This window comes from Coregonus clupeaformis, chromosome 37 (assembly GCF_020615455.1).
Source record: "Coregonus clupeaformis isolate EN_2021a chromosome 37, ASM2061545v1, whole genome shotgun sequence".
Taxonomy (NCBI): Eukaryota; Metazoa; Chordata; class Actinopteri; order Salmoniformes; family Salmonidae; genus Coregonus; species Coregonus clupeaformis.
Window position 1 is genome coordinate 10,693,420 of NC_059228.1, and position 72,089 is coordinate 10,765,508.

Genomic DNA, 72,089 nt, shown 5'->3' on the forward strand with positions numbered 1-72,089 from the left:
CTGAAGAACCCGATCCATCGCTTCCCCCAAGCTGGCCAGCATCGAGGAATGCTCCTGGACCCTTGCCACAACTCCAGGCATGCGGTCATCTCCTGCTGACTCCATTCAGCAGGTGAGTGATTCTGTGATGAGGTGTGAATGAAGGAGTCAGGCGCAGGAGGTAAAACACAGAAGTCCAGAGTTTATTCCGTTTACATAAATAAAACGCACCAAGTGTCAAAACGAAACTATCACAAGGGAAATATTACACCTTGGCAATAACAAATGGAAGAGTAACCGAGCTACTTGCTCTCACAAAGAAACAATCACTCACAAAGACAAGGGGAACATCGGGAACACTTATACACATACTAATTAGGGGAATGAGCACCAGGGGTGTGTGATTGACAAGACAAGCCATGACAAGTGGAGTGATGAGAATGGGATCGGCAGTAGCTAGTAAGCCGGTGACGATGAACGCCGAAACCTGCCCGAACAAGGAGGGGAGGCAGCCTCGGCGGAAGTCGTGACATAATGACAATAATACCTCAGATAAAGCAAAGTCCCCCAGTCATGTGGAAGTACAGTGCCTTCAGAAAGTATTCATACCCCTTGACTTATTACACATTTTGTGTTACAGCCTGAATTCAAAATTGATTAAATCGATGTTTTCCTCACCCATCTACACAAAACACACCATAATGACAAAGTGAAAACATGTTTTTTAAAATGTTTGTAACGATCCCGGCAGTCTGAGTCGGGTCCTGTCTGTGGACTAGTTTTTTCTGCTCGTGATCTCCAGTTTCCCGAGGGTTCTGGAACGCTCCGGGGAGCTCTCTTGATTTCCGCACCTGCATCCCATCAGCAATCTGCACACCTGGTCCTGATCATCACCCTTCTTAGGCTCTGGCCTAACATCCATTCCCTGCCGGATCGTTAGCCATGAACATCACCCGTCCGGAACCTTCATCCAACCTCTGCCTGGTGGTCGGCGGCTGCCGACCCATGATGGGATCAACCACTGCACCCCCAACAACTAATCAACGCCGCCCGCTCTGTTCCCTGGATTATTCAGCATCACTCTTGAATTGTAAATAAACACTCACCTTCGTTTCAACTTACCTTGTCCTGGTCTGCTTCTGGGTTCTGGCTTTGCAACTCGTGACAATGTTTGCAAATGTATTGAAAAGGAAATACAGAAATATCATTTACATAAGTATTCACACCCCTACATTTTTTGAAAAAAGGGTTCCAAAAGGTTATTCAGCTGCACCCATAGGATAACCCTTTTTGGTTTCATGTAGAACCCTTTTTGGTTCCAGGTAGAACTCTTTTGGGTTCCATGTAGAACACTCTGTGTAAAGGGTTGTACATGAAACTCAAAACGGTTCTACCTGGAACCAAAAGGGTTCTACTTGGAACCAAAAACGGTTCTTCAAAGGGTTCTCCTATGGGGACATCCGAATAACCATTTTAGGTTCTAGATAGCACCTTTTTCTCTAAGAGTGTAAGTCAATACTTTGTAGAAGCACCTTCGGTGGCGATTACAGCTTTGAGTCATCTTGGGTATGTCTGTATCAGCTTTGCACATCTGGATTTGGGGTTTTCTCCCATTTATTCAGGCAGATTTTCTCAAGCTCTGTTAAGTTAGATGGGGAGCCGTGGTGAACAGCAAACTTCAAGTCTTTCCACAGATTTTCAATTGGATTCAAGTCTGGGCTTTGGCTGGGCCACTCAAGGACTTTCACATTCTTGTTCTAAAGCCATTCCAGCGTTGCTTTGGCTGTGTGCTTGGGGTCATTGTCCTGTTGGAACGTAAATCTTCACCCCAGTCTAAGGTCATTTGCACTCTGAAGCAAGTTCTCATCAATGATTTGCCTTTATTTGGCTCCATTCATTGTTCCCACTATCCTTACCAGTATTCCAGTCCCTGCCGCTGAAAAGCATCCCCATTGCATGATGCTGCAACCACCATGCTTCATGGTAGGGATGGTATTAGACAGGTGATGAGCTGTGCCTAGTTTTCTTCAGACATAACGCTTTGCTTTCAGGCCAAAGAGTTCAATTTTTGTCTCATCAGACCACAAAATATTTTCCCTTGTGCTCTCAGTCTTTCACATGCCTTTTTGCAAACTCCAGGCATGCTGTCATGTGCCTTTTTCTCAGGAGTGGCTTCCGTCTGGCCACTCTCCCATGAAGCCCAGATTGGTGAAGTGCTGTAGAGACTGTTGTCCTTCTGGCAGGTTCTCCCATCTCAGCCAAGGAACTATGTAGTTCTGTCAGAGTGGTCATTGGGTTCTTGGTCACCTCCCTGACCAAGGTCCTTCTTGCCCGGTTGCTCAATTTGAAAGGATGGCCAGCTCTAAGCAGAGTCTGGGTAGTTCCATATTTTATCAATTTCCCAATGATGGAGACCTCTGTGCTCTTGGAAACTTTAAACAAACTAGAAATTGTTTTATACCCTTCCCCAGATATATGCCTCATCACAATTCTATCTCAGAGATCTACGGACAATTCCTTGGACTTCATGGTATAGTTTCTGCTCTGACATGTACTGTCAACTGTGGGACCTTATATAGCCAGGTATGTTTCTTTCTAAATCATGTCCAAACAATTGAATTGGCCACAGGTGGACTCATCTCAAGGATGATCAAAGGAAATTGGATGCACCTGAGCTCAATTTGGAGTGTCATAGCAAAAAGGTGTGAATACTTACACTACCGGTCAAAAGTTTTAGAACACCTACTCATTCCAGGGCTTTTCTTTATTTGTACTATTTTCTACACTGTAGAATAATAGTGAAGACATAAAAACTATGAAATAACACATATGGAATCATGTAGTAACCAAAATATGTTTTATAAATTTGCAAAGATGTCTATAAACCTGTTTTTGGTTTGTCATTATGAGGTATTGTGTGTAGATTGATGAGGGGAAAAAAACAATTTAATCAATTTTAGAATAAGGCTGTAACGTAACAAAATGTGGAAAAGGTCAAGGGGTCTGAATACTTTCCGAATGCACTGTAAGACTCTCAGGAATGCATATTTGTCTTCTATTCCCTCTACAATGCCCACAAGCCGCACAGGACTCATTAGAACAGTGGACAAGACCTTAAATCAGACTGGGAGAAAATGAACATCATCAATGACAAAATTATTGCCCGATGATCTTCTTAACTTCCCAATACCTTTCTGATGCATTTGAAGTGGACACAGCCATTTGCTGAGCTCTTACCCAAGCCCATTTTTTGTAACAAAGTGGTAGGCATATGAACAGACTATTGGTAGAAAACAGCTCTTTGTCTGTCTGTCTGTCTTGAATGTATTACCCTGGTAAATTTGACATTAATTTCTCACATTTGCATTGCTTGTGCAGATATCCCCGAGATGCTTTGAAAAGAGGAAGAAGCAGACTGTGTGAAACACAGCCATATCTGAAGTTTCCTGGAAGCAAAAACATAAATCTAATGATGGCTGAAGTAGCAACAGTAGCGTACATTAACTCTACTGGAAAACTGAACCAGTCCTTCCACTGCCTGTCCACTCAGGATCTGGTGGCCAACATACTGCCTCCTGTCCTGATTATAGAGCTCCTAGTGGGCCTGCCAGGCAACGGAGTGGCCCTGTGTATCTTCACCTGTCATCTGAAGAAATGGAGGGCCAACACCCTGTTCCTCTTTAACCTGGTCCTGGCTGACTTCCTGCTGCTCATCTGCCTGCCTTTCCGCATCGACAACCAGTTCCGTGGGGAACACTGGGTGTTTGGTCAAGCTTGGTGCCGGATCAACCTCTTCATGCTCGCTGTCAACCGCTCTGCCAGCATCGCCTTCATGACTACCGTGGCCTTCGACCGCTACTTCAAGGTGGTCCACCCGCACCACCGCATCAACCACATGACATCTACCCAGGCAGGATGGGTGGCGGGGGTCATCTGGGCGGTGGTGATCTCCCTGCGGCTTCCCCTGCTGGCCACCGACCTCCTCAAGCAGGAAGGCAGCATGTGCCTGTGTCGCAGCTTCAGCTCCAACACTGTGACTCCCCCGGCAATCCAGTTACACTACATGGTGTTCATCGGGGAATTCTTCCTGCCCCTGCTGCTCTTGCTCTTCTGCTCAGCCAAGATTGCCTACATCCTGCGCCAACGGCAGCTGGACAAGGAGCAGAAGGTGCGGCGGGCCATCCGGGTGGTGGGGCTGATCGTGGCTGTGTTTGTGCTGTGTTTCATCTCACAGGGATGGTTTGGCTCTATATCACGAAGTTCAGACCCAGGGACGGTGTGTCTTACAACATGGCTGGGCAGCTCTTCAGTCTGTCTATTGGCTTTACCTACCTTAACAGTGCCCTGGACCAGGTCATCTACTGTTTATCCAGCTCCATGTTCCGAAACTCCCTCAAGAGCTCCATCAATAAGCAGGGCCTGGTGGAGATGAGGCTGAGCCGACGGGGAGGCATGACCAGCGATGGGTGAAGAGAGTGGAACCCACCTTCTAGAAGGCTCTAATAAGGAGAACAGGAGCAGATTTCATGGCTGTGAATCGAATGGAGACTAGACATTGGAATTTTACAGCTGTAATTAACAAGCCATATGTTGTGTTAAGAAACATTCCGTAGCTACAGTATGTGGGATGCATACTTGAAATGACTGAATATCAATTAGTGTGAAACAAAGGTAGGAAAAATAATGCCTTCATTCTACTGAATGGTTATTTTTATAACCGAATGATGTTGTAGAGTGCCATTATGTTTTTGTCTTGATTTACTGATGTCTGTCAAATATACCATCATTTCTTACCAGAAACAGTGTTTAGGGATGGTTAGAAATGTACAGAACGGGGACCTGGAGGAAAATGTGGGAGAGACATGCTTTTTCAATTTCTGTCAGGGGGAGGATTTATTATTTTCTAAATCAAGTCCAGGGGAGGGTCATGTCATTTTTTATTGATGACATTTCAGTATTTATCAGTGTTTTTGAATTAGTTGCTTAAAATGCCTTCAGTAGAATTCACACCCCTTGACTTTTTACAAATGTTGTTGTGTTACAGTCTTATTTTTAAATGAATTAAATTGTGAATTTTTTTCTCACTGGCTTACAATTAATACCCCATAATGTCAAAGTGGAATTATGTTTTTCTAGATTTTTACAATCGAAATAAAAATGCAAAGCTGAAATGTCTTGAGTCAATAAGTATTAAACCCCTTTGTTATGGCAAGCCTAAATAAGTTCAGGAGTAAAATGTTGCTTAAAACCTCTTAAGGATCGGACCCTTTTTTTCTATTTTCGCCTAAAATGACATACCCAAATCTAACTGCCTGTAGTTCAGGACCTGAAGCAAGGATATGCATATTCTAGATATCATTTGAAAGGAAACACTTTGAAGTTTGTGGCAATGTGAAATTAATGTAGGAGAATATAACACATTAGATCTGGTAAAAGATAATACAAACAAAAAAACATGCGTTTTCTATTATCTTTGAAATGCAAGAGACCATGAAATAACACATATGGAATCATGTAGTAACCAAAATATGTTTTATATTTGAGATTCTTCAAATTCCACCCTTTTCTTTGATGACAGTGTTGCACAATACAGCATAATGGCAAAGCTGTCCATTTTGAGCATAGAAAATACATTGTTTTATTCCCAGCTGTGTGTCTCTGAATGCTGTGCAGTGCAGCTGTAAGCATGGAAAGTGAGGCTGGAAAATACACAGAAGTGAATGGGTGTGTAATCTGTGAATTAAAACTGTGAACATCATTTAATTTGAAAAATGGGAAGTCGCAATTTAGAGTGAAAACACTGTTTCTCTCATTTCAGCAACAAACATGCTTGAGAAGTTGAGAAACTGTAATCTTGCAAATGCATTACGCCACTTACTTCACAGAGCAGGTATTGGTTCTCAACTACTATTCAGCGTTTCCCAAACTATGTGGGGTCGCCAGATTTGAAAATGGGGTCATGAGAGAAACAAATAAATAAAACATAAACAATTGTCAGTAATCACAATGCAGTTGTAAGAAACAGAGTGGTTTCTGTTTTCTTCCTACAAATGTGACTATAATTTGAACCGTTTAAGCAACAAAATATTATTACCCCCATCACTGAAAGATACATTGTAGAATAATAGTGAAGACATCAAAACCATGAAATAACACATATGGAATCATATAGAAACCAAAAAATTGTTAAACAAATCAAAATATGTTTTATATTTGAGATTCTTCAAATTCCACCCTTTGCCTTGATGACAGTGTTGCACAATACAGCATAGTGGCAAAGCTGAGCCAGAGGACATTGAAATTAGGGTTTGGTTGTGATTGCAATCTCCCTGAATTGGCTCAGAGATCACACTGTTAGTGATGTCACGCTGGCTCTGGCCAGCCCTCAAAGGAAGTCAGTCTTAAAGTGACTGTCTAAAGACGCTCCTCTCAAAACCAACAGAAAAGCCTGAACATTGGAAACACACAAGAGAGGAGATAAAATCGGTTGAGGACATTCAAAGTCACCAATGGGAGCATAGACTGCTCTTCAACCCCAAATGCAGTCACACTGACCCCAAACGCTCAACTGGTGAGTAGTGGATATGTGAAAAATTATCATATATACAAATATGAGAAACAACATATTTCAAAACAACATATTTCAAAACAACATATTTCAAAACAACATATATGTTGTTTTGAAATATGTTGTTTCGAAATATGTTGTTTCTCATATTTGTTTCATGTTTCTCATCAATTGTGTTTCTCATCAGAAAGGCTATTTCAGCAGCTGTTTCATGAAAAATGCAGTGTTTACAAGCAAACATAGCAAGTATTTTCATTGAAAATGCACTGAGGGAGGAGTCCATTTTGAGCATAGAAAATACATTGTTTTGCTGTGCAGTGAAGCTGTAAGCATGGCAAGTGAGGCTGGAAAATACAAAGAAGTGAATGGGTGTATAATCTGTGAATTAAAACTGTGAACATTATTTAATTTGAAAAATGGGTAGTCGAAATTTAGTGTGTAAACACTGTTTCCCTCATTTCAGCAACAAACATGCTTGAGAAGTTGAGAAACTGTAATCTTGCAAATGCATTACGCCACTTACTTCACAGAGCAGATATTGGTTCTCAACTACTATTCAGCGTTTCCCAAACTATGTGGGGTCGCCAGATTTGAAAATGGGGTCATGTGAGAAACAAATAAATAAAACATAAACAATTGTCAGTAACCGCAATGCGGTTGTAATAAACAGAGTGGTTTCTGTTTTCTTCCTACAAATGTGACTCTATCATTTGAACCGTTTAAGCAACAAAATATTATTACCCCCATCACTGAAAGATACAGTGTATTCGGAAAGTATTCAGTCCCCTTCCCTTTTTCCACATTTTCTTACGTTACAGCGTTATTCTAAAATGGATAAAAAATAAATTTTCCTCATCAATCTACACAAAATACCCTATAATTACAAAGCGAAAACAGGTTTTTTGAAATTTTTGCAAATGTATTAAAAATGAAAAACAGAAATACCTTATTCACATAAATATTCAGACCCTTTTCTATGAGACTCGAAATTGAGGTCATTTGCATCCTGTTTCCATTGATCATCCTTGAAATGTTTCTGCAACTTGATTGGAGTCCACCTGTGGTTAATTCAATTGATTGGACATGATTTGGAAAGGCACACACCTGTCTATATAAGGTCGACCAGTTGACAGTGCATGTCAGAGCAAAAAAAAAGCCATGAGGTCGAAGGAATTGTCCGTAAAGCTCAGAGTCAGGATTGTGTCGAGGCACAGATCTGGAAAAGGGTACCAAAATAATTATGCAGCATTGAAGGTCCCTAAGAACACCGTGGCATCGATCATTCTTAAATTGAAGAAGTTTGGAACCACCAAGACTCTTCCTAGAGCTGGCCGCCAGGCCAAACTGAGCAATCGGGGGAGAAGGGCCTTGGTCAGGGAGGTGACCAAGAACCTGATGGTCACTCTGACAGAACTCCAGAGTTCCTCTGTGGAGATGGGAGAACCTTCCAGAAGGACAACCATCTCTACAGCACTCCAACAATCAGGCCTTTATGGTAGAGTGGCCAGACGGAAGCCACTCCTCAGTAAAAGGCACATGACAGCCCACTTGGAGTTTGCCAAAAGGCACCTAAAGGACTCTCAGACCATGAGAAACAAGATTCTCTGGTCTGATGAAACCAATATTGAACTCTTTGGCCTGAATGACAAGCATCACGTCTGGAGGAAACCTGGCACCATCCCTACGGTGAAGCATGGTAGTGGCAGCATCATGCTGTGGGGATGTTTTTCAGCGGCAGGGACTGGGAGACTAGTCAGGATCGAGGGAAAGATGAACGGAGCAAAGTACAGAGAGATCCTTGATGAAAACCTGCTCCAGAGCGCTCAGGACCTCAGACTGGGGCGAAGGTTCACCTTCCTACAGGACAATGACCATAAGCACACAGCCAAGACAACGCAGGAGTGGCTTCGGGACATGTCTCTGAATGTCCTTGAGTGGCCCAGCCAGAGCCCAGACTTGAACCCGATCGAACATCTCTGGAGAGACCTGAAAATAGCTGTGCAGCTACGCTCCCCATGCAACCTGACAGAGCTTGAGAGGATCTGCAGAGAAGAATGGGAGAAACTCCCCAAATACAGGTGTGCCTAGCTTATAGCATCATATCCAAGAAGACTTGAGGCGGTAATCGCTGCCAAAGGTGCTTCAACAAAGTACTGAGTAAAGTGTCTGAATACTTACGTAAATGTGATATTTCCGTTTTTTATGTTTCATAAATTTGCAAAGATGTCTACCAACCTGTTTTTGGTTTGTCATTTTGAGATATTGTGTGTAGATTGATGAGGGGAAAATAACAATTTAATCAATTTTAGAATAAGGCTGTAACGTAAAAAAATTGGAAAAGGTCAAGGGGTCTGAATACTTTCCGAATGCACTGTAAGACTCTCAGGAATGCATATTTGTCTTCTATTCCCTCTACAATGCCCACAAGCCACACAGGACTCATTAGAACAGTGGACAAGACCTTATATCAGACTGGGAGAAAATGAACATCATCAATGACACAAAATTATTCCCCGATGATCTTCTTAACTTCCCAATACCTTTCTGATGCATTTGAAGTGGACACAGCCATTTGCTGAGCTCTTACCCAAGCCCATTTTTTTGTAACAAAGTGGTAGGCATATGAACAGACTATTGGTAGAAAACAGCTCTTTGTCTGTCTGTCTGTCTTGAATGTATTACCCTGGTAAATTTGACATTAATTTCTCACATTTGCATTGCTTGTGCAGATATCCCCGAGATGCTTTGAAAAGAGGAAGAGGCAGACTGTGTGAAACACACCCATATCTGAGGTTTCCTGGAAGCAAAAAGAATACTCAATCTAATGATGGCTGAAGTAGCAACAGTACCGTACATTAACTCTACTGGAAAACTGAACCAGTCCTTCCACTGCCTGTCCACTCAGGATCTGGTGGCCAACATACTGCCTCCTGTCCTGATTATAGAGCTCCTAGTGGGCCTGCCAGGCAACGGAGTGGCCCTGTGGATCTTCACCTGTCGTCTGAAGACTTGGAGGGCCAACACCCTGTTCCTCTTTAACCTGGTCCTGGCTGACTTCCTGCTGCTCATCTGCCTGCCTTTCCGCATCGACAACCTGTTCCGTGGGGAACACTGGGTGTTTGGTCAAGCTTGGTGCCGGATCAACCTCTTCATGCTCGCTGTCAACCGCTCTGCCAGCATCGCCTTCATGACTACCGTGGCCTTCGACCGCTACTTCAAGGTGGTCCACCCGCACCACCGCATCAACCACATGACATCTACCCAGGCAGGATGGGTGGCGGGGGTCATCTGGGCGGTGGTGATCTCCCTGCGGCTTCCCCTGCTGGCCACCGACCTCCTCAAGCAGGAAGGCAGCATGTGCCTGTGTCGCAGCTTCAGCTCCTACACTGTGATTCCCCCGGCAATCCAGTTACACTACATGGTGTTCATCTGGGAATTCTTCCTGCCCCTGCTGCTCTTGCTCTTCTGCTCAGCCAGGATTTTCTGCATCCTGCGCCAACGGCAGCTGGACAAGGAGCAGAAGGTGCGGCGGGCCATCCGGGTGGTGGGGCTGATTGTTGCTGTGTTTGTGCTGTGTTTCTTTCCCGGCATCGCCACAGGGATGGTTTCGCTCTATATCAAGAAGTTCAGACCCAGGGACTGTGTGTCTTACAACATGGCTGGGCAGCTCTTCAGTCTGTCTATTGGCTTTACCTACCTTAACAGTACCCTGGACCCGGTCATCTACTGTTTATCCAGCTCCATGTTCCGAAACTCCCTCAAGAGCTCCATCAATAAGCTGGGCCTGGTGGAGATGAGGCTGAGCCGACGGGGAAGCATGACCAGCGATGGGTGAAGAGAGTGGAACCCACCTTCTAGAAGGCCCTAATAAGGAGAACAGGAGCAGATTTCATGGCTGTGAATCGAATGGAGAATAGACATTGGAATTTTACAGCTGTAATTAACAAGCCAAATGTTGTGTTCAGAAACATTCCGTAGCTACAGTATGTGGGATGCATACTTGAAATGACTGAATATCAATTAGTGTGAAACAAAGGTAGGAAAAATAATGCCTTCATTCTACTGAATGGTTATTTTTATAACCGAATGATGTTGTAGAGTGCCATTATGTTTTTGTCTTGATATTCTGATGTCTGTCAAATATACCATCATTTCTTACCAGAAACAGTGTTTAGGGATGGTTCGAAATGTACAGAACGGGGACCTGGAGGAAAATGTGGGAGAGACATGCTTTTTCAATTTCAGTCAGGGGGAGGATTTATTATTTTCTAAATCAATTCCAGGGGAGGGTCATGTAATTTTTTATTGATGACATTTCAGTATTTATCAGTGTTTTAGAATTAGTTGCTTAAAATGCCTTCAGTAGAATTCACACCCCTTGACTTTTTACAAATGTTGTTGTGTTACAGTCTTATTTTAAAATTGATTAAATTGCTAATTTTTTTCTCACTGGCTTACACATAATACCCCATAATGTCAAAGTGGAATTATGTTTTTTTACAATTGAATTAAAAATGCAAAGCTGAAATGTCTTGAGTCAATAAGTATTAAACCCCTTTGTTATGGCAAGCCTAAATAAGTTCAGGAGTAAAATGTTGCTTAAAACCTCTTAAGGATCGGACCCTTTTTTTCTATTTTCGCCTAAAATGACATTGTCAGTGTTGATGTGGATGCGGTTGAGGAGTCAGACGCAGGACGCATAGGCTGAGTCAAACAAGACTTTACTCACTGTATAAACAATACAAAATAAAGGACCTCAAAACAAGGAGGCGAGCGACAACGCAACACAGTGCGTCACTATAAACAAAGTCCAGAGTACTGCACAGGTGACACCAACGGACAGGCGGAAAATAACACACAAACTAACGACAACAACACATGAAACTTAATCAGACACAAACGGACACAGGTGTAACAGACAGACCCAACCAAACGAACATCGAAACATACAACGGTGGCAGCTAGTACTCCGGGGACGACGAACGCCGAAGCCTGCCCGAGCAAGGAGGAGGAGCAGTCTCGGCAGAATTCGTGACAGACATACCCAAATCTAACTGCCTGTAGCTCAGGACCTGAAGCAAGGATATGCATATTCTAGATATCATTTGAAAGGAAACACTTTGAAGTTTGTGGCAATGTGAAATTAATGTAGGAGAATATAACACATTAGATCTGGTAAAAGATAATACAAACAAAAAAACATGCGCTTTCTATTATCTTTGAAATGCAAGAGACTATGAAATAACACATATGGAATCATGTAGTAACCAAAATATGTTTTATATTTGAGATTCTTCAAATTCCACCCTTTGCTTTGATGACAGTGTTGCACAATACTAATGTAATGGCAAAGCTGTCCATTTTGAGCATAGAAAATACATTGTTTTATTCCCAGCTGTGTGTCTCTGAATGCTGTGCAGTGCAGCTGTAAGCATGGAAAGTGAGGCTGGAAAATACACAGAAGTGAATGGGTGTGTAATCTGTGAATTAAAACTGTGAACATTATTTAATTTGAAAAATGGGTAGTCGCAATTTAGTGTGTAAACACTGTTTCCCTCATTTCAGCAACAAACATGCTTGAGAAGTTGAGAAACTGTAATCTTGCAAATGCATTACGCCACTTACTTCACAGAGCAGGGATTGGTTCTCAACTACTATTCAGCGTTTCCCAAACTATGTGGGGTCGCCAGATTTGAAAATGGGGTCATGAGAGAAACAAATAAATAAAACATAAAAAATTGTGTCAAGTGAATTTCTATCTCTAATTCAACCTAAGCTTGAATCATTACCAGAGGTTGTAAGGCTCTGGTTTTAATCATCAATGATTCAAGGTCCACAACTCACAAGTCTTATCTGTATTTTTATTCATGGAGAGAGCTCTCCCGCTAAAAACACATACATTCTGTTTTTATACTTCTTGACAAACAAAGGCACTATGCTCCTCCCACCTTTAGGTGGCTTTTTTAAACAGTTCCCTGTCATGAGCCCTCTCACTCCACTGGGTTACCACCTTAAGTTGTTTCCACTCTGCTCACCACTCTCTCTCTACTCAGCCTAACTAGCTCCACCTGTCCCTGCTCTGCTCGGCTCTAATTACTCTGCCAGCTGCGCTGCATTACCCACTAACCTCTCCCAGTATTTATAGCCCTGTCTTTCAGCTCTCCTTTGTCAGATCGTCTGCAAAGCTCACACCCGGAACCTGTTTGCTCGCGCTTCTGGCTCACCCTGGTTTTGTGACCCCGGACCTGCCTGGTTTTTGGATACTCTCCTGCCTCAGGAGATCCAGACCTGCTTCTGCCATTACGACTCCTGACTACTCTTCAATCCCGGTAACTCTGACCAGCCTTCTGCCTTGCTACTACGTATTTTGGATTTCCCTTGAACTGTACTGCTGCCTGGTTTCATTCCGCCCCGTTGTGTCTGTGTTTCCTCCCCCCCCCAGGACTTCTGGACCACCAACCCCCGGCGTCATCGGACGCATCGCTGCCACTGGGGGGAGGCACAGACCCAGCACATCGGACGGGATAACCCCTGGAGCCTTCACTCACTCCCTACATCCCTTTCCCCTTAAGTTTAAATAAACTTTCTGGTGTGACGCAATTGTGGTCCTCTTGTCGTCTGTCTGAACCGTGACAGTACGATCTGACCATCATGGACTCAGCGCACACTTCCCCCGACATGGAAACCGAAGAACCTGAGCAACCCACCGCCATGCTACGCCTGGAACACACTGAGAGAGAGCTAGGCCGCATGAGCGGCGACATCACCTCTCTGCTTCAGGTCGGCCACCAACAGCATCAGCAGTTCCAGCAGCACCAGCAGCAGTCCCAGCAGCAGCAACAACAACTCGCCATGATCATTCAACTCCTCACCAACCTGACCCCAGCCAGTCTGCCCACCAGCCCTGCCCCCGAGTTACCTGCCCCGGTCATTGCAGCCGCTGCCCGAACCCAAGATTGGAAACCCCGAGCGGTTCAACGGCGATTCAACCCAGGTCCGGCCATTCCTGACTAGCTGCCGACTTCAGTTCTCCTTGCAGCCAAGGACCTTCGCCACGGAGGGGGCTAAAGTTGGGTATGCCATCACTCACCTGACGGGCCGAGCTCGACTCTGGGGAACAGCAGAGTTCGAACGTCAAACCCCCGCATGTGCAACCTTCGACCGGTTTGCCGAGGAGATGCTGAAGGTGTTTGACCTGGATTCACCAACCGCAGAGGCGTCTCGTGAACTGTTCAGTATTCGACAAGGCAGACGTACAGTCGCAGACCATTCCATCGACTTCCGAACCCTGGCTAGACGAAGTTCTTGGAACACACCATCGTTGGTGGACGCGTTCTTCCATAGTTTGGCTGACTATATCAAGGACGAGTTGGTCTCCCATGAACTGCCTTCCACTCTTGATGAAGCCATCGCACTGACTGTCAGGATCGACAGAAGGATACAGACCCGTCGTCGTGAGAGGGGGCGCCAAGGTCCACCTACTACCGGCATTCGGAGAGATCCGACTGGGCTCCTGTCATCTACTGCCACTCACCCAGTTCAGCTTGATCAGTCTGAGCCTATGGAGATTGGGCGAGCCTCTCTCACTCCTGCAGAGCGCCAGCGACGCTTCACCTCAAACCTCTGCCTCTATTGTGGAGGTGATGGACATCGTGTGGTAACCTGCCCTTTAAAGGGCCGAAGCTCACCGGGCATAGGGGGAGTCCGGTTGAGTTCAATGACCATCCAGTCCTCCGACCGCAAACCCCTGCTGCAAGTTCACCTCCGCCTCCCTGACTCAACTCACACCCTGGCTGCTCTGGTGGATTCTGGCGCCGAAGCCAACATAATGGACATCAAGCTGGCACGCCAACTGGGACTGGAGAACCTCCGTTTGACACCTCCTATTCCTGCCCGGGCACTGGACGGACACTTACTCGGATCGGTCACTCATGTCACGGCCCCGGTCTCGATGGGTCTGTCCGGAAACCATCAAGAAACTATCCAGTTTCACCTGCTCCCCTCTCCAGGCCAACCCCTCATCCTGGGTTACCCATGGCTCCGCCGGCACAACCCTCAGCTCGACTGGGTGACCGGGGTGATCAGGGGAGTGGGGAGAGGACTGCCACCGAACCTGCCTGCTTGCCGCCCGCACTACCCCTCGGCCAGTACCTACTAACTCCGCTCCTGACCCCTCCAAGGACCCTGTGTCGATTCTGCCAAGTCCCTGCATCGTTGCAGCTCTGACCTGGGCTGTTGAGGAACAGGTGCTGGAGGCTCTCCGTAACCAGCCAGGTCCCAGCACTTGCCCAGCTGACCGCCTTTTTGTCCCCGAAGACCTGAGGTCCCAGGTCGTTCAGTGGGGACATGACTCCCGCCTAGCTTGTCACCCTGGCTCCACCCGCACTTACAACCTGCTCGCCCAGAGGTTCTGGTGGCCCTCTCTGAGGAAGGATGTACGGGAATTCGTCCAAGCCTGCCCCATCTGCAACCAACACAAGTCGTCCTGCCAGCCCCCAGCCGGATTGCTGCAGCCCCTGCCTGTGCCCAGGAGTCCGCTGGTCCCTGCTGCGCCTTGTCCTCCTCCTCCACGGCTCGCCGATGGTGGTCTGGTTTACACCGTCCGCCGCCTGCTTCGGTCCAGACGGAGGGGTAGGGGTCTCCAGTACCTCATTGACTGGGAGGGCTATGGACCTGAGGAAAGGACCTGGGTGCCAGCTAGTCGGATTGTGGATAGGACTCTCATCACCGCTTTCCACCAACGGCATCCTGATCAACCTGCAATCCGTAGGGGCCGCCCCAGAGGGGTCTCTAACCGTCCTGCCCGCTCGGCTTCCTGTCCTGTGCCTGATCCGGTCTCGGGACCTGTCCCATCTCCCGACCACGGCCCTCCGGCTTCCTCCGAGGATGAGGACGTTCACTCGGACCGTTCGGAGGAGTTCTAGCCCTCCTCCGGCTCCCCTCCTCCCGCCCGGCGTGGTGTTGCTCTTGGGACTTCTGGGGCCGTCCCTTGGGGGGGGGGTTCTGTCATGAGCCCTCTCACTCCACTGGGTTACCACCTTAAGTTGTTTCCACTCTGCTCACCACTCTCTCTCTACTCAGCCTAACTAGCTCCACCTGTCCCTGCTCTGCTCGGCTCTAATTACTCTGCCAGCTGCGCTGCATTACCCACTAACCTCTCCCAGTATTTATAGCCCTGTCTTTCAGCTCTCCTTTGTCAGATCGTCTGCAAAGCTCACACCCGGAACCTGTTTGCTCGCGCTTCTGGCTCACCCTGGTTTTGTGACCCCCGGACCTGCCTGGTTTTTGGATACTCTCCTGCCTCAGGAGATCCAGACCTGCTTCTGCCATTACGACTCCTGACTACTCTTCAATCCCGGTAACTCTGACCAGCCTTCTGCCTTGCTACTACGTATTTTGGATTTCCCTTGAACTGTACTGCTGCCTGGTTTCATTCCGCCCCGTTGTGTCTGTGTTTCCTCCCCCAGGACTTCTGGACCACCAACCCCGGCGTCATCGGACGCATCGCTGCCACTGGGGGGAGGCACAGACCCAGCACATCGGACGGGATAACCCCTGGAGCCTTCACTCACTCCCTACATCCCTTTCCCCTTAAGTTTAAATAAACTTTCTGGTGTGACGCAATTGTGGTCCTCTTGTCGTCTGTCTGAACCGTGACATTCCCGCCTCCTCCTTTACCCTTGAATGTTTAGTACCCCCTCTGTTAGTGGGTTGACACTACATGATAATTCGAATATCGTATACACATATCTACTGTATTTGGGGTGAAATCCTTTAGTCATTATTTTTAATACACAAATTAATCTATCAATCCACCCTTTTGACTAAATGGTTTCATCTTCAGGATAAATGTATTTACAAACATGTTTAATCTCAGAGATCAGTTCTATTTATCTACTTCCAATCATAGGTCTTCTTTTTAGGATTTTCCCTATGACCTTCATACATCAGAACCAATAAACGTTTCATCCAATTGCGGTCTTTCAGGGTCAAAGTCGTCGTTATCCCCCAAGCCTGGAGGATCGTATTTCCCGCTCTCCTGGTCAGAGTCCGGAGTCGGTCCATCTCTTATCATTTGGTGAGATACTGCATTCACCAACGCCTTGCTCACCAATCCTCGGACACAGGGAACAAGACAACAACCACATAATACAAGAATTCCCATACAAACACTGACTGCCCCTAAGATGGTTGCTGCTATGGTTTTCCATTTACCAAACATGGTATCAAACCATCCTGTCCAAGATGTACTAATTCCTGAGTTTTCAGCCCATTCTTTACTTAGCGCAGTTAATCCTGCAAGAGCTCTGGTCACCGTCCCCTCCGGTGCGGTGTTGTTAGGGGATAAATGTGCAACAATGGCCCCCCACCATTTTACAGACTCCACCCCTTTCTGCCAGCAACATATCCAGAGCTAACCGATTTTCCCAGGTCATAAGTGAGGTGGCCGATAATTGCTCGGAGATCCCCTTTACTGCATCTCTAGTCTGGTTAATAAATCGTTGTTGGTTGTAATAGATATAATTAATCCAATCCACATTTTTGTTTATTGTCACCCACCAGAAAAATGTTGTGGTAAACCCCTCCCATATCTGATTAATAGCTTTGTATTCATCTGGAACACCCCTGGGGATGCCTATACCATCTATCCAAATGGGGCTATTTCCTTCCTGACCTATATTCCTTTTCCTTCTGATTATTCTTCCTGTCACTGGTCTTTGATGACTAATTCTTACAGGCTGGACCAACAATACTGGTGCACAAGTACCCACCCATCCCTCTGGTAATGTCTGCCGAATGCTCCCTTTTTTAGTGCATGCCCACCACACATCAGTCAGAGGGATGGTTAGGTTCCAAATTTTTTTCCTTCCTTCCTTATCAAAATCAGTCACATTAATTATCTCCTTACAGCCATCAAAATCACCCAAGTTACGGGTGCCATTTCTATGTCTGTAACACTGGTATTCGCCAGGAGTTAAAGTGAATCTAGGTGGGCTGGCCGAGTATGTCAATTTTGCCAGCCCAATCCCTGTGCAATTGGGCTCTTTTGATTGGACCCCAGGTCTAATACACAGGGAAACATTGCCTTTGGCATTGGGGGCGGTCAACATTGTTGGTCGTCCAATGGAGCATGCATAACAATTGGTCTCCCCAAGGCCCTAGCGGTGTATTTCATCCACTTTAACCAGAGATTCTCATCAGGGACCCCTCCACTTCCCCCATTGTTCCATTCTTGGAGGAGAAAATCTTTCATAGTGGACGGGTTAGTCAAATTGACTCCGTCATCCCTTGACTGATTTATCTCGGGTCTATTGCCATTAATGGATTAATGACAGTACCTGCTCCCTCTATATCTTTTGACTCCATTAAATATAATCTTAGACAAGTATCCCGTCCGTATACGTCCGCGCAAGCCCAGTAAGTTCTTTTCATGTCCTCTTTAGTGACCTTTACTATCGTTACTACCATCTCCGTGGGGATGTCGTTATACCTTCTTATCCTCCATCTGGACGTCCAGCCCCCCGCCGTCTCATATCTCCTTCCCCCAGTATGTCTAAATACCTGAGCCCAGGAACAATCCGCTCAGGGGGCTGAACATAAATACAACGGGATCTTATAATCCCATGTTGCTTGCTTATCCGCTCTGATAAGATCCCTAATCATAATTTTGAATCTTACTCCCCACCCTTCTCTGACTCCTATTTTGTAGATCACTCGCCCTTGATGGTCAGTATGTCGGGTCGCTTTCCCTTTATTTCTTAATAATGGTAAGGCCATAGCGTAATTGGTGCGAAGTGGTGGTGGATTTTGACCTACCACGACTATTGCCGAGACTATGATGCAGCTCAGGGTCACCCATATACCCAAAAACCGCCAACCCTCTCCTGTCTTGAGTCCTTCTGCTCGGTACCACCCCATACTCACACCCTAGGAACACACTACAGTGATGATAGGTCTGGGTAGGAGATCTTCGTTGACAGAGGTGACCCCCGGACCCTGTGGCCCAGTTCCGCTCGTCAACTCTGCGTGTGCTAAGCGGTGCTTGTATGTGGTCCTACCTTCTTGCAGTGGGTAACATTGACCCAGGTTCCTCTCTCTGCTATTCTAATGGCAAAGGCGGTGACCAATAGAACCTGGTAGGGGCCTTCCCAACGGGGCTGCTTCCAGTCTTTCTTCTTTAGGGATTGTATCCACACCCAGTCTCCGGGTTGGATAGAGTGGGTTACCCTCTCCTTTAGTTCTCCTGTGGGGCACAGAATCTTGGACATACGTGTTTGGTTAATGAACAGTCTTCTCATATGTCCCGCCAACGTCCCTTCTACTTCTGTATCTGCCTCCTCTAGTCTGCCTAACTCGGGCATTCTATATGGTCTCCCAAACACTTTTTCAAAGGGGGATAACCCATCTTTATCCGGTGTTACCCTAATCGTCATTAATACTATTGGTAGACATTGTACCCAATTTCTTCCTGTACTCATGTGCGTTTTTCTTAAACGTGATTTAATCGTCGAATTAGTGCGTTCAATCAAACCCGCTGATTCCGGATGATATGAACAATGTTTTTTCATATTAATATGTAACTTCTGTCCAATATTATCTATTACCTGGTTGGAGAAGTGAGACCCATTGTCGGAAATAAATAGTTTCTGGCAATCCGAACCGAGGGATTATTTCCTGACATAAAGCTTTAGCTACTGTGAATGCATCAGCGGAGGAGGTTGGAAAGACTTCTACCCATTTGGTATACTTGTCTATCACAGTCAAACACAAATTTTTCCCTTCACTTCTTGTAAGTTCTATAAAATCAATTTCCAACTGTTGGAATGGATATCTGGCCTGGGGAAATTCCCCTTTTGGTGCTCTCTGCTTTCCTTGATGATTACTTTGTGCACATATAACACACCTAGAACAAATTTTTTTAAAGTAATTTGTTATCCCGTACGCTACAAAGTGCTTTCTAATTATTTCCACCATCCCCCCGGTTGATACGTGACTTTGCACATGTATCAAAATTGCTGCATATCTAAACAGAGATTTTGGTAATATAGGTAAATTACCTTGATGCCACATTTCCCCCTTCTTGACTGCTCCCATTTTCTCCCATCTACTCACTTCCTTCATCGGTGCTCTTAACTGGCTGTCTATCAGTAATGCTTTATCAATGTCTACCTCCTCTTTTAGATGTAAGTACAGTGGGGCAAAAAAGTATTTAGTCAGCCACCAATTGTGCAAGTTCTCCCACTTAAAAAGATGAGAGAGGCCTGTAATTTTCATCATAGGTACACGTCAACTATGACAGACAAATTGAGGAGAAAAAATCCAGAAAATCCCATTGTAGGATTTTTAATGAATTTATTTGCAAATTATGGTGGAAAATAAGTATTTGGTCACCTACAAACAAGCAAGATTTCTGGCTCTCACAGACCTGTAACTTCTTCTTTAAGAGGCTCCTCTGTCCTCCACTCGTTACCTGTATTAATGGCACCTGTTTGAACTTGTTATCAGTATAAAAGACACCTGTCCACAACATCAAACAGTCACACTCCAAACTTCACAATGGCCAAGACCAAAGAGCTGTCAAAGGACACCAAAAACAAAATTGTAGACCTGCACCAGGCTGGGAAGACTGAATCTGCAACAGGTAAGCAGCTTGGTTTGAAGAAATCAACTGTGGGAGCAATTATTAGGAAATGGAAGACATACAAGACCACTGATAATCTCCCCTCGATCTGGGGCTCCATGCAAGATCTCACCCCGTGGGGTCAAAATGATCACAAGAACGGTGAGCAAAAATCCCAGAACCACACGGGGGGACCTAGTGAATGACCTGCTGAGAGCTGGGACCAAAGTAACAAAGCCAACCATCAGTAACACACTACGCCGCCAGGGACTCAAATCCTGCAGTGCGAGACGTGTCCCCCTGCTTAAGCCAGTACATGTCCAGGCCCGTCTGAAGTGCATTTGGATGATCCAGAAGAGGATTGGGAGAATGTCATATGGTCAGATGAAACCAAAATATAACTTTTTTGGTAAAAACTCAACTCGTCATGTTTGGAGGACAAAGAATGCTGAGTTGCATCCAAAGAACACCATACCTACTGTGAAGCATGGGGTTGGAAACATCATGCTTTGGGGCTGTTTTTCTGCAAAGGGACCAGGACGACTGATCCGTGTAAAGGAAAGAATGAATGGGGCCATGTATCGTGAGATTTTGAGTGAAACCCTCCTTCCATCAGCAAGGGCATTGAAGATGAAACGTGGCTGGGTCTTTCAGCATGACAATGATCCCAAACACACCGCCCGGCAACGAAGGAGTGGCTTCGTAAGAAGCATTTCAAGGTCCTGGAGTGGCCTAGCCAGTCTCCAGATCTCAACCCCATAGAAAATATTTGGAGGGGAGTTGAAAGTCTGTGTTGCCCAGCGACAGCCCCAAAACATCACTGCTCTAGAGGAGATCTGCATGGAGGAATGGGCCAAAATACCAGCAACAGTGTGTGAAAACCTTGTGAAGACTTACAGAAAACGTTTGACCTGTGTCATTGCCAACAAAGGGTATATAACAAAGTATTGAGAAACTTTTGTTATTGACCAAATACTTATTTTCCACCATCATATGCCAATAAATTCATTAAAAATCCTACAATGTGATTTTCTGGATTTTTTTTTCTATTTTTGTCTGTCATAGTTGACGTGTACCTATGATGAAAATTACAGGCCTCTCTCATCTTTTTAAGTGGGAGAACTTGCACAATTGGTGGCTGACTAAATACTTTTTTTCCCCACTGTATGTGGGTGATTGTGGTTTGACACCTGCCTTTTTCGCTTCCTCATCTGCCTTTCTGTTGCCGTTGCTTATGCTATCTACACCTTTAGTGTGAGCATCACATTTACAGATAGCTAACTTCTCTGGTAGGAGTACAGCATCTAAAAGATTCAAAATTAACTGGGCATGTGTAATGGTTTTGCCAGAAGTGGTTACCATTCCCCTGTTTCTCCATTGTGCAGCAAATACGTGTACTGTATTAAATGCATAGGCACTATCGGTGTAAATAGTAACCTTTTTCCCTTTACTCAAATGACATGCCCGAGTGAGAGCCACTATCTCTGCCTGTTGTGCAGAATAATTTCTAGGTAATGATTCAGCTTCCAAGACGTCAGTCTCTGTTACAACTGCATATCCTGTAGCATTCGTACCATCAGGGTTTTTTCTAGATGAACCATCAACCAACATAGTCACTTCCCCATCCACTAAGGCCAGGTCTTTTAAGTCAGGTCTTGGCAACACAAGTTTCTCAGTTTCAGTTATACAATCATGTGGGCTGCCATCTGTCGCAATAGGAACTAGAGTAGAGGGGTTTAGAGTTGTACACCGTTCAATGGTCAAATTAGGCATATGTAACAGGATTATCATACAAGATAAATGTCTAGCAGGTGACATATAGGCCATTTTATGCTCCAACAACAGTATGGATACTGAATGCGGAACCTTTAGTGTTAAATCGTGGTATAAAACCATTGATGCCGAATCTTGCACTGCCTGAGCTGCAGCTACCACAGATTGTAAACATAGTGGCATTGCTTGTGCTACCTGGTCTAATTTAGATGAATAATATGCAATGGGTTTGTTCTTATCCCCATGTTTTTGAGTCAAAACCGATGTCATATATCCCTCCCTACAATCTACCGTCTGGGTAAAAGGCCTGTCATATCTAGGAAAAGCTAAGGCTGTTTGGGAAGTGAGCAACTTTTTTATCTCTATAAATTGTTCCTCCGCCTCAGAGTTCCAAATGATTTTATCATGGGCTGCCATTGCCTTCCCATAGATAAGATCACTTAACTTCCCAGTATGCAGTGCATAATGTGGTGCCCAAGCTCTACAGTAGTTTATCATCCCCAAAAAGCTCATCATTTGTTTTTTGTTCAATGGTTTTGGCGCTTCAAGTATAGCAGTTTTCCTGGATGAGTTTAACATTCGCCCTTCCTGAGTTATAGCGTGTCCTAGGTAAATCACCTCGCTCTGCCAAAGTTGAAGTTTCTTTTTGCTCACTTTGTGTCCCTGTTCTGCCAGGAAGGTTAACAATTGGATTGTATCCCTCTTACATCCCTCCTGAGTGGGATTAGCCAATATAATATAATCTACATAAACTAACATTTGGCTTCCCTCCTGAGGTTCAAACTTTCCCAAATTTCTAGTTATAGCCTGGGCAAAGATTGTAGGACTTTCCGAGTAGCCTTGAGGCATCCTAGCGTATGTCCATTTCCTTCCCTGAAAAGTAAAGCCAAACCACCCCTGACTATCCGGATGAACTGGGATACTAAAGAAAGCATTAGCTAAATCTATCACTGTAAAATAGGAGTTTTCTGGTTTCAATTGGTTCAGCAATGTATGTGGATCTGGTACACATGGAGCTCTGGGAATGATATTTATATTAACCCCCTGCAAGTCCATTACCATCCTCCAGTCGGCGCTAGGTGCCGCCTTTTTAACAGGAAATACTGGAGAGTTGCATTGTGCCTCATCTCCAGGAATTATCACCCCTCCCTTAAGTAAATGCTCAAATGTAGGTGTTATCCCTTGTATTGCTTCTGGTTTCATAGGGTATTGCTTTTGGTATGGTCTATGATCGGATCGAGGAATCACTTGTACTGGAGCTACCCCCTTAATTAGTCCCACATCGGCTGGTCCTTGTGACCATAATTTGAACGGAATTGCTGCCAACTCATCCTCCTGTTCCTGAGTTAAGAAAATCTCTTCCTGTCATCCGTTAAAATGTGTCTCCAGGTGGACCCCGGGCTGGGTTTTTGCTCTCCAATTCAATTTTCTTCTATATCTCCCCGTGGAGTGGCTATACTGATCCCCATTTGGTGTATTTTGCCAGTCAGTGATGTTTTTCCCCTGTTTTACCCATTGACCTAGTGATAACCCTTCCTCTGAAGGTTCTTTCACTAGGGAAACATGGGGGCTCCACCTCTCTCTGTACAGTCTCTGGCTTTGTGGTCCTAACTCCACCTCTACAGCTGCCCGTTTTTATCATAGTGAACCCATTTTAACCCAATTGTTTTTTCTGTGGTTTTTAACAATTCTTCCTCATAATCTGGGTTAGGGCCTGGGTGCTCATTACACCATAATGTACAGTGTAAGTCGTCTACTGTCATCTTGGTTGATCCAATCACTAACTCATTACTTAGGTCTATTAGTGATTTCGGTATGTCTGTAAGTCCCCCTCTTAGCAGATCCTGGCAATACCAATAGCATGGTTTTCCCTCCCCGCTCAATACCATATTATCCCTTACGACATATGCCTTCATACCCCTCAGCGTCGGCTTTACAGCTACGTTCAACTGAGTCATGGCATCCCTTCCTAGCAAATTGACTGGACACAGGCTTGATACAAGTACAGGTATGCATACCTCTCCCCCTGAATCGTCATGTTTTAAAGTCACAGGGGCCGATAATCGCTCTATAAATTGATGGCCCGAGGCCGAGCGTACCATGATTTTTTCCCCATTAATTCTAATTCCTTTGGGTATGTCGGCTACACAGATCGCTGTTCGACATGCCCCTGTGTCACACAAGAATTTAATATTTTTCCCCAATATTGTTAAGGTGAGGTATGGTTTCTGTTCTTGCTGCAGCGCCAATTCAATTGTTTCCAACTCAAACACTTCACACCCCATATCACTGGGTTCCTCTGACCCCTCTCCTCCACTATCTGTACTACTATCTTCCCCTTGCTCTAGTCATGCCTCATCTTCCTCTTCCTTCCTACCGGAACTGGGTGATGGGTGTTTGTAGGCCCTCTCTCTTTTTCCACCCCGATTATCTTGCTTGCCCCTTCTTTTATTGCCGCAGTCGCGATGGTTATGACCTGTCTCATTACAGTATTTACACGGGGCACAACATTCTCTTGCAAAGTGTCCTTCTTTGTCACAGTTAAAACACCTACTTCCTTTCCCATAGGGCAGGAAAGAGCGAGGCCTCCCTCCCCCCTCTTCTGGAGTTCTACCTCTACCAGCTATCTCCCCTAGAGTATCCATTAAATACTCTGCTCCCTTTTGTTCCTTTCTTACTCTATCATGTCTACTATTCTGCTCATGATGGATTGCATATCTTTTGACCTCGGCTAACGATGTAGTTCCCCATCCCACTAAAGTCCTCTTAATATTCCTGCTTATTTCTGGTCTCATTCCACTAAGGAATGCTATTTTTAACTGCTGATGGTACGGAGTATCATTACCCTGCCCTTGGGGAGGCTCAGGTATCCCACTATTTGCGTTAAATACATTTCTCAGTCTCTCTAAGTATTGGCTGATGGTCTCACTGTCTTCCTGTTTACATTCATGTACTTTGGAGAAGTCAGCATGTTGATGGTAATGTTCCCTTAAATTATTACACAATTCAGTTATTTTCCCAACATATTGCCCATCATCAGCCCATGGTAGGACTGCTCCATTGGCATCCCCTGAAACCCAGCTGCCCAATCTTTCCCAACTAGGGTTCTGACTGCCCTCTCAATTTCCCCTGTGTTTAGCTTAAAGCTTGCCGCTAGACTCTCCAAATCCCTCCTGAACCCCTCTATTCCTGTCTTAGGGTGCACTACACCCTCTATAGCTCTCACTACATCTCGCTGTGTCCATGCCCTATATACATCCAGTGTGTCTGGTGCATGCTCCTCCCCAGCCCTTGGGTTCAGCAAGGCTATCAAAGGGTACTGGTCATCCCCTTCCTCATCATCTAACCACTCTTTCCTCCCTGGCGTATTGTAGTTTTCTAATCTTTTTAACTCCCTGTCTTTACTCTCTCTAGCTTTCTAGCTCTTTCTCTCTATCCAATTCTGCCCTTAACCTGACTATTTCATTTTGTAAAACTTCCCCCTCTTTGTTTTCTTTACTGGCCTCTTTACTCTGCCCCCCCTCTTCTTGCCCTTCCAACATTCCGGCTTGGCCGTCATATGGTGGGGGAGGGACGGGGATCACCCCTAATCTTCTCCTACACATGACAACGGTATCATCTGGGCTTTCTTTCCAAGCTTGCTCTACCAACTCTGGATATAACCTCTCTGCTCTTTGCTCTGGGGGAGGCCCTGAAACTTCTTTTTTTCTGTCCCTTTCTCTTTGCATCTCTAATAAAACATTTTTTGGTCCTTCCTCTCTTTTTCGCGCCTCAAACAGCCATAACCTGTTTCTAGCCCCTCCTTTCGCTGTTTTTTCAAATTGGTTCCACAGTGTACATGCATCTGTTTGATCATAAGTTCTAATTTTTCTACTTCGAGATGCCCAATAAATCCATACTTTTTCTCCCAAACGGATCCATAAAACACATTTCTTCGATCCCTCCCTAACATATATCTTTCATCCCCCGTTAATTCCCGGGAAGATTTATTTCCCATGGTGGAAAACTAAAAAAATTCCCCCCTTTCGTAATAATTCCCAGAATTATTCTTCTAGGAGCTTATTATTTTTGTGCGTCTCTTGAGCCAATGTATGATTTGCTCTTGTAATTAACCATTTAAAATTATTTAACCCCTAACCCAGAGCTTTTATTTAAAACTCCGGTTTCATGAGAAGAGTCAGATAACCATTTTTTCTCACGCGACTTAATAATTTAGCTCCTTCCTTGAAACGATTATCACGTATACTGATGGATACTCAAGTCTCACATGTACACAACATTATACAGTCATTTGCTAAACCTATTTGTAACCTAGAGGTCGTAACTGCTCTAGTTTCATGAAACACACAGAGTTCTAGCAAATCCCCAGCCGTATACGCGACTTTTGACCCGTTCATCCATAGCACACGACGAAAATCATCCCTTTCCCTGTTTATCGTAGTACTGTACCCAATACAGTCTCAATAAAAAACTAGTTTACATTGGTGATGGCCTTCACCCCTTGTCATTTCGGACTAGATTATTCTGGTAATAGCTATTTACCTAGGGTCAATTGCGGACCCTCCCTGTTTCGTAATAATTATTACTTTGGTAACTATTTTCTGCCCTCTCTCACTCTCTCATACAAGTTCAAATCATTTTACCAAAATCCATGAATAAAAATTACTGACCTTTTCCTCGCAGTCTGGATTAAAATGCTTTTTCAAACTTGTTAACGTCTTTATCGTTCATAAAGAGTAATCACCGGCCTGTTTATAACCTTAACGTCGAAGGCCAGGACTCTTTTACGGATGCTATCACCCGCCCGTGCACGGATTTCGGTGTCTTTAGAACGATAAAGATGTATTAAGCTCCGCTTCGAAGGACCAATCTGTCAAGTGAATTTCTATCTCTAATTCAACCTAAGCTTGAATCATTACCAGAGGTTGTAAGGCTCTGGTTTTAATCATCAATGATTCAAGGTCCACAACTCACAAGTCTTATCTGTATTTTTATTCATGGAGAGAGCTCTCCCGCTAAAAACACATACATTCTGTTTTTATACTTCTTGACAAACAAAGGCACTATGCTCCTCCCACCTTTAGGTGGCTTTCTTAAACAGTTCCCGCCTCCTCCTTTACCCTTGAATGTTTAGTACCCCCTCTGTTAGTGGGTTGACAATACATGATAATTTGAATATCGTATACACATATCTACTGTATTTGGGGTGAAATCCTTTAGTCATTATTTTTAATACACAAATTAATCTATCAAATTGTCAGTAATCGCAATGCAGTTGTAATAAACAGAGTGGTTTCTGTTTTCTTCCTACAAATGTGACTATCATTTGAACCGTTTAAGCAACAAAATATTATTACCCCCATCACTGAAAGATACATTGTAGAATAATAGTGAAGACATCAAAACCATGAAATAACACATATGGAATCATATAGAAACCAAAAAATTGTTAAACAAATCAAAATATGTTTTATATTTGAGATTCTTCAAATTCCACCCTTTGCCTTGATGACAGTGTTGCACAATACAGCATAATGGCAAAGCTGAGCCAGAGGACATTGAAATTAGGGTTTGGTTGTGATTGCAATCTCCCTGAATTGGCTCAGAGATCACACTGTTAGTGATGTCACGCTGGCTCTGGCCAGCCCTCAAAGGAAGTCAGTCTCAAAACCAAAAGAAAAGCCTGAACATTGGAAGACACAGGAGAGGGGATAAAATCGATTGAGGGCATTCAAAGTCACCAATGGGAGCATAGACTGCTCTTCAACCCCAAATGCAGTCACTCTGACCCCAAACGCTCAACTGGTGAGTAGTGGATATGTGAAAAATTATCATATATACAAATATGAGAAACAACATATTTAAAAACAACATATTTCAAATATGTTGTTTCTCATATTTGTTTCATGTTTCTCATTGTCACGAGCTGATGTGGATGTGGTGTTGGAGTCAGGCGCAGGACACAGAAGCTTAGTCAAACCGACTTTACTTGTCAAACACGACAATACAAAATAACGGGCCTCAAAACAACGGAGGCGAGCGATTACGCATACAGTGCGTCAATACACTAAATACAAGAGAGCAATAACAAATCACCAACGGACAGGCGGACAACAACACACAACTGCAAACAAAACCAAAGGAAACTTATTGGTGACATAATCAATACATAATACGAAACAGGTGCACCAACAAGACAAAACCAAACAAACATAGAGAACATCAAGCGGTAGCAGCTAGTACTCCGGGGACGACGAACGCCAAAGCCTGCCCGAACAAGGAGGAGGAGCAGTCTCGGCGGAATTCGTGACACTCATCAATTGTGTTTCTCATCAGAAAGGCTATTTCAGCAGCTGTTTCATGAAAAATGCAGTGTTTTCAAGCAAACATAGCAAGTATTTTCATTGAAAATGCACTGAGGGAGGAGTCCATTTTGAGCATAGAAAATACATTGTTTTGCTGTGCAGTGAAGCTGTAAGCATGGCAAGTGAGGCTGGAAAATACAAAGAAGTGAATGGGTGTGTAATCTGTGAATTAAAACTGTGAACATAATTTAATTTGAAAAATGGGTAGTCGCAATTTAGTGTGTAAACACTGTTTCTCTCATTTCAGCAACAAACATGCTTGAGAAGTTGAGAAACTGTAATCTTGCAAATGCATTACGCCACTTACTTCACAGAGCAGGTATTGGTTCTCAACTACTATTCAGCGTTTCCCAAACTATGTGGGGTCGCCAGATTTGAAAATGGGGTCATGAGAGAAACAAATAAATAAAACATAAACAATTGTCAGTAACCGCAATGCGGTTGTAATAAACAGAGTGGTTTCTGTTTTCTTCCTACAAATGTGACTCTTATCATTTGAACCGTTTAAGCAACAAAATATTATTACCCCCATCACTGAAAGATACAGTGTATTCGGAAAGTATTCAGTCCCCTTCCCTTTTTCCACATTTTCTTACGTTACAGCGTTATTCTAAAATTGATCAAAAATACATTTTCCTCATCAATCTACACAAAATACCCTATAATGACAAAGCGAAAACAGGTTTTTAGAAATTTTTGCAAATGTATTACAAATGAAAAACAGAAATACCTTATTCACATAAATATTCAGACCCTTTTCTATGAGACTCGAAATTGAGGTCATTTGCATCCTGTTTCCATTGATCATCCTTGAAATGTTTCTGCACCTTGATTGGAGTCCACCTGTGGTTAATTCAATTGATTGGACATGATTTGGAAAGGCACACACCTGTCTATATAAGGTCGGACAATTGACAGTGCATGTCAGAGCAAAAAAAAAGCCATGAGGTCGAAGGAATTGTCCGTAAAGCTCAGAGTCAGGATTGTGTCGAGGCACAGATCTGGAAAAGGGTACCAAAATAATTATGCAGCATTGAAGGTCCCTAAGAACACCGTGGCATCGATCATTCTTAAATTGAAGAAGTTTGGAACCACCAAGACTCTTCCTAGAGCTGGCCGCCAGGCCAAACTGAGCAATCGGGGGAGAAGGGCCTTGGTCAGGGAGGTGACCAAGAACCTGATGGTCACTCTGACAGAACTCCAGAGTTCCTCTGTGGAGATGGGAGAACCTTCCAGAAGGACAACCATCTCTACAGCACTCCAACAATCAGGCCTTTATGGTAGAGTGGCCAGACGGAAGCCACTCCTCAGTAAAAGGCACATGACAGCCCACTTGGAGTTTGCCAAAAGGCACCTAAAGGACTCTCAGACCATGAGAAACAAGATTCTCTGGTCTGATGAAACCAATATTGAACTCTTTGGCCTGAATGCCAAGCATCACGTCTGGAGGAAACCTGGCACCATCCCTACGGTGAAGCATGCTAGTGGCAGCATCATGCTGTGGGGATGTTTTTCAGCGGCAGGGACTGGGAGACTAGTCAGGATCGAGGGAAAGATGAACGGAGCAAAGTACAGAGAGATCCTTGATGAAAACCTGCTCCAGAGCGCTCAGGACCTCAGACTGGGGCGAAGGTTCACCTTCCTACAGGACAATGACCATAAGCACACAGCCAAGACAACGCAGGAGTGGCTTCGGGACAAGTCTCTGAATGTCCTTGAGTGGGCCAGCCAGAGCCCAGACTTGAACCCGATCGAACATCTCTGGAGAGACCTGAAAATAGCTGTGCAGCTACGCTCCCCATGCAACCTGACAGAGCTTGAGAGGATCTGCAGAGAAGAATGGGAGAAACTCCCCAAATACAGGTGTGCCTAGCTTATAGCATCATATCCAAGAAGACTTGAGGCGGTAATCGCTGCCAAAGGTGCTTCAACAAAGTACTGAGTAAAGTGTCTGAATACTTACGTAAATGTGATATTTCAGTTTTTTATGTTTAATAAATTTGCAAAGATGTCTACAAACCTGTTTTTGGTTTGTCATTATGAGATATTGTGTGTAGATTGATGAGGGGAAAATAACAATTTAATCAATTTTAGAATAAGGCTGTAACGTATCAAAATGTGGAAAAGGTCAAGGGGTCTGAATACTTTCCGAATGCACTGTAAGACTCTCAAGAATGCATATTTGTCTTCTATTCCCTCTACAATGCCCACAAGCCGCACAGGACTCATTAGAACAGTGGACAAGACCTTAAATCAGACTGAGAGAAAATGAACATCATCAATGACACAAAATTATTCCCCGATGATCTTCTTAACTTCCCAATACCTTTCTGATGCATTTGAAGTGGACACAGCCATTTGCTGAGCTCTTACCCAAGCCCATTTTTTGTAACAAAGTGGTAGGCATATGAACAGACTATTGGTAGAAAACAGCTCTTTGTCTGTCTGTCTGTCTTGAATCTATTACCCTGGTAAATTTGACATAAATTTCTCACATTTGCATTGCTTGTGCAGATATCCCCGAGATGCTTTGAAAAGAGGAAGAGGCAGACTGTGTGAAACACACCCATATCTGAGGTTTCCTGGAAGCAAAAAGAATACTCAATCTAATGATGGCTGAAGTAGCAACAGTACCGTACATTAACTCTACTGGAAAACTGAACCAGTCCTTCCACTGCCTGTCCACTCAGGATCTGGTGGCCAACACACTGCCTCCTGTCCTGATTATAGAGCTCCTAGTGGGCCTGCCAGGCAACGGAGTGGCCCTGTGGATCTTCACCTGTCGTCTGAAGACTTGGAGGGCCAACACCCTGTTCCTCTTTAACCTGGTCCTGGCTGACTTCCTGCTGCTCATCTGCCTGCCTTTCCGCATCGACAACCTGTTCCGTGGGAAACACTGGGTGTTTGGTCAAGCTTGGTGCCGGATCAACCTCTTCATGCTCGCTGTCAACCGCTCTGCCAGCATCGCCTTCATGACTACCGTTGCCTTCGACCGCTACTTTAAGGTGGTCCACCCGCACCACCGCATCAACCACATGACATCTACCCAGGCAGGATGGGTGGCGGGGGTCATCTGGGCGGTGGTGATCTCCCTGCGGCTTCCCCTGCTGGCCACCGACCTCCTCAAGCAGGAAGGCAGCATGTGCCTGTGTCGCAGCTTCAGCTCGGCAATCCAGTTACACTACATGGTGTTCATCTGGGAATTCTTCCTGCCCCTGCTGCTCTTGCTCTTCTGCTCAGCCAGGATTGCCTGCATCCTGCGCCAACGGCAGCTGGACAAGGAGCAGAAGGTGCGGCGGGCCATCCGGGTGGTGGGGCTGATTGTTGCTGTGTTTGTGCTGTGTTTCTTTCCCGGCATCGCCACAGGGATGGTTTGGCTCTATATCACGAAGTTCAGACCCAGGGACTGTGTGTCTTACAACATGGCTGGGCAGCTCTTCAGTCTGTCTATTGGCTTTACCTACCTTAACAGCGCCCTGGACCCGGTCATCTACTGTTTATCCAGCTCCATGTTCCGAAACTCCCTCAAGAGCTCCCTCAATAAGCTAGGCCTGTTGGAGATGAGGCTGAGCCGACGGGGAAGCATGACCAGCGATGGGTGAAGAGAGTGGAACCCACCTTCTAGAAGGCCCTAATAAGGAGAACAGGAGCAGATTTCATGGCTGTGAATCGAATGGAGACTAGACATTGGAATTTTAGTTGGCTGTTGTTTACAACACCATTCTAGTCACATATCGCATATTGAGCAGCAACTGTCCCGTATAAGGGACACCGATCCCGTAGAGGTTAACAAGTCACATATTAAGTTGCATGGACTCACTCTGTGTGCAATAATAGTGTTTAACATGATTTTTCAATGACTACCTCATCTCTGTACCCCACATATACAATTATCTGAATTGGCCTCAGTCGAGCAGTGAATTTCAAACACAGATTCAATCACAAAGACCAGGGAGGTTTTCCAATGCCTCACAAAGAAGGGTACCTATGTGTATGATGGGTTAAAAAAAAGCAGACATTGAATATCCCTTTGATCATGGTGAAGTTATTAATTACACTTTGGATGGTGTATCAATACACCCAGTCACTACAAAGATACAGGCGTCCTTCCTAACTCAGTTGCCAGAGAGGAAGGAAACCGCTCAGGGTATTCACCATGAGGCCAATGGTGACCTTAAGACAGAGCTTAACCCCTTAGAGTCGATTGACGCACAGGTGTGTCTGTAGTGTCTGAATGGTTTGACCTACAAACTATTATGACCACTCTATGGAAAGGGTAGACTCTCACGAACACGTCCCCAAAAGTGTCAGGGGACTCGTCTGAAGTCGGTACCGTCGATGTGCCAACTTCTGTTTGTAGTGTCCAAACCATTAGGGCTACAAAATAATGTGACTCCACCGTGGAAAGGGGAGATTCTCACGAACACGATGGTTTTCTCCATTTTGCTCTACGACTCGTCTGAAGGTAGCCGGTACCGGTTTTAACAAATGTATGGAAGTATTAAGGTAGTTTTGTGTCTACCCAAAAAATAGGTTAAATATGTGTAAAAAAAACTTAACTTATTTCCTGAGTTTGCTTATACAGTGGGGGAAAAAAGTATTTAGTCAGCCACCAATTGTGCAAGTTCTCCCACTTAAAAAGATGAGAGAGGCCTGTAATTTTCATCATAGGTACAAGTCAACTATGACAGACAAAATGAGAAAAAAATCCAGGAAAATCACATTGTAGGATTTTTAATGAATTTATTTGCAAATTATGGTGGAAAATAAGTATTTTGGTCACCTACAAACAAGCAAGATTTCTGGCTCTCACAGACCTGTAACTTCTTCTTTAAGAGGCTCCTCTGTCCTCCACTCGTTACTTGTATTAATGGCACCTGTTTGAACTTGTTATCAGTATAAAAGACACCTGTCCACAACCTCAAACAGTCAGACTCCAAACTCCACTATGGCCAAGACCAAAGAGCTGTCAAAGGACACCAGAAACAAAATTGTAGACCTGCACCAGGCTGGGAAGACTGAATCTGCAATAGGTAAGCAGCTTGGTTTGAAGAAATCAACTGTGGGAGCAATTATTACGAAATGGAAGACATACAAGACCACTGATAATCTCCCTCGATCTGGGGCTCCACGCAAGATCTCACCCCGTGGGGTCAAAATGATCACAAGAATGGTGAGCAAAAATCCCAGAACCACACGGGGGGACCTAGTGAATGACCTGCAGAGAGCTGGGACCAAAGTAACAAAGCCTACCATCTGTAACACACTACTCCGCCAGGGACTCAAATCCTGCAGTGCTAGACGTGTCCCCCTGCTTAAGCCAGTACATGTCCAGGCCCGTCTGAAGTATGCTAGAGTGCATTTGGATGATCCAGAAGAGGATTGGGAGAATGTCATATGGTCAGATGAAACCAAAATAGAACTTTTTGGTAAAAACTCAACTCGTCATGTTTGGAGGACAAAGAATGCTGAGTTGCATCCAAAGAACACCATACCTACTGTGAAGCATGGGTGTGGAAACATCATGCTTTGGGGCTGTTTTTCTGCAAAGGGACCAGGACGACTGATCCGTGTAAAGGATTGAAGATGAAACGTGGCTGGGTCTTTCAGCATGACAATGATCCCAAACACACCGCCCGGGCAACGAAGCAGTGGCTTCGTAAGAAGCATGTCAAGGTCCTGGAGTGGCCTAGCCAGTCTCCAGATCTCAACCCCATAGAACATCTTTGGAGAGAGTTGAAAGTCCGTGTTGCCCAGCGACAGCCCCAAAACATCACTGCTCTAGAGGAGATCTGCATGGAGGAATGGGCCAAAATACCAGCAACAGTGTGTGAAAACCTTGTGAAGACTTACAGTAAACGTTTGACCTGTGTCATTGCCAACAAAGGGTATATAACAAAGTATTGAGAAACTTTTGTTATTGACCAAATACTTATTTTCCACCATAATTTCCAAATAAATTCATTAAAAATCCTACAATGTGATTTTCTGGATTTTTTCTTCTCATTTTGTCTGTCATAGTTGACGTGTACCTATGATGAAAATAACAGGCCTCTCTCATCTTTTTAAGTGGGAGAACTTGCACAATTGGTGGCTGACTAAATACTTTTTTCCCCCACTGTACCTATGGGACTAGTTAGGGACCATCAGTAAATTACACAATGTACATGGGACAGTATTTTAAAAGGTCAATGGCTCCAAATTTCAATGACTTAACCTCAAACCAACCATAAATTGTAGAAATTCATATACAAATATTGAAAGCATTTCATGAGACCATTAAAAGATGTGCAACATTAAAATATTGTTCCATTTACATTGTGTAATTCATTGACGGTCCCTAACTATCCCCAGAGATTTGCCACAGTCGCGCTCCAGCCAGCTGAAGCTAATTGGCAAAATAATTTGGCTGACTCTTCCCACCTGCAAACACACACAAGAGATGCCCACATCAAACCACACCCCAAAACCAAATCACGTTTGAATTCATTCATGGCCAGTAGCATTTCTTAATTAACCAAATCTAAAACGAGGCCAAATCAGGACGTGCATTCGCCCTTTAAGAAATAAGAGTTAGGCCTACCTGTTTGACAGACAAAATTAGGCAATTGGCTGCTTTCCATAGATTTGTCAGCCAATTCCTCCACCCACTCTTTAAACAGTGTACCTCCGTGTCAGTATTACGTGTTGTTGGAAACTGTCTTATTGACTTTAGTATGTTTATAATTATATAAGTGGCGTAGCAGTAGTGATTAACTTGTGATGGGGTAGATGGAATGACCTACAGTGGCTTGCAAAAGTATTCACCCCCCTTGGCATTTTTCCTATTTTGTTGCCTTACAACCTGGATTTTGGGGGGGTGTATCATTTGATTTACAAAACATGCGTACCACTTTGAAGATGCAAAATATTTTTTACTGTGAAACAAACAAGAAATAAGACAAAAAAACAGAGAATTTGAGTGTGCATAACTATGCACGCCCCCAAAGTCAATACTTTGTAGAGCCACCTTTTGCAGCAATTACAGCTGCAAGTCTCTTGGGGTATGTCTCTATAAGCTTGGCACATCTAGCCACTGGGATTTTTGCCCATTCTTCAAGGCAAAACTGCTTCCAGCTCCTTCAAGTTGGATGGGTTCCGCTGGTGTACAGCAATCTTTAAGTCATACCACAGATTCTCAATTGGATTGAGGTCTGGGCTTTAACTAGACCATTCCAAGACATTTAAATGTTTCACCTTAAACCACTCGAGTGTTGCTTTAGCAGTATGCTTAGGGTCATTGTCCTGCTGGAAGGTGAACCTCCGTCCCAGTCTCAAATCTCTGGAAGACTGAAACAGGTTTCCCTCAAGAATGTCCCTGTATTTAGCGCCATCCATCATTTCTTCAATTCTGACCAGTTTCCCAGTCCCTGCCGATGAAAAACATCCCCACAGGGATGGTGTTCTCGGGGTGATGAGAAGTGTTGGGTTTGGCCAGATATAGCGTTTTCCTTGATGGCCAAAAAGCTCAATTTTAGTCTCATCTGACCAGAGTAACTTCTTCCATATGTTTGGGGAGTCTCATGCCTTTTGGCGAACACCAAACGTGTTTGCTTATTTTTTTCTTTAAGCAATGGCTTTTTTCTGGCCACTCTTCCATAAAGCCCAGCTCTGTGGAGTGTACGGCTTAAAGTGGTCCTATGGACAGATACTCCAATCTCCGCTGTGGAGCTTTGCAGCTCCTTCAGGGTCATCTTTGGTCTCTTTGTTGCCTCTCTGATTAATGCCCTCCTTGCCTGGTCCGTGAGTTTTGGTGGGCGGCCCTCTCTTGGCAGGTTTGTTGTGGTGCCATATTCTTTCCATTTTTTAAATAATGGATTTAATGGTGCTCCGTGGGATGTTCAAAGTTTCTGATATTTTTTTATAACCCAACCCTGATCTGTACTTCTCCACAACTGTGTCCCTGACCTGTTTGGAGAACTCCTTTGTCTTCATGATGCTGCTTGCTTGGTGGTGCCCCTTGCTTAGTGGTGTTGCAGACACTGGGGCCTTTCAGAACAGGTGTAAATATACTGAGATCATGTGACAGATCATGTGACACTTAGATTGCACACAGGTGGACTTTATTTAACTAATTATGTGACTTCTGAAGGTACAGTTGAAGTCGGAAGTTTACATACACTTAGGTTGGAGTCATTAAAACTCGTTTTTCAACCACTCCACTAATTTCTTGTTAACAAACTATAGTTTTGGCAAGTCGGTTAGGATACCTACTTCGTGCATGACACAAGTAATTTTTCCAACAATTGTTTACAGACAGATTATTTCACTTCTAATTAACTGTATCACAATTCCAGTAGGTCAGAAGTTTACATACACTATTGACTGTGCCTTTAAACAGCTTGGAAAATTCCAGAAAATGATGTCATGGCTAATAGGCTAATTGACATCATTTGAGTCAATTGGAGGTGTACCTGTGGATGTAGTTCAAGGCCTACTTTCAAACTCAGTGCCTCTTTGCTTGACATCATGGGAAAATCAAAAGAAGTCAGCCAAGACCTCAGAAAACAAATTGTAGACCTCCACAAGTCTGGTTCATCCTTGGGAGCAATTTCCAAACGCCTGAAGGTACCACATTCATCTGCACAAACAATAGTAGGCAAGTATAAACACCATGGGACTATGCAGCCGTCATACCGCTCAGGAAGGAGACGCGTTCTGTCTCCTAGAGATGAACGTACTTTGGTGCAAAAAGTGCAAATCAATCCCAGAACAACAGCAAAGGACCTTGTGAAGATGCTGGAGGAAACAGGTACAAAAGTATCTATATCCACAGTAAAACGAGTCCTATAACGACATAACCTGAAAGGCCACTCAGCAAGGAAGAAGCCACTGCTCAAAAACCGCCATAAAAAAAGCCAGACTACGGTTTGCAACTGCACATGGGGACAAAGATCGTACTTTTTGGAGAAATGTCCTCTGGTCTGATGAAACAAAAATAGAACTGTTTGGAAATAATGACCATCGTTATGTTTGGAGGAAAAAGGGGATAGCTTGCAAGCCGAAGAACACCATCCCAACCGTGAAGCACGGGGGTGGCAGCATCATGCTGCAGGAGGGACTGGTGCACTTCACAAAATAGATGGCATCATGAGGAAGGAAAAGTATGTGGATATATTGAAGCAACATCTCAAGACATCAGTCAGGAAGTTAAAGCTTGGTCGTAAATGGTTCTTCCAAATGGACAATGACCCTAAGCATACTTCCAAAGTTGTGGCAAAATGGCTTAAGTCAACAAAGTCAAGGTATTGGAGTGGCCATCACAAAGCCCGACCTCAATTCTATAGAAAACTGAAAAAGCATGTGCGAGCAAGGAGGCCTACAAACCTGACTCCGTTACACCAGCTCTGTCAGGAGGAATGGGCCAAAATTCACCCAACTTATTGTGGGAAGCTTGTGGAAGGCTACCCGAAATGTTTGACCCAAGTTAAACAATTTAAAGGCAATGCTACCAAATACTAATTAAGTGTATGTAAACTTCTGACCCACTGGGAATGTGATGAAAGAAATAAAAGCTGAAATAAATAATTCTCTCTACTATTATTCTGACATTTCACATTCTTAAAATAAAGGGGTGATCCTAACTGACCTAAGACAGGGAATTCTTACTAGGATTAAATGTCAAGAATTGTGAAAAACTGAGTTTAAATGTATTTGGCTAAGGTGTACAGTATGTAAACTTCCAACTTCAACTGTAACTGGTTGCACCAGATCTTATTTAGGGGATTCATAGCAAAGGGGGTGAATACATATGCACGCACCACTTTTCCGTGATTTATTTTCTATAATTTTTTGAAATAAGTTATTTTTTTCATTTCACTTCACCAATTTGGACTATTTTGTGTATGTCCATTACATGTAATCCAAATAAAAATCCATTTAAATTACAGGTTGTAATGCAACAAAATAGGAAAAACGCCATGGGGGATGAATACTTTTGCAAGGCACTGTATGTGCAATTGTATTTCGCCAGAGGAAAAGTAAACAGGGGCCTGTCCATAAGGGTGGGATAGGAGCCATGTGTTAGAGTTGATAGATCGTAAATTACTGTCCTATAACACTGTCATATATCTTAATATGTTTTATATCATTATATTTTATCAGTGATTTATCATTATATTCTCCTAACATATGATTATATTATTTTAGTATGAATAAATGGCTAATTTCTTAGAATATAAATAAGTGTTCCCTCTGTGTATGAGAAGAGCAATTATGTAGTGGACAGGCTCCGTAACCTCAAGCCCTCTCCAGACTGATAGGAAGTCCGGTGAGATGCGTGTAGGAGTACCAAGATTCTGGACTCAAGCTGGAACGATAACTACCTATCCAGCAACAGAGATTCCTAGACACAGAAAGAGGGTCTGTTTGGAAAGGGGGGGCCTAGTCTGAGGTTATAAATATATGTGCTTGTGACTTCACACCTTGTCTTCGCAGCTACAGTGTGGTGAATAAATCTAGCCTGAGCTTTCTTTGGATATCCGTCTGGTTTATTGAACCAGAACCTAGAACCTAACAGTGTTGTGTTGAAACCAGGACTCAAATTGAGGATGTAGCCTATGTGAGGGTATGCCATAGGCCTACCTTTAGTTAAATAAAATGACAAAAAGCATAGGCCTATCCCTTGTTAGCTTAAGATTGCGTATAACTTATTTTTACATTTGTGACTCGTTTCACGAAACTAGGCGTTTGTCGCTGGTCACTACTTCACAGGAGAGCCATTTGAACGTAAACTTTTTTTAAATCAAACTTGTATGCCATCTGTAAATACGAATAAAATTGTTAAATTATGAGCCTAGTTGGTTAAGCCACAGAAAAAGACAGCAACCTTCCCACTGGCCATGATTGGCTGAGACAATGAGTGGGCTGGACATGCCGAGAGAGGAGTTTGAATTGGTCTTCCATATAGAGCCTTCTATCTATTTGAGCTGGTCAGTATGTGTAGGTAATCCTGTCTAACTCGACTTTTTAAAAAGTGTATTGTGTAGTGGAGCTGTATAAGTGTTGCTCTCCACTTTCTGGAGGATCGAGTTTTGAAATCAGTGGAATTAGAGTATGATAGCTAAAGAGATGGAGAAAACACCTGTCTCTGGATTACATCTTCAAACAAAGGGCAACCATCCATGGCATCCCTGACAGGGAGACAAGTCCATCATGCATGATGTTGTAGTGTATTAGGATTATGGAATGTTGTTTATCTTAGTTCAAATGTAGCAGTTGTAGGGTGACGCCCCAGGGGGGATAGGTGATTGGACGAAAAAGGGAGCAACCCATTTATTGCCATTGTTTATAAGTAGGAGCTAGACAAAGAGCGGGCAGAAGCATTCAGATTAATTTGGGACGGTGCTTCTCCAGACACCGCTGGTCTGTAACTTATGCTGTAAACTTGTGATATTAATAAAAGCTTCTAATCAAGGTGCAGCCTAAGCGGACTCTTTGTTTGACAGCAATAGCCACCAACATCCGACGGGACACGACAGAATGGGGGCTCGTCCGGGATACTGATTGCATCGTTCTTGGTTCCCTTCCTGAGTCGCGAGTTGACTACTGCTCAAGCCGGCTTTAAAGGTGAGATTACTCACAAAATTTGGGCATTAGTTATTCCGCTGATTCATGAGAGGGCATTGAAGGTGTACAGTGAAAATTAGTTGGGATTGTGCGGATGTGGTGCTATTGCGGTCGACTAGGAGTCTGTAATAATTATTCTAAAATGTGGTTGCATTGGTAAACGGTAAATAATTGGAATTTTAGAGCAATCGATGGTAGGAATTAAGGCAGATATGCGCATACATTAGAGCACTGTACCGCTTAAGACCCCGGGGGGGGGCCATTTAGAATGGGCCGACAAATCCGGTTGCGCGTTAGAATGTGCAGTCGGTGGGTTTTAAAGAAAACTCGGGTTGATGGAATTTATCTGATTTGTGATTATTGCTCGACTTTCGTCCGACGGGGGGTCTGCTTGGGTGTAATTTCTCGGTGAATTGTCATTAAATCCACGGTAGCACAAAACGGTAGGATAATAAGTCAAAAGAAAAAGGGCAGTGCAGGATGCTTATTGTGTGGGGTAGGCCACAGTTAGCTAAAGGCTAATGCTAATGCTAATGCTAAATGCTGGTTCAGGCCACATTGTACATAAAGGCTAATGCTAAATGCTAAGGCTAAATGCTAATTGTGTTGCGTGCTACATGCTAACGGGTGTCCTTAGAGGTCCCATTGCGATGGAATAACCCTCTTAAACTTGTGTGTGTGTGTGAAAATCAGAGTTCTACGCAAATGTGAGCTCGGTTAAGTGTAATTGTGTGATTATAAGGTATAAAATAGTGAGGTTGTAGCGGAATGCTAGCGTTCTATTGTCTGGGAATCGTATCGTTGAATGCATTTGCGCATGCGTTTAATTTTATGACACTACACTACAAAACGTGGGAGTTGGAGTTTATTGCACAAGATTATGAGACGTTGGGTTCCGGTACTAAACTACAACAGGGGGATTGTGGGTAAAGTGTCATATTTCTGTGGGGCTTTGCTGCAGGGGGAGACAGAGAAACACAGACGAGGGAACAAAGAGGAAAGATTTGAAAATGAATTAAATCTTCTAGTTGTTACATCGGCTGTTGGTTAAAGATGAAACTTGTTTTGTGACCTATTGAATTGATAAATTAGATATATGTTGACAGATTATAATAAATTAAATGACGATTAAAATAAATAAAAATTAAATAAAAATGTTATTGATCTATTTAGTCCTGAGTTGATTCTTAGAGCGAATGTGAACGAAGGAATATTGAATATGGTTGAAATAACTCAGTGATTGCATTAACTACAAAAATATTTTTGTGTCTCTGTTCTTTTGTCATATGAGAGGAACAATGGAGAGAGAAAGAGAGGGGGTGCTGACGTAACGTCACGTGACGCGACAGAGGATCGAGTCAAAAAGGTTTTGGTACTGGTCTGGTTACAAAATCTTCCCCTACAGGATATTTGATGTTATGACAATTTCACATAGGCTTGGCAAATACTGATTCATTAAAAATTGCATTTTAGAGTCTCTGGCATCACTTGGGTTTGATTGGAATTGTGTTGGGAATCAAGGACTGACATTATTCTTTAAAATTAAGATAATTAGGTGCTTATAGAGCAAGGGGGTTATGGGAATTGTAGTGTTGTAAGGTTAGAAGGCTTTGTTTTTGGGATTGCTTTGAAGTTGACTAACTTACATTTACTTGCCTGATGGGTTGTGGTAAGATAACCTCCACTAATATTAGAACATATAAATTGGTAAGATAAGATATAGAAATAAAAATTGGTTTTAATTATTCATAATTTTTAATTGATTTTTTAATTGATTTTTTATTTGAATTAGAAATGGTTTTTGAATAAAATGTTTAATGGAATTTTTTCATATTCATATTTTGGTTGATTGATTAAAAAAATTGATTGATTTTGGGTTGTTTGGTTTATATTAATAATTAAAGGGGGGAAGCCATAGGCTATATAGTCTAAAATAAAATAATTCACGATAAAGGAATATAAAAGGGTTGTTACAATGGGGAAAAACGACATCAAGGCTATGAAAGTGATTACACCGGTTGATATAGTACAAAATAGTAATCCTTTAACTAAAGTAGTGTTAGGTTATCCGGCAAATGAAACAAAAGTTGCCCTTCATTCTCAAACAAAAACTGATAAAAGATTCCAGCGATAAGATAAAGGTATAGAGGAAAATGCTAAAGGAAGGAAAGGCGACAGAAAAACTAATGGCAGAAGTTAGTACACCTTTCTCACATACGGATTCAGCAAAAAGACACCCACCTTACGAGAAGGAAGTAGAGCTTAGGGATGTTTATCCTCAGCTTCCAGTGATCATCCAGCAGGGTGATTGTTGCATCGGAGAGGAAGATGAACGAATAATAGATAGAGGACAAGCAGAAACGACGATAAAGATGAATCCAAAACTCCAGAAGGAAGAAAATGAGATGTCTGGAAGAGAAGAGTGAGGTTAAGGAAGATGGAACTTGAAGAAGATGATGAAGATGAAGATCAGAATGATTGAGAAGAGATCATGGGTGGATATGACTCTGTGATCAGAAGGAAGTTGGCAAGAGAGGAAAGAAGGATACTAGAGATTCGAGTTCAGATGAAGACAGCGATAAAGAGGAGACTAAAGGTGCTGTGTATTCAAAAGGAGTTTATCCTACAAGGACTGGCACAGAATAAATATAAGGAGATATAGACCGATGCTTATCATGCCTGGATAAAGTGAATAGTTTAGAAGAAGTAACACAACTGGATGAACAACTCAAGAAGAGAAGCTACAGAAGGAGAAAACCTGCTGAGAAAATAATCCCAAGAATTGGAGGAGAAGAATACATTGAGGCCAAGAAGCTGAAGAAAAGTAAGAAGATGATGGAAGATGATATTTCGAGGACAGAACTTAGAATATAAGCTGTTGAAGAATCCTGATATGTCAACACCAAGAAAGAACAGGACCAAGAAACTCTCAGAAAACTCAATCATACAACTGGTGGAGAAGAGAAGCTTTGGTTATGAAGAATCAGAGTGAACCAAATCAACAATCACTGTTACAGCTTCAACTGAACAATATCAAATGCAATTGTACCAGCCACCAAGGGGGGTACCAGGTGTTCCATATCCACAGCCAGTTTCTGGACAGACACAGAATTGGAGAGGAAGAGGACGAGAAGGCTTAGAAGGAGGAGGAAGATTTCAGCTACACTTCCAGCAATCTCCAGAAGACTGTTATAATTATGGACAGGGTGGTCACTTTACCTGTGAGTGCAATGGGCCAGGAGGAAACAACAGAGAACATTTTTAAGGAAGATACAGGGGCCAGTCAAGATCACCTGTTCTCCAGGTGAACCCTAAGGATTCTAGAGTGCCTAGAAGATACGAAGGGGGGTGTCAGCTGATAGCACCAATTAGAGAAGAAGAGAAAATATCTAACAATTGAAGTGAAAACAAAGGACTATGAGAAATAATGGTGAATAGTGGAAAAACGTATCTGTGTTCAGCCTAAAGAGGTTAAACATCTCACTATGTAAAATTAACTAATTAGGATAGGGATTTGAGGTAGTAAAACAGTTAATTACTCTTAAGGAACCAATTGAGCTCTGCTATAGAACTCAAAGAGAAATTAAAATAGACATACTAATATTAGAACATATACCTATTGCATTGTTGGGAAGAGATGCAGGGTGTAAATTGAACTGTACAATAAGATGTACACTAGACGACTGTCTAGTAGAGGATTTTAAAAGAATAGGGTTTTTGGGAACCAGATTTGCTTGAAAAGATAATATCATAGGAAGGATGATAATCTATTAGACTGCCTATTAGACAATCTGTCTGGAAAATAAAGTTAAAAGGGGTGACTGTTATTCTGGGTTACATTCTTACACCAAGAGATTTCAGGCTAGGCTAAAAGGTGTTTAGTCGTTTGCCAAGTCTGTGTGTAAAGAAGTCAGAAGCATGTGGGAACTTCCCAATCACATATCCAAAAAATTTGGTGGTAAAGGGATTTTGTGAATAAATCAGTGGAAAATGTTTTTAAAGGTTGGGAGAAAAGATTAGATTAAAATAAGTTAGGAGAACTAGGTTGAAGGGACTCTAAGACAGTAAGCTAAGTTTCAAAGTTAGTAGTAAGAGAGAGTTTGTTACTTTTTATGTTCCAGGTAGTAGGAACAGCAGGACTTTGATGGTTAAAAGATTAGCTTTTGCCTGACAATGTGACTATGGGGAATTTTAGAGATATTTTGAGGGTTTGTGGTGATAAAGCATATATATTCTTACCCTATGGATGGATAGGATGTTGTTACATGTCAACGTTGAAGCTTCCATATGAGGTTTCTACCATTAAAAGAGGGGTACCACCGGACACAGATAAATCTAGGGTTGGAAATAGGATGAAAAAGACATGGCGACATGTCATAGTCTTCAAGCCTATCATTGAAGGATAATTCCAAGAGAGAAGGGGGGACTTTTTCCATGGTATGGTGTAACATTTGGGAAGATCATATTGATAATATTAGTTATACTTTGAGTCCAGATAGTTCAGATATTATCACTAGGGTTATATATGCATTGAAGAATATAAGGGATGCGTTTGGTAGATCTGAAGGAGCTGGATGGTCAGCGAAGACTTGGTTGCAAGATCAGGTAGGTCAGTAGGAGCAGTGATGGATTACATTTTAATAGCAGTTTTGATAGCACTGTGTGTGATGTTTGTAATTTGTTACTGACCTTTGAGAAACCTATGATATTGAGATAGGTTGGAGAGTGATGCCTGGAGACAACACTCAGATGCCGTTGTTGACTGTTCCTGATCTGGATGAAGATGGACAAGTGGGACTGGATGATAGATATCCTTTTTGATTATTTGATCATTTTTCAAAAAAAAAAATTCAATATTAGTGTGATTTTTAGTATGATTTTATGAATCAAAGGGGGGAATAGGATAATGTGATTCATACATCATTTATATATCATTTTTATATTCTTAGTTGATATTGATGTTTAATTTGAAAGTGTTGTTTTGCAAAAGATACTGTTTGGTCTTTTCTTTTCTTCCAGAAGCATTTGGGGGAATATGTGGAGATTGAAATACTCAAACAAGGACAATATGAAAGGACAATGACTGGAGGAGATGAAACAAGGAGGGTGTGGAAAGGTTCCCATTCCATCATCAACAATCCATTGGAAGTCGAGACTACGGGGAGATGAAGTGTAGTGGACTACATTCCAGTGTCTGCAATGAAATATAGACATATTTGCATGTGTAATACATAATTTGTGTCATATTCTTAGGTATTAATTTTTGTAGAATGATATTTGATGTTATTGAATACATGTGGGGATCTTAGATGTTTTTGTTTATTTCGTTGATGCTTAGGGACAGGGAGTCTAGGCAGGGAGAGGTCCACTGTAGGGTCCAATGGGTTGACCAGCCTTAGAGTGGACATTTTTTGGATAGTATTTTGTTTGCAGGGGCTTACATGTGTATTTAATTGCATCATAGTTTCAAATGCATTTACATGGTTTATGAGTTTATCTGGAGTATCTAGGTGGTTGCCTGGGGCAGAGGGACCGTGAGAGAATTTTACTGTCTTGATTGATGGATGGATATCTGGAAAGATGGCTGCCGGACAGGTTTTTCGCTCTCACACTCCATAAAGATTTGTTCATATTTCATAGTAATGTATTCACACTTCATAAACAGTTATTCATATTTCATAGAAAGGTATTTACACTCTAGAGGAGAATGTTTTTGGTTTAATGTTAAAGATACTCAATAAGATAAATTGTTACTGGTCATAATCCTATTCTGTTTGTTTTCGAGACTTTTAGTTAGTCTCGAAGGGGGGAAATGTAGTGTATTAGGATTATGGAATGTTGTTTATCTTAGTTCAAATGTAGTAGTTGTAGGGTGACGCCCCAGGGGGGATAGGTGATTGGACGAAAAAGGGAGCAACCCATTTATTGCCATTGTTTATAAGTAGGAGCTAGACAAAGAGCGGGCAGAAGCATTCAGATTAATTTGGGACGGTGCTTCTCCAGACACCGCGGGTCTGTAACTTATGCTGTAAACTTGTGATATTAATAAAAGCTTCTAATCAAGGTGCAGCCTAAGCGGACTCTTTGTTTGACAGCAATAGCCACCAACATCCGACGGGACACGACAATGTATACAGGTAAGATAGTCTAGCGAGCTACATTTTCAGATATTACACATTTTTAATTTTGACAGAAAGTGGTTTCATTTCAAGTTAAAGTGTACTGTTAGCTAGCTAGCTAACGTTAGCTGGCTGGCTCGCTAGCTAACGTAACGTGTATGATGTTATTATTCGTATCCCAGAGCCACTTGCTTTGCTAGTTAGAGCCTAATGTTAGCTAGCTAACATTGAACCTGGTTGGTTAGCTACCAGCAGATTCATGCAGGGTATTAACGACATGAGTTGGCACTATGGTTCATTGTTTAACTAGCTAACGTTAGCTGGCTGGCTCGCTAGCTAACGTTACGTGTATGATCTTGCACGTTGTTAACCTACAGTGAGGGGAAAAAGTATTTGATCCCCTGCTGATTTTGTACGTTTGCCCACTGACAAAGACATGATCAGTCTATAATTTTAAATAAAATCTAATTAAATTTTATTGGCCACATGCGCCGAATACAACAAGTGCAGACATAACAGTGAAATGCTTACTTACAGCCCTTAACCAACAGTGCATTTATTTTTAATAAATAAGTAAAATAAAATAACAACAATAAAGTGTTGAGAAAAAAAGAGCAGAAGTAAAATAAAATAACAGTAGGGAGGCTATATATACAGGGGGGTACCGTTGCAGAGTCAATGTGCGGGGGCACCGGCTAGTTGAGGTAGTTGAAGTAATATGTACATGTGGGTAGAGTTAAAGTGACTATGCATAAATAATTAACAGAGTAGCAGCAGCGTAAAAAGATGGGGTGGGGGGGCAGTGCAAATAGTCCGGGTAGCCATGATTAGCTGTTCAGGAGTCTTATGGCTTGGGGGTAGAAGCTGTTGAGAAGTCTTTTGGACCTAGACTTGGCACTCCGGTACCGCTTGCCGTGCGGTAGCAGAGAGAACAGTCTATGACTAGGGTGGCTGGAGTCTTTGACAATTTTGAGGGCCTTCCTCTGACACCGCCTGGTATAGAGGTCCTGGATGGCAGGAAGCTTGGCCCCAGTGATGTACTGGGCCGTACGCACTACCCTCTGTAGTGCCTTGCGGTCGGAGGCCAAGCAGTTGCCATACCAGGCGGTGATGCAACCAGTCAGGATGCTCTCGATGGTGCAGCTGTAGCTGTAGAATTTTTTGAGGATCTGAGGACCCATGCAAAATCTTTTCAGTCTCCTGAGGGGGAATAGGCTTTGTCGTGCACTCTTCACGACTGTCTTGGTGTGTTTGGACCATGATAGTTCGTTGGTGATGTGGACACCAAGGAACTTGAAGCTCTCAACCTGTTACACTACAGCCCCGTCGATGAGAATGGGGGCGTGCTCAGTCCTCTTTTTTTTCCTGTAGTCCACAATCATCTCCTTTGTCTTGGTCACGTTGAGGGAGAGGTTGTTATCCTGGCACCACACGGCCAGGTCTCTGACCTCCCTATAGGCTGTCTCATCGTTGTCGGTGATCAGGCCTACCACTGTCGTTGGAAAACTTAATGATGGTGTTGGAGTCGTGCCTGGCCATGCAGTCATGGGTGAACAGGGAGTACAGGAGGGGACTGAGCATGCACCCCTGAGGGGTCCCCGTGTTGAGGATCAGTGTGGCAGATGTGTTGTTACCTACCCTTACCACCTGGGGGCGGCCCGTCAGGAAGTCCAGGATCCAGTTGCAGAGGGAGGTGTTTAGTCCCAGGATCCTTAGCTTAGTGATGAGCTTTGAGGGCACTATGGTGTTGAATGCTGAGCTGTAGTCAATGAATAGCATTCTCACGTAGGTTTTCCTCTTGTCCAGGTGGGAAAGGGCAGTGTGGAGTGCAATAGAGATTGCATCATCTGTGGATCTGTTGGGGCGGTATGCAAATTGGAGTGGGTCTAGGGTTTCTGGGATAATGGTGTTGATGTGAGCCATGACCAGCCTTTCAAAGCACTTCATGGCTACAGACGTCAGTGCTACTGGTCGGTAGTCATTTAGGCAGGTTATCTTAGTGTCCTTCGGCACGGGGACTATGGTGGTCTGCTTGAAACATGTTGGTATTACAGACTCAGTCAGGGACATGTTGAAAATGTCAGTGAAGACACTTGCCAGTTGGTCAGCACATGCTCGGAGTACACGTCCTGGTAATCCATCTGGCCCTGCGGCCTTGTGAATGTTGACCTGCTTAAAAGTCTTACTCACATCGGCTACGGAGAGCGTGATCACATAGTCATCCGGAACAGCTGGTGCTCTCATGCATGCTTCAGTGTTGCTTGCCTCGAAGCGAGCATAGAAGTGGTTTAGCTCGTCTGGAAGTCTTGTGTCACTAGTCAGCTCGCGGCTGCCCAGTGTTAATGGTAGGTTTATTTGAACAGTGTGAGACAGAATAACAACAAAAAATCCAGAATAACGCATGTTATAAATTGATTTGCATTTTAATGAGGGAAATAAGTATTTGACCCCTCTGCAAAACATGACTTAGTACTTGGTGGCAAAACCCTTGTTGGCAATCACAGAGGTCAGACGTTTCTTGTAGTTGGCCACCAGGTTTGCACACATCTCAGGAGGGATTTTGTCCCACTCCTCTAATGCAGATCTTCTCCAAGTCCTTAAGGTTTCGAGGCTGACGTTTGGCAACTCGAACCTTCAGCTCCCTCCACAGATTTTCTATTGGATTAAGGTCTGGAGACTGGCTAGGCCACTCCAGGACTTTAATGTGCTTCTTCTTGAGCCACTCCTTTGTTGCCTTGGCCGTGTGTTTTGGGTCATTGTCATGCTGGAATACCCATCCACGACCCGTTTTCAATGCCCTGGCTGAGGGAAGGAGGTTCTCACCCAAGATTTGACGGTACATGGCCCCGTCCATCGTCCCTTTGATGCGGTGAAGTTGTCCTGTCCCCTTAGCAGAAAAACACCCCCAAAGCATAATGTTTCCACCTCCATGTTTGATGATGGGGATGGTGTTCATGGGGTCATAGGCAGCATTCCTCCTCTTCCAAACACGGCGAGTTGAGTTGATGCCAAAGAGCTCCATTTTGGTCTCATCTGACCACAACACTTTCACCCAGTTCTCCTCTGAATCATTCAGATGTTCATTGGCAAACTTCAGACGGGCATGTATATGTGCTTTCTTGAGCAGGGGGACCTTGCGAGCGCTGCAGGATTTCAGTCCTTCACGGCGTAGTGTGCTACCAATTGTTTTCTTGGTTACTATGGTCCCAGCTGCCTTGAGATCATTGACAAGATCCTCCTGTGTAGTTCTGGGCTGATTCCCCACCGTTCTCATGATCATTGCAACTCCACGAGGTGAGATCTTGCATGGAGCCTCAGGCCGAGGGAGATTGACAGTTCTTTTGTGTTTCTTCCATTTGCGAATAATCGCACCAACTGTTGTCACCTTCTCACCAAGCTGCTTGGCGATGGTCTTTTAGCCCATTCCAGCCTTGTGTAGGTCTACAATCTTATCCCTGACATCCTTGGAGAGCTCTTTGGTCTTGGCCATGGTGGAGAGTTTGGAATCTGATTGATTGATTGCTTCTGTGGACAGGTGTCTTTTATACAGGTAACAAGCTGAGATTAGGAGCACTCCCTTTAAGAGTGTGCTCCTAATCTCAGCTCGTTACCTGTATAAAAGACACCTGGGAGCCAGAAATCTTTCTGATTGAGAGGTGGTCAAATACTTATTTCCCTCATTAAAATGCAAATCAATTTATAACATTTTGAACATGGATTTTTTTGTTGTTATTCTGTCTCTCACTGTTCAAATAAACCTACCATTAAAATTATAGACTGATCATTTCTTTGTCAGTGGGCAAACGTACAAAATCAGCAGGGGATCAAATACTTTTTTCCCTCTCTGTAGCTAGGTTAATTGTTTACCTAGCTAGCTAGCTACATGTCTTAACAAAAGACTCCACTATGCAAGCAACCATTTCGGGTGCGTTCGTAAATTCAGTCTGAGTATGCCAGAGCGCAGAATAACTGATAAATTTACGAACGCACAACACCCGTTGAATATGGCCGGTGTCAGTAAACGTCGGCAAAAAAGCAAATTAAATTGTTGCCAGCAGAGCTGGTTAGGCTGTTTTCATGTTATCCAGACGTAAATTTTGAACCATAAAACCAAGCCAGTTAGCTTGGGTGCTTGACTGCCGTTGTGATGTCAGAATGCTCGGATCAACCCTACTAATCGGCCAGAGCGTCAAGTGTGCACTCTGAACACTCCAAGAGCTAAATGAGATGGGTGGGGCTAAAGCTTAAGAGGGTGTGAACGATGCTGAATGGGTGTAGACAAAGAACAGCTCTTCACTAGGTACCAAAACATTCAAAGGTCATTTTCTCTACAAACCATTTCTGTATAGACCTCGATTTGGCACGTGGGCATTGTCATGCTGAAACAGGAAAGGGCCTTCCCCAAACTTTTGTCACAAAGTTGGAAACACAGAATCGTCTAGAATGTAATTGTATGCTGTAGCGTTAATATTTCCCTTCACTGGAACTAATCACTCTAGAGAACGCGTTTCCACTGCTCCAGAGTCCAATGGCGGCGAGCTTTACACCACTCCAGCCGACACTTGGGATTGCACATGGTGATCTTAGGCTTGTGTGCGGCTGCTCGGCCAGTGTTGCAACCGAGGACAGACAATTCTTACTGTAGCGTTAAGATTTCCCTTCACTGGAACAAAGTGGCCTAGCCTGAACCATGAAAGCCCCAGACAATTATTCCTCCTCCACCAAACTTTACAGTTGCCACTATGCATGATTCATCACTCCAGAGAACGTGTTTCCACTGCTCCAGAGTCCATTGGCTGCGAGCTTTACACCACTCCAACCGACGCTTGGCATTGCGAATGGTGATATTAGGCTGCTCGACCATGGAATCCCATTTCACAAAGCTCCAGTTGTGCTGAAGTTGCTTCCAGAGGAAGTTTGGAAGTTGGTAGTGAGTGTTGCAACCGAGGACAGACGGTTTTTACGCGCTACGCGCTTCAGCACTCGGCGGTTCCGTTCTGTGAGCTTGTGTAGCCTACCACTTCGCGGCTGAGCCGTTGTTTTTCCTAGACGTTTCCACTTCACAATAACAGCACTTACAGTTGACCGGGGCAGCTCTATCAGTGCAGAAATTTGACGAACTGACTTGTTGGAAAGGTGGCATCCTATGACGGTGCCACGTTGAAAGACACTGAGCTCTTCAGTAAGGCCATTCTACTGCCGATGTTTCTCTATGGAGATTGCATGGCTGTGTGCTCGATTTTATACACCTGTCAGTAACGGGTGTGGCTGAAATAGAAAAATCCACTAATTTGAAGGGGTGTCCACATACTTACTGTATATAGTGTATATGGCCAATATACCACGGCTAAGGGCTGTGTCCAGGTACTCCGCGTTGTGTCGTGCTTAAGAACAGCCTTTAGCCATGGTATATTGGCCATATACCACACCCCCTCGGGCCTTATTGCTTAAATATAATGGCACTTTGGTCCGTGTTGCTTTATGCTAGAAACAAGCTGTACAATCCTTGGGAAATATGACATTCAGGAGCTAGCCGAGGAGACAAAATGTTTACTTTGCTTAGGAAGTAATCTAATTCTGTCGCTTTCAATTGATTGAGCTATTTACTTTCTGTAAAATAGAAGATGTTTAAACCCAGACAGCTTTTAGGGAAACACTTGTCTTACATTTTTCTGCGTCGGACCTCTGTCTGGGGTGGAAAGTAGGCCCAACTTTTGAAAGCACCCTACTTAGATTCATAATGATGTCTATTTAATTATTTGCAACCGCGGCCAGTTTCATTGCAAACAAGACACACTGATATGGGATTGGAGAAATAAGATTAACGCATGGGCCTATCTTTCTGTCTATACTTGTGTGGTATTTTTAATTTTTTTGCTAAGGTCTCCAGCATGTAAAATGACGTAGAATTGCATGAAATGTGTTTAGAAAAGGCTTTTTTTCTCGGACCCGAAAATACAATGACAGTTCATGCAATGCTTTTATTATAAAGGTGATCTTTCCACCCCTATTGTCCACGGTGGTCGGCGAACCCACAACCTTCTGGCCTGCAGCCCTGCGCACTATCAAAATATCTACTTTGCCATGTAAAGCTTACAGGATGAAGAACAGTTTCTAAAACTGTGTAACTCTGTTCTGTCCTAGAAGTGAGGGTAAACGGCATTCATGTTCTCTGCTATTCACTTGGTTTTAATTATTATTTTGGGTATATGGGAGGGTCCCCCAAAAAAATTCAAGCATTGAGGGAGGGTTTAGTTAAAATATATTTTGCTGAACGGAGGGCCATCAATTTTCATTTCAGAGAGGTCCGATTTATTATAAATATCTCCCGAGTGGCGCAGTGGTCTAAGGCACTGCATCGCAGTGCTAGCTGTGCCACTAGAGATCCCGGTTCGAATCCAGGCTCTGTTGTAGCCGGCCGTGACCGGGAGACCCATGGGGTGGTGCACAAATGGCCCAGCGTCGTCCAGGGTAGGGAAGGGAATGGCTGGCAGGGATGTAGAGCATGGTGTTTGCAACGCCAGGGTTGTGGGTTTGATTCCCACGGGGGGCCAGTATGAAAAATTAAAAAAATAATGTATGCACTCACTAACTGTAAGTTGCTCTGGATAAGAGCGTCTGCTAAATGACAAAAATGTTCACTCCCTTATGGGTGTTTCTATAAACTAGGGTACCAGTAAGGATTTCCTAGGCTGGACAACTTGTTACAGCTGTTGGTAAGTCATTGATAATAATCAGCCAATTATTTTCATGTCATTACATTAAGATATAAGGGGAGATCATAGCTATAGTCAATCAAATTCACAAGTTGATTTAAAACTTATGTTTAACACTTTATCATGGTTGGTGTCTTGACGGATTTGTCCAAAATCGTGTTACATAAAACATTACTTTTCTGTATTTATGGTAGTGCAAGTTGTAGTTACAGTTAAAACTCGTTTTTCAACCACTCCACAAATTTCTTGTTAACAAACTATAGTTTTGGCAAGTCGGTTAGGACATCTACTTTGTGCATGACACAAGTAATTTTTCCAACAATTGTTTACAGACAGATTATTTCACTTATAATTCACTGTATCACAATTCCAGTGGGTCAGAAGCTTACATACACTAAATTGACTGTGCCTTTAAACAGCTTGGAAAATTCCAGAAAATGAGTCAATTGGAGGTGCACCTGTGGATGTATTTCAAGGCCTACCTTCAAATGCAGTGCCTCTTTGCTTGACATCATGGGAAATCAAAAGAAATCAGCCAAGACCTCCGAAAAACATTATATAGTAGACCTCCACAAGTCTGGTTCATCCTTGAGAGCAATTTCCAAACGCCTGAAGGTACCGCGTTCATCTGTACAAACAACAGTACGCAAGTATAAACACCATGGCCCACGCAGCCGTCATACCGCTCAGGAAGGAGATGCGTTCTGTCTCCTTGAGATGAACGTACTTTGGTAAGAAAAGTGCAAATCAATCCCAGAACAACAGCAAAGGACCTTGTGAAGATGCTGGAGGAAACAGGTACAAAAGTATCTATATTCACAGTAAAACAAGTCCTATATCGATATAACCTGAAAGGCCGCTCAGCAAGGAAGAAGCCACTGCTCAAAAACCGCCATAAAAAATCTAGACTACGATTTGCAACTGCACATGGGGACAAAGATCGTACTTTTTGGAGAAATGTCCTCTGGTCTGATGAAACAAAAATAGAACTGTTTGGCCATAATGACCATCGTTATGTTTGGAGGAAAAAGGGGGCTGCTTGCAAGCCGAAGAACACCATCCCAACCATGAAGCACGGGGGTGGCAGCATCATGCTGTGGTGGTGCTTTGCTGCAGGATGGACTGGTGCACTTCACAAAAAAGATGGCATCATGAGGAAGGAAAATTATGTGGATATATTGAACCAACATCTCAAGACATCAGTCAGGAAGTTAAAGCTTGGTCGCAAATGGGTCTTCCAAATGGACAATGACCCCAAGCATACTTCCAAAGTTGTGGCAAAATGGCTTAAGGACAACAAAGTCAAGGTATTGGAGTGGCAATCACAAAGCCCTGACCTCAATCCCATAGAACATCTGTGGGCAGAACTGAAAAAGCGTGTGCGAGCAAGGAGGCCTACAAACCTTACTCAGTTACACCAGCTCTGTCAGTAGGAATGGGCCAAAATTCACCCAACTTATTGTGGGAAGCTTGTGGAAGGCTACCCCAAACATTTGACCCAAGTTAAACAATTTAAAGGCAATGCTACCAAATACTAATTGAGTGTATGTAAACTTCTGACCCACTGGGAATGTGATGAAATAAGTAAAAGCTGAAATAAATCATTCTCTCTACTATTATTCTGACATTTCACATTCTTAAAATAAAGTGGTGATCCTAACTGACCTAAGACAGGGAATTTTTACTAGGATTAAACATCAGGAATTGTGAAAAACGGAGTCTAATGTATTTGGCTAAGGTGTATGTAAACTTCCGACTTCAACTCTATATCATATATTAAGCGTTAATCAGTTAAATTAGACATTGAACTTGAACCCTGTAAGAATCCTGGATCTAGCTGTCGGACAGATTTTTGTATAGCGATCTCAGAAATGCAGTGTAGCCACTTAACATTTCGTGTCTACTTATATTACGGGGTGAAAACAGATTTCATGGGCACACTGTCACGACTTCCGCCGAGGCTGTCCCCCCTCCTGGTTCGGGCAGGCTTCGGCGTTTGTCGTCACCGGAGTACTAGCTACTGCCGATCCCATTCTCATCACTCCACTTGTCATGTCTTGTCAATCACACACACCTGGTGCTCATTCCCCTAATTAATATGTGTATAAGTGTTCCCTCTGTTCCCCTTGTCTTTGTGAGTGATTGTTTGTTGTGAGAGCGTGTAGCTCGGTTGAGCTACTTGTTATGTATGGTACGACGTGCTGTACGTCGTACTGTACGTTGTTATGGTTTACGACAGTGTGCTGTGTTACGGATGAATGGGTTGTCAGAATGTGTGGCACATGTCATTAAACGACAGAGTGATGTTCAATGTGAAACTGTGCAGATGTCCGTTCTTCTACAACTAGGCTAGATATAACATTGGCGACGAGGATGGCTGAATTCAGTTTACCACCGCCAGCACCATTTCTCGCCGTGCCTGGCGAACCTCCAGTCCCGTGGAATAACTGGCTTGATAGTTTTAACACTTATCTAGAAGCTATGGACTTTTCTACAATCTCCGACAAGCGGAGGACAGCACTGCTCCGTCACTGCCTTGGTACAGAGGGACAGAGGATTTTCAGAGCGCTTGGATCGGCTCCTACATTCACTGCTGCAGTCAGCCTCTTACGGAACCACTTCGCCGGGAAAGAGCGAGTGCTCCTCCGACGCTACCGGCTACGGAAGAGACACCAACGGCCGAGTGAGTCCATTCAAAGCTACGTGGCTAATCTGAGGGATTTGGCTAGCTCTTGTAACTACGGGACACTTCAGGACGAGATCATCAGGGATCAGTTGATAGAGGGGACGTTATGTGAAAAGACAAGGGAGAAACTGCTTTTGGAATCGGATAATTTACAACTAGATGGAGCTATTAAAATAGCACTCCAGGTTGAAGCGGCGTTGGAATGCTCTTCTATGCTAACAGACAGCTCTGCAGCATACACTCGGCCCCCAGCCATTCTCACACACCAGCTTCAGCCCGAGCAGGCGCACTACAACGATCACGCGCTGCGCAAGCCCTCCCGCGTCGATAGCTGCATGGACACAGACACCGACATGCCCGTGCAGCAGGCACACAGACAAACAAACAGAAGTAGCTGTGGCAACTGTGGGGCTAGCTCTCACAATTCAAGGGCTTCAAACTGCCCAGCCCGTGGGAAAATATGCAAGAACTGTTCAAAATACAATCACTTTGCGAAAGTGTGTCGTTCTGCCCCTGCTACTAGCTCCACCCAGAACAGGCCCTTAGTTTCATCTCACTCTCAACATGAACACACGGAAATCCGAACCGTCTCCACCAACCATGTGTCATTCAGGACATGCACTGTGCAGCTGGGTGAGGTGGGTTTGCCTTTGCTGCTGGATACTGGCGCTGCGGTGTCGTTGCTCAACCTTGCCACTTACTACAAGTTTTACAGTCACCTACCACTCCAACAGCCCTCCACTGCCCTGTGTGGGTACGGTAGATCCAAGATAGACATTGTAGGCACCCTCCAGGTCCCAGTACACTACGGCACCAAACATCTGCCATCATTCACATTTCATGTTGCAAAGCGGGGTGCCAACCTCCTGGGCCTCGACCTCTTCACAGGCTTGGGATTCACACTGAGAGATGACAGTGGGTCAGCTATCTACCAGGTTACCTGCACATGGCAACATAACTGGCCGACTCTGTTTGATGGACTGGGCTGCCTCACAGCCTTTACTCACAGTCCCCCAGATAAGCAGGGCGAGTTCGTGCCCGCATAGGCCTTTCTTCCACCGCCACCGCTTGTGGCTCTGGCCCTTGGGGAACCCACAGAGGCTGGGGCTCAGGTGGTAGTGGTGGAGGAGGTCCATCCGGTGGCGTCTCTGGCCTGCATGTCTGTTTTGTGTGCCTTCGTGTTCCTTGAGGGGCAGGGACTTTTCTGAAGCGGCTGGCGTGCCAGCGTGATCCATTGCTCATCATGAATGTGGCGGGCCCCAGTTGTCGACTGACCTGCAAGGGGTCCGACCAGAATGAGGCCATTTTGTTGCACCGCTGAGGCCGTCGGGCTCGGACCCAGTCTGACACTTGGATGATCGACTTCTTCACCCTGTGTGCCTTGTCAAAACGCTGTTTCATTGCTCTTTGGTGCCTGGCCACTGCCTGCTGTTCTTGGGTGCGCCTAGTCGCCGGTTCTGCTACTCTCTGTGTTCTGAGTCTGTCCAGTGGCAGTTCCATCTCACGACCTAGCATGAGGGATGCCGGGGAGACCTGTGTTGTTGTGTGTTTGCTTGCTCTGTAGTGCATTAGCGTTTGATTCAAAGCAGTTTGGAACGGCACCCCTGGACCAGGTGCGCTCTGATGCCGTTCTTCAGCGTTTGGTTGAAGCGTTCCACCCCTCCGTTAGCTTGTGGGTTGTAGTAGGCCGTGCGGATGTGTTTGATTTCCTTGTTGCTGAGATATGAGGAGAACTCGGCAGAGGTTAGCTGGGGCCCATTGTCCGTGGTAAGGGTGAGGGGTAGGCCCCACCTTGTGAACAGGCTGTCTAGGATGTCCACGATGGCCTGTGCTGTGACAGTTCCGACAGGAACCACTTCTGGCCACTTAGAGTGGAGGTCATACACCACCACCAGGAAGCGCTGATGGTGAGGGACTGCGTGTCCATGGATCTCGCCACAGATGTCCAGTTGGATGTGCTCCCAGGGGTGGTACGGCCATGCGAGAGGCTGCAGGGGGGGTGGGGCGGACTGTCCTGTTTTCCCACTGAGGAGGCATGCAGCACAATCCCTGACCAGGGCTTCAATGTCGTGGTCGATGCCTGGCCACCACACAAGGTCTCGACATCGCTGTTTGACCTTCACTATGCCCAAGTGACCCTCGTGCGCCATGGATAGAACACGCGCACGCAGGCCACTCGGGACCACAGTGCAAAACCCTCGAGAGACACAGACTTCTTCCCAGCAAGAAAGTTCGTTCTTCACTCTGGCGAAAGTCGCCAGCTCTTCCGGCACATGTGCTGGCCATCCAGTGCGTATGTAGGTGCGCAGGGTAGACAGTGTGGGATCCTGTTCCGATGCTTGCTTCAGCTCCTCCAGTGAGACGACTGACTGAAGAGGAGCGTAGAGCATTTGTACAAGCTCTGTTTCGTTGTCGTCTGGCAAGACGGTCGGAGTAGGAGCGTCAAAGGAGCGTGAGAGGAGGTCTGCCACCACGTTATCCCTCCCCGGAGTGAACTTCAGCTGATAGTCATACTGTCTGAGGCGGTCGGCCCATCTGTGCAGCCGAAGTGGCTTGTGGCCAGTTCCTGATGCTGACAGTAGCGTTGTGAGGGACTGGTGGTCAGTTCGGAGTGTGAACAGACGGCCATATAGGTAGAGGTGCCACCTTTCGCACGCCCAGACACATGCCAGTGCTTCTCGTTCGCCCACAGAGTACCGTTGTTCTGTGGGGCTCAGGGCCCTTGAGGCGAAGGCGACGGGCCTCTCAATGCCATTCTGCAGCTGTGAGAGGACAGCTCCTAGTGCTCCAGCTGAGGCGTCACATGTGACAATGGTGTGGCAGACGGGGTCAAAGTGAGCCAAGACTGGGGCTGTGGTGAGCTGGCTCTTCAGTGAGCGGACCGCGTCTGAGCAGGCTGCCGTCCAGGCCCATGGCTCATCCTTCTTGAGGAGCTGGCGAAGGGGCGCTGTGGTCTGAGAGTAGTGGGGCAGAAACCGGAGGTAGTAAGCTGTCATGCCCAAGAATGAGGCCACCTGAGAGGCTGAGGTCGGTTCCGGGATCCGGTGGACGGCTTCAATGTTCGACATGAGTGGGGCAATGCCTTTGGCCGACAGGCGGAAGCCCACAAACTCGACGGCTGGAGCTGCAAAGGTGCACTTTCCACCGTTAAGGGTCAGGTTGTTCCGCAGTAGAGCACTGAATACTCTGTGGAGTCGATAATCATGGATGTGGAGGTCAGGGCCGTGGACCACGATGTCATCCAGATAGACCGCCACCCCAGGTATTCCAGCGAGGATGGTGCTCATCACCTTCTGGAAGCAGCTGGGGGCGGAGCTAAGTCCAAAAGGCATGCGTGTATATCTGAACACGCCAGCATGTGTGACAAAGGCCGTGAGGTCTCTGCTAGCTGCATGGAGGGGTACCTGAAGATAACCCTGACGAAGGTCAAGCTTCGTGAAAATCGTGGAGCCATGGAATTGTGCGTTCAGCTCCTCAGCTGTAGGCAAGGGGTACTTATCCGGGACAACGGCCTTGTTCACAGCACGGAGATCCACACAGGTCCGGATTCCACCTGACTTTTTGGTTGCAATGACCAAGTTTGAAATCCAGGGGGCAGCGTTGACTGGCTCAATGATGCCTGCATCCAACTGTGACTGGAGATCTTTTGTGACGTCATCACGCAGTGCAAAGGGAATGCGCCGCAGGGGCTGCATGACTGGGGTCACTTCCGGATTCACTAGGGGCCTGTGTCCCTCACCATCAGCGCTTCCTGGTGGTGGTGTATGACCTCCACTCTAAGTGGCCAGAAGTGGTTCCTGTCGGAACTGTCACAGCACAGGCCATCGTGGACATCCTAGACAGCCTGTTCACAAGGTGGGGCCTACCCCTCACCCTTACCACGGACAATGGGCCCCAGCTAACCTCTGCCGAGTTCTCCTCATATCTCAGCAACAAGGGAATCAAACACATCCGCACGGCCTACTACAACCCACAAGCTAACGGAGGGGTGGAACGCTTCAACCAAACGCTGAAGAACGGCATCAGAGCGCACCTGGTCCAGGGGTGCACGTTCCAAACTGCTTTGAATCAAACGCTAATGCACTACAGAGCAAGCAAACACACAACAACACAGGTCTCCCCGGCATCCCTCATGCTAGGTCGTGAGATGGAACTGCCACTGGACAGACTCAGAACACAGAGAGTAGCAGAACCGGCGACTAGGCGCACCCAAGAACAGCAGGCAGTGACCAGGCACCAAAGAGCAATGAAACAGCGTTTTGACAAGGCACACAGGGTGAAGAAGTCGATCATCCAAGTGTCAGACTGGGTCCGAGCCCGACGGCCTCAGCGGTGCAACAAAATGGCCTCATTCTGGTCGGACCCCTTGCAGGTCAGTCGACAACTGGGGCCCGCCACATTCATGATGAGCAATGGATCACGCTGGCACGCCAGCCGCCTCAGAAAAGTCCCTGCCCCTCAAGGAACACGAAGGCACACAAAACAGACATGCAGGCCAGAGACGCCACCGGATGGACCTCCTCCACCACTACCACCTGAGGCCCAGCCTCTGTGGGTTCCCCAAGGGCCAGAGCCACAAGCGGTGGCGGTGGAAGAAAGGCCTATGCGGGCACGAACTCGCCCTGCTTATCTGGGGGACTACTTAACCTCTTTTCATTCTTAGGCTCCGTTAGGTGTCTTAGTCAACCTCCAGGTTAATGGACTGAACTGGCTAGTTTGGAGAGTCCATCCGTTTAAGGGTTAATGTTTATTTCTTACAGGTATCACTCTAGGTTCTTGCCCTATGGACATTTTATATATGGTACCAGTCCCTGGTTTTGGAAAGGGGGGGGAAATGTTATGTATGGTACGACGTGCTGTACGTCGTACTGTACGTTGTTATGGTTTACGACAGTGTGCTGCGTTACGGATGAATGGGTTGTCAGAATGTGTGGCACATGTCATTAAACGACAGAGTGATGTTCAATGTGAAACTGTGCAGATGTCCGTTCTTCTACAACTAGGCTAGATATAACACTACTATTCACTGTGTTTATGCCAAGGTGGATGTTTTCCCTTGTAATAGTTTCGTTTGACGCTTGGAGCTTTAGATTTGTGTAAACGGAATCAACTCTGGACATCGGTATTTTACCTCCTGCGCCTGACTCCTTCATTCACACCTCGTCACACACTCAAATCCCTAATAATGTATGCATTGCAAAATCAAGTCACCTTACCTTGATACTTAAAACCTAAATCGATACTGCCATTAACGTGGTTCTTCAATAATTATGCATAATACTTGTGCGCATTTGGTGTCCAGCTGATTAGTTATGACCTGATATTTTCACACATCATTTAATCTGATCCAGGAAGGATTTTTCCGAATGACAGTTAAGTGACGATCAGCTGTTGTGATAGCGCATGCGATGCAACAACAGCTCAAGTGCTGGAAAAAAAGGTGTTCGAGGAATATTTTGGTTTCTCATTTGTTATGCAGGTGAAGGCAGTTGTGCCTGGATCCACGTTGGATCTAATAGCCCTAAAACATGTATGTTGATCATCTGTTGTTCTCTGCTTGATGTACAGCAGGGTCTCGTTAGATTTAACAGAGAAAGCGTGAAGGTAATGTGTCCATGTTTTCAAATGTTTTTGTGCCTCGGATTAGACACAGTCTGCTGTGCACAATTGTGTAGGATAGACTATTGCGCAACACCCAACGCTATTCCTATGAATTATTCTGGATATTGTGGTGTCCAGGACAACGTTGCTAATTATGCTGTGATGATAAGAAGTCCGCTTACACTGTACTTTGATTATAAAGATTTTATTGTATCAAAGATCACAGTATCAATTTACAGATATCTGCCAGCATCTGAGAACAACGGCCCAATCTGTTGTCCCCCCTTCTTTGTTCAGAACATGGTATTTATATCCTATGTAACATAATATGGCGTGATTTTAATAAACCAATCCCTGGCCTCTACATAGCAGACTTTCCTCTATTCCAAGAAACCTATGTAGTAATGCTTTCCAGATGTTTCCGCAAGCCGAGCCAAGTTCCGCTAACACACCATTTGCAAACGTCAGCAAAATCATAAACTGTTTAGATACTACAATATAATGACAACATATTACATATCTTAGTGGGCTTATTCATAATATGATCTTTAAATGAAATAACATGACAAATACATGTTGTTTTCCATGTTACACTTGCAATTTTAAGTAGCTTACTTGAACTTGAATTTGGAGCTCAAAAATTCAAATACTGGAATAGGCCTACCCTGAAAATAAGACATTTCCTCAATTTGGTGCTTGAAAAGTAATTATTGTAGCCAATTTATAATTTCTCCTGCTCCCTTAAAATGATCTGTGATTTCATTTTTTATCCGTTTTTGTGAGAGATGTGGTCACTTTCATTTGTTTCCGCTTCAGTTGAAGGGTATTGCGCTACTCTGTTGCGGTAAAACCATGTGCAGTTATTATGAGGATGACAACATATAATGTTGGCTTCAACTTGGCTTTCCATACAAATCCTTCCATTAAAAAAGGAACCTGGTTTTCGGTCACTTTCTCATTATAAAAACAGCGATGGTGAAATTCAAATGGTGAGATTAATGCTACCGCTATTCATGGCTTTATTATGTGTGCCTGCGTCTGTCACATAGGCTACAGAAAATTGCCATGCATGCATCCAATCTATTTAGTCAGGCAATGTTCACATTATTCTCACATATTTTAGAATCGAATAATAATTTGAATATCAATGCATTGTCAAGGCCTAAAAAAAAGTGTATTCTTAGAGTGATAATGGCCTACTTTTTTGACACTTTTTTTGCATGCTTTTTGGGGAGAGGGCACTATATGTACAATTATATAAATTATACTATTGTATAACATTGTCTTTTAAAAATTGAAAAAGTCCCTGAAAGTCCTTGAATTAATATACATGCCAATGTCTGTATAAACCCTGTTTAAAGGATGTATAGTCAAACCAAATCACATTGTATTTGTCACATGCTCCGAATACAACTGGTGTAGACTTATGTTGTTGTATAGGTGGAGTTATGGGTCAATTTGCATATATTCACTTTTATTCCTCTGAGTACACATGTGGAACTGCATGAAAATCATTTTTATTTTTGTTTCAAACCATTTAGAAAATGTTATCCCAATGTCACACATTGGCAGTGGCGTATATTCATGGATGGCAAATGTTTTATCTTTCTCTCTGTGTTTTCATAATTTTCCTTCAATTCACAAGAGGCTGAATGTATCTCACCTGAAAGCATCCGAGCGAGCGAAACAGGGCCACTCTGTCTCAGTATGTGTAGGCCATCTATCTGATTCTGTCTGGTCATAATGAGTATGACATTGTTGCCACCCGTAGCATTAAATGCAAGGGAAGCCAGTGAGCATTTGACCTCCCTTGATAAAACAAATTATAGCCAATCAGTGATGCACTAAACAGAGTGAGCTCAACTGTGAATGGTCCTGGCTCACCAAAGAAAGTGGATTTGGATTTGGCTTTACTCCTATCACATTGCATCAAGAGAAATACGTCATTTACAGAAACAACTTGAATTGTTGCATCTCGTTGTGTTGTTGTCCTAGCTACTAGCTAGCTAGCTAAAATTGTCTGTTTCCTAAATTAGCCATGGATGGAGATAGGGATTTGGACTTGTGGTTTTACTTAATTCTCCGTACTGCCCAATGATTATAAGGACAATTCTGATCCAACCATAAATTCATACATTGTGCCCCTGGACTGAGAGGATGGAAGTTCAATATGTAGCTAGATGTAGAAGTCTAATGTTACCTAGCTAACATTGCCCATGAAAGGAAGTTAGGCTAGCAAGCATTTTAGCCAGGTAGCCTAGGACAAAAAATTTAAAGTGTGTACTGTATGACAAAGTGATAGACATCATATTTAGCTTACATTGATTGGACTAAGGATATTTTAGTTGTCACTGTATTAGACTAAGCATTGGAGATTTGATGAAGTTGAAATGGTGGTGGAATAGTGGAGGCAGCTCCAGTTTTCTTTGCGACTTGCGGTAACTCTCCGTGGTTCTAAATCAATAGTTGTTTAGTGGTCCGAAAATGTCAGAAACATGAACTTGCTTGACCATGCTGTAGGTCATGTAAATGTTTGTTACATGCAATACGCTTTGTAGACTTCACCGGACAGAGTTTGCTCTCCGGTTTTGTGATGAAACAAAGATGTGGTTGAATTTACTCTGCCACTGTGTCTTCTTACTGTCTCGGAATTAGGCCTATATATCACGGTTGCAAGGTATTTGAACTAACAGGGTATAGAGAAAACAACGCAATTATCACAACACAGGTTGTAATATGGCATTTATTTTCTGTCTTGGCTTCCCCAGTGATTTTACCTATGCACCGTTACTGCACATTGGCCTCATTATTTATTGAAAGACCCTTATACAGTGTGATGTGTTGTACAGTTCTTCATAAATATAGTTTTTTTATGTGATGTTTGTGCTTAGTGTGATGATATACATTTTTCAATCTGTATATTTTATTAATTTGTGATGTTTGAAATGGAAATAAAGGTAAATAATGCAGCATAAAATGTAAAATTGGCAGGTCTTTGATATTGTCTGTTGCATCAGTGAATTCTATATTCAATTGTTGCAACCAATAGGTGGTTTTAACACAGCTTTCTACAAAGGGTTGGTCAAAACAAGCATTGTGATTGGTTGAGACGCGTTCTAAGCCATATTAAAAAATCAGTTTAGCACAGGTAAGCCTATTACGCAAAAATGGGTATCCTGTTGTCTGTTCCATCTGAGAAATCCCTACGCATCCAATGTTCCATCAGCCAAGCCAGCCAACTCATTAACTTGATCTCCACTGTAAAATGCATGTTGACATTAATTCCCCTTGCTTCTAGCCTAACATTTGGTTTGCAACAATGAGGGTTTGTACAAACGTTGTTTTCAGCCTCTCGACATTTGCAACATTGTTTCAATATTGAAATTCGATCTCCACTGTCCTATTGAGAATTAACGTGTCAGCCAGTTGAGATCATGAATAAGCATCATTTTTATGGATACAGTGCCTTGCAAAAGTATTCATCCCCCTTGGCGTTTTTCCTATTTTGTTGCATTACAACCTGTAACTTAAATGGATTTTTATTTAGATTTCAAGTAATGGACATACACAAAATAGTCCAAATTGGTGAAGTGAAATGAAAAAAATTACATGTTTCAAAGAATTCTAAAAAATAAATAACGGAAAAATGGTGAATGCATATGTATTCACCCCCTTTGCTATGAAGCCCCTTATAAGATCTGGTGCAACCAATTACCTTCAGATGTCACATAATTAGTTAAATAAAGTCCACCTGTGTGCAATCTAAGTGTCACATGATCTGTCACATGATCTCAGTATACAGTTGAAGTCGGAAGTTTACATACACCTTAGCCAAATACATTTAAAATCTGTTTTTCACAATTAGTGACATTTAATCCTAGTAACAATTTCCTGTCTTAGGTCAGTTAGGATCACCACTTTATTTTAAGAATGTGAAATGTCAGAATAATAGTAGAGAGAATGATTTATTTCAGCTTTTATTTCCTGCATCACATTCCCAGTGGGTCAGAAGTTTACATACACTCAATTAGTATTTGGTAGCATTGCCTTTAAATTGTTTAACTTCGGTCAAACGTTTCGGGTAGCCTTCCACAAGCTTCCCACAATAGGTTGGGTGAATTTTGGCCCATTCCTCCTGACAGAGCTGGTGTAACTGAGTCAGGTTTGTAGGCCTCCTTGCTCACACATGCTTTTTCAGTTCTGCCCACATATTTTCTATAGGATTGAGGTCAGGGCTTTGTGATGGCCACTCCAATACCTTGACTTTGTTGTCCTTAAGCCATTTTGCCACAACTTTGGAAGTATGCTTGTGGTCATTGTCCATTTGGAAGACCCATTTGCGACCAAGCTTTAACTTCCTGACTGATGTCTTGTGATGTTGCTTCAATATATCCACATAATTTTCCTTCCTCATGATGCCATCTATTTTGTGAAGTGCACCAGTCCCTCCTGCAGCAAAGCACCCCCACAGCATGATGCTGCTACCCCCATGCTTCACGGTTGGGGTGGTGTTCTTCGGCTTGCAAGCAATCCCCTTTTTCCTCCAAACATAACGATGGTCATTATGGCCAAACATTCTATCAGACCAGAGGACATTTCTCCAAAAGGTACGATCTTTGTCACCATGTGCAGTTGCAAACCGAAGTCTGTCTTTTTTATGGCGGTTTTGGAGTAGTGGCTTCTTCTTTGCTGAGCGGACTTTCAGGTTATGTCGATATAGAATACTTTTGTACCTGTTTCCTCCAGCATATTCACAAGGTCCTTTGGTGTTGTTCTGGGATTGATTTGAACTCTTTTTAACCAAAGTACGTTAATCTCTAGGAGACAGAAAGCGTCTCCTTCCTGAGCGGTATGACAGCTGCATAGTCCCATGGTGTTTATACTTGCGTACTATTGTTTGTACAGATGAACATGGTACCTTCAGACATTTGGAAATTGCTCCCAATGATGAACCAGACTTGTGGAGGTCTACAATATTTTTCTGAGGTCTTGGCTGATTTCTTTTGATTTTCCCATGATGTCAAGCAAAGAGGCAGTGAGTTTGAAAGTAGGCCTTGAAATACATCTACAGGTACACCTCCAATTGACTCAAATGATGTCAATTAGCCTATCAGAAGCTTCTAAAGACATGACATCATTTTCTGGAATTTTCCAAGCTGTTTAAAGGCACAGTCAATTTAGTGTATGTAAACTTCTGACCCACTGGAATTGTGATACAGTGAATTATAAGTGAAATAATCTGTCTGTCAACAATTGTTGGAAAAATGACTTGTGTCATGCACAAAGTAGATGTCCTAACTGACTTGCCAAAACTATAGTTTGTTAACAAGACATTTGTGGAGTGGTTGAAAAGCGAGTTTTAATGACTCCAACCTAAGTGTATGTAAACTTCCGACTTCAACTGTATATACACCTGTTCTGAAAGGCCCCAGAGTCTGCAACACCACAAAGTAAGGGGCACCACCAAGCATGCGGCATCATGAAGACCAAGGAGCTCTCCAAACAGGTCAGGGACAAAGGTGTGGAGAAGTACAGATCAGGGATGGGTTATAAAAAAAATATCAGACACTTTGAACATCCCACGGAGCACCATTAAATCCATTATTTAAAAAATTGAAAGAATATGGCACCACAACAAACCTGCCAAGAGAGGGCAGCCCACCAAAACTCACGGACCAGGCAAGGAGGGCATTAATCAGAGAGGCAACAAAGAGACCAAAGATAACCTTGAAGGAGCTGCAAAGCTCCACAGCGGAGATTGGAATATCTATCCATAGGACCACTTTAAGCCGTGCACTCCACAGAGCTGGGCTTTACGGAAGAGTGGCCAGAAAGAAAGCCATTGCTTAAAGAAAAAAAGAGGCGCCAAAAGGCATGTGGGAGACTCACCAAACATATGGAAGAAGGTATTCTGGTCAGATGAGACTAAATTGAGCTTTTTGACCATCAAGGAAAACGCTATGTCTGGCGCAAACCCAACACCTCTCATCACCCCGAGAACACCATCCCCACAGTGAAGCATGGTGGTGGCAGCATCATGCTGTGGGGATGTTTTTCATCGGCAGGGACTGAGAAACTGGTCAGAATTGAAGGAATGATGGATGGCGCTAAATACAGGGAAATTCTTGAGGGAAACCTGTTTCAGTCTTCCAGAGATTTGGAGGTTCACCTTCCAGTAGGACAATGACCCTAAGCATACTGCTAAATCAACACTTGAGTGGTTTAAGGAGAAACTATGTCTGGTGCAGACCTCAATCCAATTGAGAATATGTGGTAGGACTTAGATTGCTGTACACCAGCGGAACCCATCCAACTTGAAGGAGCTGGAGCAGTTTTGCCTTGAATAGTTATGCACGCTCAAGTTTTCTGTTTTTTTTGGTCTTATTTATTGTTTGTTTTGCATCTTCAAAGTGGTAGGCATGTTGTGTAAATCAAATGATACAAACCCCAAAATAAATCCATTTTAATTGCAGGTTGTAAGGCAACAAAATAGGAAAAATGCCAAGGGGGGTGAATACTTTCGCAAGCCACTGTAAATACAAAGAAATTAAATGTAGCTACTTTGCTGTTATTCTAGCTGCACGGTTTGACATGACTGTGTTAGCTGTAGTTGGCTAGCTAGCACGCAAGGGATAAGAGTGTTGCCATTCAGCATGGCAAAGGAACAGAATGAATGACAGGGTCGAGTCCAAAGATAGAACAAAAATACTTCACGACTGAGTTGCATCTCTGGCAACCTAGTCGATAGAATGAACAGACATTTTTTCTCAGCCAGTTAAAAAATCTTGAATCAGCATAATTTATATGGATATACAATGCATTCGGAAAGTATTCAGAACCCTTGACTTTTTCCACATTTTGTTACGTTACAGCCTTATTCTAAAATTTATTAAATCGTTTTTTCCTCTCATCAATCTTCACACAATACCCAACAATGACAAAGCAAAAACGGTGTTGTAGAAATGTTTTGCACATTTATAAATAAAAACAAACGGAAATATCACATTTACATAAGTATTCAGACACTTTACTCAGTACTTTGTTGAAGCACCTTTGGCAGCGATTACAGCCTCGAGTCTTCTTGGGTATGACGCTACAAGCTTGGCACACCTGTATTTGGGGAGTTTCTACCATTCTTCTCTGCAGATCCTCTCAAGCTTTGTCAGGTTGGATGAGGAGTGTTGCAGCACAGCTATTTTCAGGTCTCTCCAGAGATGTTCGATCTGGTTCAAGTCCGGGCTCTGGCTGGGCCACTCAAGGAAATTCAGAGACTTGTCCCGAAGCCACTCCTGCATTGTCTTGGCTGTGTGCATAGGGTCGTTGTTCTGTTGGAAGGTGAACCGTCGCCCCAGTCTGAGGTCCTGAGCGCTCTGGAGCAGGTTTTCATCAAGGATCTCTCTGTACTTTGCTCTGTTCATCTGCCGCTGAAAAACATCCCCACATTATGATGCTGCCACCACCCTGCTTCACCGTAGGGATGGTGCCAGGTTTCCTCCAGATGTGACGCTTGACATTCAGGCCAAAGAGTTCAATCTTGGTTTCATCAGACTAGAGAATCTTGTTTCTCATGGTCTGAGAGTCTTTAGGTGCCTTTTGGCAAACTCCATGCGGGCTGTCAATGTGCCTTTTTACTGATTGTTGGAGTGCTGTAGAGATGGTTGTCCTTTTGGAAGGTTCTCCCATCTCCACAGAGGAACTGTAGAGCTCTGTCAGAGTGACCATCGGGTTCTTGGTCACCTCCCTGACCAAGGCCCTTCTTCCCCGATTTCTCAGTTAGGCCGGGCAGACAGCTCTAGGAAGAGTCTTGGTGGTTCCAAACTTCTTCCATTTAAGAATGATGGAGGCCACTGTGTTCCTGGGGACCTTCAATGCTGCAGAAATATTTTGGTACCCTTCCCCAGATCTGTGCCTCGACACAATCCTGTCTCGGAGCTCTACGGAAAATTCCTTCGACCTCATGGCTTGGTTTTTGCTCTGACATGCACTGTCAACTGTGGGACCTTATATAGACAGTTATGTGCCTTTCCAAATCATGTCCAATCAATTGAATTTACCACAGGTGGACTCCAATCAAGTTGTAGAAACATCTCAAGGATGATCAATGGAAACAGGATGCACCTGAGCTCAATTTCGAGTCTCATAGCAAACGGTCTGAATACTTATGTAAATAAGGTATTTCTGTTTTTAATTTATAATAACCTGTTTTCACTTTGTCATTATGGGTTATTGTGTGTAGATTGGTGAGGATTTTATTTATTTAATCAATTTTAGAATAAGGCTGTAATGTAACAAAATGTCAAAAAAGTCAAGGGGTCTGAATAGTTTCCGAAGGCCCTGTATACAAAGAAATGCCAATAGAAAAACAGGTAAAACGACATGAAATACAGCTAGTTTGCTGTCTTACCAGCTTCAGTTTTAAGAGATTTATTTTGCTGTGTAGTTGGCTAGCTTCTCTGAACAGTGTCCTGACGAGAGAGCACATTTTCTATGCCAGGCAGGGTTTCCAGGTCAAGCTCAAATTTCTAGCCTAATAACCACTCAAAACCTGCTAAAAGGCCTGAAAACTAGCCCAATTTTCTTTTCACAGCAAGAGAGGAGTTGCCATATTTATACAATAAAAAAAAATCCATAAAGTTATCGAGCCAATTAAGAAGGAATATCATAGTAACTTGTAACGACGTTAGAAGCTAAATTCGGGTTTCCTTAAAATAAAAATGATTGCAAGCTATGACATGACGTAATAAAGGAATTTGAATATGTGGCAAGAAAAAAGATCATTCACCCTTATTAAACATTCCAGATCATTTGCACAAGGGGGTATGGTATATGGCCAATATACCATGGCTAAGGACTGTTGTTAAGCATGACGCAACGCGGAGTGCCTGGATACAGCCGTTAGCCGTGGTATATTGGCCATATACCGCAAACCCTGGGGGTGCCTTATTGCTATTATAAACTGGTTACCAACGTAATTACAACAGTAAAATGTAATGTTTTGTCATACCTGTGGTATATGGTCTGATATACCACCGCTTTCAGCCAATCAGCATTCAGAGCTCAAACCAGGTTTTACGCATGTGCATAACTATAGATCAATCTGACAGGAGAGTTTGAGTGATGAAAGTTGGACAGAAGATCTCAATCTCTGAGCAAGAAAAACATTTAAAAAACAAATGTTAGGCTATTTTCAGGCAATTGTATTATTATGTGCCAAATGTTAAGACTACAAATGGCCCATTTGCGAGATTGATTTATCATTTCAATAGGCATAGGCTACAGACTAAAATCTGGGTTTATGATTGTAATTCAATTTTGCCATGGTTTGCTTAGATAAAAGCAGGTAGCCTACAGTCGGGGTCAAAGGTTTTGAGAATGACACAAGTGTTGGTTTTCACAAAGTTCGCTGCTTCAGTGTTATGAGATATGTTTGTCAGATGTTACTATGGTATACTGAAGTATAATTACAAGCATTCCATAAGTGTCAAAGGCTTTTATTGACAATTACATTAAGTTTATGCAAAGAGTCAATATTTGAAGTGTTGACCCTTCTTTTTCAAGACCTCTGCAATCTGCCCTGGCATGCTGTCAATTAACTTCTGGGCCACATCCTGACTGATGGCAGCCCATTCCTGCATAATCAATGCTTGGAGTTTGTCAGAATTTGTGGGTTTTTGTTTGTTCACCCGCCTCTTGAGGATCGACCACAAGTTCTCAATGGGATTAAGGTCTGGGGAATTTCCTGGCCATGGACCCAAAATGTCAATGTTTTGTTCCCTGAGCCACTTAGTTATCACTTTTGCCTCATGGCAAGGTGCTCCAACATGCTGGAAAAGGCATTGGTCGTCACCAAACTGTTCTTGGATGGTTGGGAGAAGTTGCTCTCAGAGGATGTGTTGGTACCATTCTTTATTCATGGCTCTGTTCTTAGGCAAAATTGTGAGTGAGCCCACTCCCTTGGAGCAACCCCACACATGGTCTCAGGATGCTTTACTGTTGGCATGACACAGGACTGATGGTAGTGCTCACCTTGTCTTCTCCGGACAAGGTGTTTTCCAGATGCCCCAAACAATCGGAAAGGGGATTCATCAGAGAAAATGACTTTACCCCAGTCCTTAGCAGTCCAATCCCTGTACCTTTTGCAGAATATCAGTCTGTCCCTGATGTTTTTCCTGGAGAGAAGTGGCTTCCTCGCTGCCCTTCTTGACACCAGGCCATCCTCCAAAAGTCTTCGCCTCACTGTGCGTGCAGATGCACTCACACCTGCCTGCTGCCATTCCTGAGCAAGCTCTGCACTGGTGGTGCCCCGATCCCACAGCTGAATCAACTTTAGGAGATGGTCCTGGCGCTTGCTGGACTTTCTTGGGCGCCCTGACGCCTTCTTCACAACAATTGAACCTCTGTCCTTGAAGTTCTTGATGATCCGATAAATTGTTGATTTAGGTGCAATCTTACTAGCAGCAATATCCTTGCCTGTGAAGCCCTTTTTGTGCAAAGCAATGATGACGGCACGTGTTTCCTTGCAGGTAACCATGGTTAACAGAAGAAGAACAATGATTTCAAGCACCACCCTCCTTTTAAAGCTTCCAGTCTGTTATTCTAACTCAATCAGCATGACAGAGTGATCTCCAGCCTTGTCAACAGTCTTATGTTACATTTCAGTCATTTAGCAGATGCTTTTATCCAGAACGACTTACAGTTAGTGAGTGCATACATTTTCATCCTGGCCCCCCGTGGGAATCGAACCCACAACCCTGGCGTTGCAAGCGCCATGTTCTACCAACTGAGCTACACGGGACTCACCTGTGTTAATGAGAGAATCACCGACATGATGGCAGTTAGTCCTTTTGTGGCAGGGCCGAAATGCAGTGGAAATGTTTTTTGGGGATTAAGTTCATTTTCATGGCACAGAGGGACTTTACAATTAATTGCAATTCATCTGATCACTCTTCATGACATTCTGGAGTATATGCAAATTGCCATCATCAAAACTGAGGCAACAGACTTTGTGAAAATTAGTATTTGTGTCATTCTCAAAACTTTTGACCACGACTGTA

General features: G+C 43.9%; 2 protein-coding genes and 1 pseudogene across 2 annotated transcripts; all 3 read left to right on the plus strand.

Moving 5' to 3' along the window:
• Positions 1-3,289: 3,289 nt before the first annotated feature.
• On the plus strand, positions 3,290-5,054 carry LOC121553702 (annotated as a pseudogene).
• A 1,347-nt stretch (positions 5,055-6,401) lies between these two features.
• LOC121553528 (hydroxycarboxylic acid receptor 2) lies at positions 6,402-10,948 on the plus strand. Its single transcript, XM_041866707.2, has 2 exons — positions 6,402-6,550; positions 9,277-10,948. Exon 2 carries the CDS (start codon positions 9,372-9,374, stop codon positions 10,380-10,382), a length of 1,011 nt encoding a protein of 336 aa, XP_041722641.1. The 5' UTR covers positions 6,402-6,550; positions 9,277-9,371; the 3' UTR covers positions 10,383-10,948.
• Positions 10,949-27,725: 16,777 nt separating this feature from the next.
• Positions 27,726-31,979, plus strand: LOC121553774 (hydroxycarboxylic acid receptor 2-like). The gene is made up of 2 exons (XM_045211432.1): positions 27,726-27,746; positions 30,821-31,979. The coding sequence occupies exon 2, from the start codon at positions 30,916-30,918 to the stop codon at positions 31,906-31,908; it is 993 nt and encodes a 330-aa protein (XP_045067367.1). The 5' UTR covers positions 27,726-27,746; positions 30,821-30,915; the 3' UTR covers positions 31,909-31,979.
• The last annotated feature ends 40,110 nt before the right edge of the window (positions 31,980-72,089 follow it).

What these genes read in the sequence shown, in the direction of transcription:
- LOC121553774 (XM_045211432.1), top strand. Translation starts at nt 30,916, where the DNA reads ATGATGGCTGAAGTAGCAACAGTACCGTACATTAACTCTACTGGAAAA.
- LOC121553528 (XM_041866707.2), top strand. Translation starts at nt 9,372, where the DNA reads ATGATGGCTGAAGTAGCAACAGTACCGTACATTAACTCTACTGGAAAA.